The sequence below is a fragment of the Chiloscyllium plagiosum genome, unplaced genomic scaffold (assembly GCF_037043375.1).
Source record: "Chiloscyllium plagiosum isolate Xiang-an unplaced genomic scaffold, Cpla_swu_hap1 HiC_scaffold_38, whole genome shotgun sequence".
Classification (NCBI taxonomy): Eukaryota; Metazoa; Chordata; class Chondrichthyes; order Orectolobiformes; family Hemiscylliidae; genus Chiloscyllium; species Chiloscyllium plagiosum.
In genome coordinates, this window is record NW_028270176.1 from 86,928,498 (window position 1) to 87,000,586 (window position 72,089).

At 44.5% G+C, this 72,089-nt stretch overlaps 1 long non-coding RNA gene across 1 annotated transcript; it reads right to left on the bottom strand.

The window, feature by feature from the left end:
* Positions 1-4,111: 4,111 nt before the first annotated feature.
* On the bottom strand, positions 4,112-58,349 carry LOC148139721 (uncharacterized). The gene is made up of 3 exons (XR_015753541.1): positions 58,242-58,349; positions 53,256-53,357; positions 4,112-4,218 (listed from the first exon to the last, which is right to left on the bottom strand). It is a non-coding gene; the product is annotated as an uncharacterized LOC148139721 (long non-coding RNA).
* Positions 58,350-72,089: the final 13,740 nt, after the last annotated feature.

Here is a 72,089-nt window from a genome sequence, read left to right on the forward strand (position 1 = left end):
GTGAATCCAGACCCTGCATAATGTGGTTGACTCTGAACCATTGCCTGGGCAGTCAGAATGGATGACAAATGCTGCCCCAGTAAGTGATGCCGTGATCCCATGAACAAACAAAACAAATCCAATCGCTGTGGTTCCTTATGAACTCGCTGGTGTTTCATCAAGCTGGATATCTGAGTTAACTGCTTCCTACACTCAGAGCAGGTGAATGGCCTCTCCCCAGTGAGTATTTGCTGGAGTACAGTGAGGCTGGATGGTGTCCTGAACACAGCCCACAGTGCGAGCTCCTGAATGGTCTCGCACTGGTCTCCTGTAACAGGAAGAGATGATATTCACCATCCCGGGGGATACTGGGTAAAGATACCTCCAAGAGGGATCCAGTGAGAGTTGATTAGGACAAACTATTCGCATTCATGGTAGAATCAATAATGAGGAGGCACCGATGTAAAGGGATTGACAAAGGAAGCGCATGTGACATGAGACAAAACAATTTCATGCAGAGAAAGTTTCTGGTCAGGAATGCACTGCCAAAAAGTGTGGTGAGTCAGGTACAATGAAGAGGATAGAATTGAACAGTCATTGGAAGAGGGCGAATGGGAAGGTTTATGGGGTGAAGGTAAAGAATGGCATTCAGTGAGGTGATGAGCCAATCAGCCTCCTTTTGTCCTTCTGTGAACATTTCATTCTGAGCCCTCTAAGGAAATATCAGAGCAGGGATTGTGAAGGGGTCAGATTGAATGATGGTCTCGGTGAACAAAAGACACAGACACAGAGGGGTGTTGGGATGGATTGAATCAAATGTTATCAATTTGCATGGCCCCCAACACTACAGCAGTTACAAACGGGAGTGATCAAGAGAGTGGAATAAGAGCAGCAAATACATCTTAAACATTTATACAGCTAAAGAGGATGCTGGTTAAGGATATTACAGTTAGTGCTGACTTCATTCCAGATACACCAGCCTGGGAGCACATCCTTCCTGTATCTGTCCTATCGAGCTCTTGAAGAATTTTGTTCATTTCAAGTGTTTCTTAGATACTCCAGAGAAGACAGTTTCATGCTCTTCAATCTCTCCTGCCAGGGAAATGCTGTCGTCAGAATTCAAGTCACTGGTGCATGTAACTGGCTGCTTCATGGACTGGAACTGGCAATTGAGACTGTAAGGTTACTGTATAAAATATCTTCAATTGTATTGCCAGATGCATGAGGGGCTTTAAGAAAAAAACACAACTCAAGGGCATTGAGTGTCAGAGCACTTCCTGTTGTGGGACATCCTGTTCTGGCACAATTTATTGATAGCTGTTAGAATTGACCTGCACTGGCTCCGTAGAAGTGGTCAGACCATTATAACTGTCATTGGAGCAGGTAATAAATTTCTCATGGGTTAAAACTTTTAAATGAAAGAATAGGTGTGGGTTCTTCTGGTAAAGTGTGCAAAGTTATTCAAAATGGTCCTAATTTACTTTCAGAAACAAGTGAGAGAAAGGCACATTACTGAGGTCATTGCATTAGTCCAAATTTATAAGTTCAGGAGAACTGATGGGAAAACTGGTTTTGGGAGTTGTAGTAATGATAGGGAAAAATTGTTTTACAGAGAGTGAGAGTTCCCAGATGGGAAACATTAACATCACATCAACTGCAGAGTCATCCAATTCTGCAGGTCCTGATCCTTATCGTTAATAAGGAAGGGGAAAGCAGCATTCCCAGCCCAGAGAAATCATTCCCATGTTTCACATGTGGTCGAATATTTAACCAGTCATGTGATCTGGGAAGACACCATTATGACTGGACCAGGGCGAGGGTATGCAAACATGGGGATTGTGGGAAGGAATTTACCTACCCTCCCAGTAAGACACTCACCGACACAGTCACACTGCAAAGAGGCTGCTCACCTGCCTCATGTATGGGAAAGGGTTTACTCGATCCTACAATCTGCTAAGGCACCAGAGATGGCACAGTGGATTTAGACCCTGCACCTACTCAATGTGTGAGAAAGTATTCATTCAAATCTCCCACCCGCAGAGACATCAGTGCATTCCCATCGGGGAGAGGTCATTCACCTGCTCAGTGTGTGGGAAAGGATTCACTCAGTGACCTGCTGAAACACCAGCAAGCTCACTCTGGGGAAAGGCCATTCACTTGCTCCCAGCGTGGGGAGAGATTCACTCAAATGTACCAGCTGCTGAGTCCCCAGTGAGCCCACGCGGAGGAGAGGCCATTCAGATGCTCAGTGTGTGAGGGGGATTCAGTGATTCATCCTGCCCCCTGAGACCCCAGCGAGCCCACACAGGGGAGAGGCCATTCAGATGGATGTGTGTGAGAGATGACAGTGATTCATCCTGCCCCCTGAGACCTCAGCAAGCTCATACAGGGGAGAGGCCATTCAGATGGTCAGTGTATGAAAAGGGATTCAGTGATTCACCTTGCCCCCTGAGACCCCAGTGAACCCACACAGGGGGAGAGGCCATTCAGATGCTCAGTGCGTGAGAAGGGATTCAGTGATTCATCCTGCCCCTGAGACCCCAGTGAGCCCACAGAGGGGGAGAGGCCATTCAGATGCTCAGTGTGTGAGAAGGGATTCAAAGATTCATCCTGACCCGAGACCCCAGTGAACCCACACAGGGGGAGAGGCCATTCAGATTCTCAGTGCGTGAGAAGGGATTCAGTGATTCACCCTGCCCCTGAGACCCCAGTGAGCCCACAGAGGGGGAGAGGCCATTCAGATGCTCAGTGTGTGAGAAGGGATTCAAAGATTCATCCTGCCCCGAGACCCCAGTGAGCCCACACAGAGGAGAGGCCATTCAGATGCTCAGTGCGTGGGAAGGGATTCAGTGATTCATCCCACCCCCTGAGACCCCAGCGGGTTCACACTGGATATGAAGCATTCACCTCTTTGTGTGACAAGGGGTTTGCTGCATTTTCAACACAACTGAGTCCAGTAAGTGGTCATCCACCTGCTCCATGTGGGGTAGAGTTCACACATCACTGCTGGACTCTGATTCTGATATTACTGTCCATCAGAGTCAGGACTGGACATTGTACATGATGACACTGCTGGAGTACTGATGTTGTGGTTGTTAATCACATTAACTGGGCTGGAGTTGACAGAATTTATATTGCCACTTTCTGAACCCCAGGTGTCTCTCTGGGCAGTTAGTCTCCACAAACAGCAATGTGACAATAAGCAATGATCATCTATTTCGATTTAAATTATGATCGTAGCACGGCTGCTTCACAGCACCACGTACAAGGTTGGAGACCAGCCTTGGTCAATGTGGAGTTCCCACATTCTCCCCATGATAATGTGGTCCCCTCCAGGTGCTCTGGTTTCCTCCCACAGTCCAAAGATGTGCAGGTTAGGCGGACCAGTCGTGCTGAATTGTCCACAGTGTCCAGGATTGTGCAGACTAGGTGGACCAGCCATGGGAAATTCAGTGTTACAGTGATAGAGTGCTCTGGGCATGATGTTCTTCAGACGGTCGGTGGGGCTTGATTGGCCAATGCTCTCCTTCCACACTGTCGGGATTCTATTCTATGATTGAGGATAAAGGCTACACAGCAAGGTGTCCTTGGAGAAGGAGCATGTGGTGTGCATCAATGCTTTTGATGCCTTCAGATAGAGGTAGGCACCACAGGGGATACAGTGCTTTATCTCTGTCGCTGCTCCCTCACCCCCAACTCTCCTTTGATTTAGTCCCTTCTCACTCTGTCACTTGCCATGGTTTGCTTTGCCCGTCATGGGCCTTGTTTATAAATATTCAATTGGTTACACGGGTGGTTTACTGTGGCTGATTAACAAAAAGCAAAATGGCTTAATGTTGATTTTGATGGTGGGAAAGTTGCAGTGCGGTTGTAGGCGGGGGAAATGTGATGGTGCTGCCTCCTGGAGGATGCACCACTCAGCGTCCCTCTTCATCCTGTAGTAACATCAACCGGGATTCAGCAACTCGAGATAGAACCCATTTCCAGGATATGGGCATCACTGACTCAGCCAGCATTTAGTCCCCATCTCTAGTTACTCTTGAGAAGATGGTAGTGAGCTGCTTTCTTGTACCATTCAGTCCATTTGGTGCAGATAGACTGACAATGCTGGGAGAGAGAGTGTTGCAGGATTTTAGCCGAATGATTCTCTATCTTTGGTTCTTCAAATTCTGGTTAACTTAATCACGATCGGCACATGATTTTGAGATTTCAGTCTGCAAATCTTCACCATCTCGCACCCTGTATAAAGGAATATGTACAGATTAGAAATTCAGAACAGACAATTCTAGTTGCTCTGGAATATTTTTCCCCTTTCTTCCCCAAAAGCTGTAACCCTCCAGCCCACTTACTCTCTCCCACCATTCTGACTCTGCTGCCCCCTAATGTACCCCTAATGTACATTCTCATGGAGTTACTGATAAACAGATCCATTCCACCACTTCCCACCCCTGGTTAGACTCTGCACCCTTTCTGGGTTCACTTCCTTTCCCTTCAGTAGCTGCAAGTCAGTAATGTAACAGCAGAATGAGACAAAAGGAAACAGAAAGGGAGGTGGCAGATCCTGGACAGAAGAACCTTCAGTCTGGGAGAATGGGTCAGATCCTTCTTTGTTTCCCATTGGTTGATTCCCACCATTACAATGAATTGAGGATGGAGAGTGGTCCTACATGGGTGTGGTGACACTTTGATCCCCCAACAGATCAATACTATAAGCAGATACATTCCTCCTCCAGTCAATCACAGTGTGAAATACTTTCTGCAAAGTATACTTACCCAAAGCACATGCTCCAAAACCCGCCCACATTCTGTACATGTACAGTGCCGGGTTTCCCCACACACGTGTGGGCCCTGCTTCAGGGACTGTGTGAGTTGTAGTCCCCATGAAGCCACTGGAACCCTGTCTCTGGAAAGTGATTGAAAAGTGTAGGCTGGAGGGTGTTGTGTATAGGATCCCCATTCAGACACACAGAACATATGGACTGTCACTGGGTTTTACTGATACATCTGCTTCCACAACCTGATTTTCTGATATAAGGAATATAGACTCAGCCAACTGGGGTGTGGGGTAGTTAATAGGAGATGATTTTAAGCAGAGGTGGCTCAATGGTTAGCATTGCTGACTCACAGCGTCAGGGACCTGGATCTGATTCCAGCCTTAGGCGACTGTGTGGAGTTTACACGTTCTCCCCGTCTCTGTGCGGGTTTCCTTTGGGTGCTCCAGTTTCATCTCTTAGTCCAAAGATGTGCAGGTTAAGTGGATTGGCGATGCTAAATTCCCACAGTGACCATGCCTGTGCAGATTAAGCCATTAACCATGGGAAATACAGGGAATGGGTGAGTCTGAATGGGATGCTCATTATAGGGTTGGTGTGGACTCCATGGACGAGTACCCTGTTTCTGCACTGTAGGGATTCTATTCCATTCTCATGAAGGAGAATGTACTTATCTCAATGTGCTGTGAATCTGTGGAATTCCCTATTCAAAATGCGGTGGATGCCAGGACAATGAGCAAATTTAGTGAAGAGATACAGATGTTGAATTTGCAATGAGATGAAGGGTGAGAGAGAGCTGGCGGGAAAATCCAGCTGAGACTGAGGTGAGCTCAATCATCACCAAATTAAATGGTGGAGCTGGTTCGAAGGGCTGCATTCCCTCTCCTGTGCCCAGTGCTTATCTTCTTACGGTAATAACTAGAAAGCTGAATCCAAAACTCACCACCTTCACCAAAGGGGATTTTTGGTAAAAGAGGATAGTCAGGTGGATTAGCGTTCCAATCTTAGATAGTGAGGAAGTATGTGGGAGATAATAATTTTGCAATTTTAAACTGAGGTGAGTTAAGAATCACACAACAACAGGTTATCGTCCAACAGGTTTAATTGGATCATGATGAAGGAGCGTCGCTCCGAAAGCTAGTGTGTTCCCAATTAAACATGAGGGACTATAATCTGGTGTTGTGTGATTTTTTAAATTTTGTACACTCCAGTCCCAGACCGGCATTTCCAAATCATGTAAACTGAGGGGAGACAGTGATTTATGGTTTTAGACTGTGTAGTACATTCACACCGTCCAGAATACTCTGTTCTGAATATCTATCCTATAATTTATCACAAAGCCAAGGTCTCTGACAATGAAAACCAAAACACCCAGGTAACATCGCCTCACCTCGTAATCTGATAAAAGACTTGTGTTAAGTATGGTTGAATTTAGAATACAGTTGGAAAGCGGGAAGATTAAATCCAATCCCAAGATCCTGTGCTAAAACAAAGGAGACTACAATAGGATGAGGCAGGAGTTGGCTAATGTAGACTGGAAGCAAAAACTTTAGGGTGGGACAGTTGACAGACAGTGGAGGAATATCAAAGCAATTTTTCAAACTGCTCAGCAAAAGTATATATCAGTGAAAAGGAAGGACTGTAGGAAAAGGAGTAATCTGCCATGGGTTGCTAAGGAAATAAGGGAGTCTATCGAATTGAAATTGAATGCATACAAATTGGCAAAGCCTAAGGAGAAACTAGGAGATTAGAAAAACTTTAAAGATCAACAGAAAGCTGGATGGGATTGGGGGAGAAAAGTGATGAGTAGCTATCCCCAGGGCCAGAATAGCAGTTTACACGGCTAGAGGGGAACCTATTGTGTGGGGAACATATGGCCTCTGTAATTGTTGAAGCACTTAACTGTTACCATAGAGATAATCCTGATCACGTTACAAATCACAGCACACTCTAAAAGCTTGTACTTCCAAATAAACCTGTTGGACTATAACCTGGTGATGTGTGGTTTTTAACTTTGCCCACCCCGCTCCAACACCGGCTCTTCCACATCAGAATCCTGACAGACAGCCCCACTGAAACTGAAGCGCCTGTCAGATACCTGACTGAGCCACAGGGGTGTGGGGGAGGGGTATGTGGTTTAACCACAAAGTGTTGAGCTGAACTCGACTTTTAACTGCCATTGCCATGGAGATAATATTGAGAGACAGCGTCCATTCAAAACCACAAACCACAAAGGTATAAGAATGGGAGCGGCACATCGGACAGGCGGGGAGTTACCTGATGCTGCCTGGAGGTGTTCTGCATGTACACTATCCAGGTAACTGCCATGTCTCATCAATAAAGACTCAAAGAAGACCTCTCAGAGTTCTGTACCTAGTTATTCCTATCCAGCAGGGTTCAGGAATATGAGGACACAGCAGTCAGACTTCACAGTGGAGGATACGAAGAACATGCCAGTAATTGATAAGGAGACTGAGAAAAGTGAGGACCAAGAAACAACCATCATCACGAAAGCGTTAGAGTTGGGCAAGCTAATGGAGCTAAAGGTAGACAAGTCTCCTTCCCAGGGTGCTACCAGAGATAGCAGGAGAAATAGTAAATATACTTCCCTCAGGTTCCCTTTCATAATTTCTCCTCTAACCGTAAACTGATGCCCTCCACTCCTTGATTCCCTGGGCAAAAGACTGTGTGCATTCACCTAACCCAGGCCTCTCATGGTCTTATACACTTCCAGAAAACATCCCCCCCTCTGTTTCCTCTGCTCTAAACAAAAAGGTCCTCGCTTGTCCAACCTCTCCCTATAACTCAGACCCCTGAGCCCTGGCAAAAATCCTTGTAAATTTCTTCTGCACTTTTTCCAGTTTAATAACTGAAACCTACATTACATCCATCACATTTCCAGTATCTCCTCATGGCACTGGAACCGACGTTACAACGCCAATGGATTACAAGCCATGATCGATAATTAACTCCTTTCCAACAATCCCGTTTTCATCGTTTGTTCCATGGTGCAGGTATCCTTGTGTCTTTCTGGTTGCATGATTAATTAAAACTTTGTGCTCATACAAAACAAATCTGTAGCTTAATTGTTCCTGGGAAATGTGCCATGTTTTTTCAGATTTTTAACAACAAATGAACTCTCTCTCCACAGTCACCATGCTAACATGGACTTGGCTGTGTCTCAGTACTTTTTCCAGTCACACTGACATTTGAAATATTCGCCCATGGACAGAATATACACCTTTCCTTCCACATGAAAAGGCCAATGATATTCAGATCGGCAAGGATCAAGTAACCATCAAGACTGAACAGGAAGTTCAATTTGAATTTCTCATCCACAAATCCACCCTTTCAGAACCCCACAACAGAGAAAATAAGTCACCACCGTTAACACAGGATGGAAATTCATAAGACAGTGAGAGTATTAAATTGTAGTTTCTTTGTTCCCCCAAAGCTTTAAAGCTCAGTCTCACAATTGCTCTCTTCTGTGAACTGAAATCCAAACCAATCTCCTCACCCCTTTTCCTCCACACCCAGTTCTCACACACTCTCTCTTCTCTTTGAAATCAGCTTCCTAGCTCCTACCTGCAGACTAAGAACCAAAAAAAGATTTCTTCCCACAATCCAAAGATGTGCAGGTCGGGTGAATTGGCCATGCTAAATTGCCCATAGCGTTAGGTACATTAGTCAGAGGGAAATGGGTCTGGGTTACTCTTCCGACGGTCGGTGTGGACTGGTTGGGCCGAAGGGCCTGTTTCCACACTGTAGGAAATCTAATCTAATCAAATCAATGAGTCTGACTCTGAGCCTCCTGGCTGTTGGGGAATCCTTCCCCCACCTCCCAGGTTTCCTTCCTGGTCAGAACCAAACTGATTTTTTTTCCCCAGTCTGGAACATTTTATTTATTTCCCCCACACGGACCCTCTGATGAGAACCATCCTGCACATCATATTTGATTGAACTAAGATGAACCAAATTAGAACTTTAATTGCAGGCCCATCTGTGTTCCTTTCCATAACATTCCTGAATCTTCACACGAGTTCTGATAACTTTCTGCAAAATGCTCCCTCCACTGATAGCCGACCACTTGTCACGATATCAGGGCAGGGGCCATTTCCCTGGGTCCTGTTCCCAGAGGGAGGAAACTGCCAATGACAGATTAATCCCACACACGCACAGCCTCCCTCCTGGCCCTGACCCGCCCTGCACATACACTAACAATTGACCAGCACTGCGCCGGTGCACTGGTCTCCCCTCCGACAGCACATGCTCCAGATCGCACACGAAGCTGGGTGATTGACAGCAGCTGCTGCCCAATAGGGTGGAGGGGGCAGGGCTGGAGATAGTAAATAATGAATGAATGTGGAGGACACTGGGGGATGGACAGGTCAGTGAGGGACAGGATCAGTGCGGCAGTAGGAGGGGACCCTGGACAAAGTGAGCAACGGGAGAGTCTGACAGGAGAGAAACTACAGGAAGGATCTGTTGAGGCGCAGGCAGGGACAGTTGGGAGACAGTATGGCCTGGCGGCTTGGGCACGTTTTCCAATCAGCCTTTTCAAAGATGGTGTTACTCAACTCTGAGCCCGATCCTCTTGGTTCAGAGGAAGGACACTACCACCAATTCCTGGTGGGCTAGTGGAAAGAAGGGAAGATTTTCTCAATCTCTCTCACATGGAAACTCCATGAGCTCCTCCCACTTACTGTCTACGGTGGGGATGAAGGAGACAGAGCAGGTGGAGGGGGTTAGGGATATAGGGACTGCCTTTCAAATGGAACGTACCTGTGTGGGCGATATTAACAAGACTCAAAACACAGTCACCAACACAAACCTGATGTACTTGAACTTTATCCATAATATTAACACTCATAACTGGGTGATACAGATCCCAATGTACTGAGTTAAGTCCTGGATATCAATAATGGCTTTGTGTATGAGAAATCACGTCTCATGAACTTGCGTCAATTTTTTTGAAGTACCAAAGAGGATTGATGAGGGCAAAGCGGTGGAAATGATCTACATGGACTTCAGTAAGGCATTCAACAGGTTCCCCATGGGAGACTGGTTAGCAAGGTTGATCTCATGGAATACAAAGAGAACTAGCCATTTGGATACAAAACTGGCTCAAAGGTAGAAGTCAGAGCGTGGTGGTGGAAGGTTGCTTTTCAGATTGGAGACCTGTGACCAGTGGAGTGTCACAAAGTATCAGTGCTGGATCCACTAATTTTCATAATTTATATAAATGATTTGGATGTGAATATAGGAAGTATTAGTAACATGACTCCAAAATTGGAGGGTGTAGTGGACAGTGAAGAGGATTACCTCAGATTACAACAGGATCTTGATCAGATGGTTGAATGTGCTGAGGACTGGCAGATGGAGTTTAATTTAGATAAATGTGAGGTGCTGCATTTTGGGAAAGCAAATATTAGCAGGATGTATACACTTAATGGTAAGGTCCTCCGGAGTGCTGCTGAACAATGAGACCTTGGAGTGTAGGTTCATAGCTCCTTGAAAGCAGAATCGCAGGTAGATAGAATAGTGAAGAAGGTGTTTAGTATGCTTTCCTTTATTGGTCAGAGCACTGAGTATAGGAGTTGGGAGGTCATATTGTGGCTGTACAGCACATTGCTTAGGCCACACTTGGAATATTGCGTGCAATTCTGGTCTCCTTCCTATCAAAACAATATTGTGAAAGTTGAAAGTGGCCAGAAAAGAATTACAAGCATGTTGCCAGGGTTCGAGGATTTGAGCTCCAGGGAGAGGATAAATACACTGTTTTCCCTGGAGCGTCAGATGCCGATGGGTGACCTTATAGCGATTTATAAAATCAGTAGGGGCATGGATAGGGTAAATACACAAGGTCTTTTCCCTGTGGTGGGGAGGAGGCACGATGGGGGGTGGGAGACAGAGGGGAGAGACCGAGAGGGGAGGATGACCGTTATTTTGTAGATCTACAACACAAACCTGTTCCTGTTTTCTCCCCATCCCGTTCAATCCCTCTGAAGGGCTCAGAACAAGTGCACAGTCCCTGGAAAGTACAGCTTCAGGGTGATGAAGGTTGCATTTGGGACGCTGACCTTTATTGGTCTATGCACTTATCAATAAATGGACCTGGGTTCAATTCCACTCTGTGGTCACAGACGCGCCTGTCTCTGACCCTGACTACTTGATCCCCTGTCACTACAGCTCTGTCATTCTCCTTCCTCCAGTTCTGTGCAGCGGAGCTATCTGTGGTTGCATGAACCTGGCTGTTGCTGATTTCCCATGAGAGCCCACTCCACCTGTTCCCAACCTCATAGAATCTCAAGCGGTGCACAATATCTGTTTGAGAAGGGGAATGATCACTGGGGAGTCCTGCACTGCCTTCCTGAGCCTTTTACTTGATCTGATGGTCACCCATTCCCTTTCTGCCTGTGTAACCCTCACCTGCAGTGTGACTAACTCACGAACCATGCTGTCCATAACATTCTCAGTATTGCTCCACAGTGAGTCCACTCTCAGCTCCAGGTCTGAAAAGCAGTTTCCCAGTAGCTGCTGATGGGCACTTACTGCACACATGGCCGTCAGGGAGACTGGAAGCATCCCTTATTTCCCACATTGTACAAGAGGAGCACAGGTCTGAGGGTTCCTGTCACAATGTCTCTCTAGTTTCAGCTAGTTACTCTCATTAAGAGAATTTAAATGAGCTAGAAACCTTTCTTCACTTCAAACATTTCCATTATAATCTAAAGCCCCGATCTTTACTTAAGCTGACATTTTATACTTTTAAAAACTGTTAAAAAAAACTCAGCAGGTTTCACTTACAAACTGGCTGTTCCCATTGGGACCATGTGAATTTCTGAATGGCCTGAACTAAAACTGAAGCTGAGCTTCACCTTCTCCCTGTCTCCCCTCTGTCTGTTTCGGAGTTGGGTGTAAACACTCTCATTGAGCCAAGCAGCCCTAACAGTGCAGCCCTGTCATTTTTATTGTCTGTTCACACCGACAGTGCCCTCAGCCTCCTGTACTGTTCCAGTGTATCTCAATGGGAGCTCAGGAACTGCATCTCATCTTTCAATTCAGCCCTTTGTAACACCAGAGTCAACACAGACTTCAGCAGTTTCTGAATGAACAGGCAGTTGTCAGAATCTGGAACATTCCACCTGAAATGGTGCTGGAATTTGAGTCCATAAGGAATTTTAATGAGAAGTTTCCAGTGAATTGAAAATAAGGAGTTTACAGGTTAACATCATGAAGTGGGTAACTAGGACCAAATCTGACAGTTCCTACAAAGAGACGAGGTGTAATCTGGATAAATCTGTGCTCCCTCTCAGGGCAATATCTCCTTCCACAGCTGCAGGGCCCAGAATAGAGCACAAACCCCAAGGGTGATCCAACCACAAATTTGAACATCTTTCTGCTTTTTGCTTGAAAAAAAATAAATACTTTCCCACAGACAGTACAGACACACATTTCTCCTTCCACAGTTAAATGTCAATGGTATTCAGATCCTCATGACCCTGCTGACGACAGAAAATTGCTTTTGAGATCCCGGTCTCAATTATTCTCAATTAATATCCTATAAAATGGATTCAAAACACAAAGCTCACAGTCAATGCAAGATGAATAGTGAAGGCAAACACTTCTCTTGGTATGTGTTTGGTGTGTAAATGCTCCTCTTCAAATCACCCCTCCCCCACCCAGGAAGAGGACATGTCCATGTGCCTCGCTGTACCTTGCCCCAAATAAAGATGGCGGCTGAGGGCCACAGCCATTTTCCCATTTGCTGTAAACGTGGGACCAAGAGTTTCTAATTCAGGCCTAACTACCTGTACAGAGTGTAATTAAACCCTCCCAGTATATGATTTGGAGTTGCCGGTTAACAGACAATCAATTTTTCAATGTATAATTTCAGTTACATCACACTGTAAATTTTTGCTATAAATTCTGTGTTACGATTGAGCCCTCCACTATCACCTGAAGGAGCGTCGCTCTGAAAGCTAGTGCGCTTCCAATTAAACCTGTTGGACTATAACCTGGTGTGTGATTTTTAACGTTGTACCTCCCAATCTAAACCGGATCCAACTCCCCTTTCCCGTTTCCTCCTTCTGCACACACCAAGGGTCATTCTAGGTCCAGTGACCCTTCCTCAGAACCGAGGCAGCTGGGAAAATTAGAATCTCTACAGTGTGCTAACAGGCCATTCTGCCCAACAAGTCACACCCACCCTCTGAAGAGTTTCACAACCAAACCCATTCCCCGACCCTATTATTCTACATTTCTCCTGACTAATGCACCTAACCTATACATCCCTGAGCACTACGGGAAATTTAGCTGGGCCAATTCACCTAACCTGCATATCTTTGGACTGCAGGAGATAGGGGTTAAAGAGTAAATAATAGGTGGGGACAGATCCCAAAGAGAGATAGGAACCTTTGGAAAGACAAAGGATTGGATAACAATCTGGCTGGGAGGGTGCATAGCTGTTAATGGAGGGGTCAGGAACCTGTGTCTGGCAGAATCTCAGTGGAGGTGCTGGAAATGGCAGCTGATGATCTACGTTTGTTGCAAAACAGACCCTGAGCTTCCAGTTGCCTGTCACTGTAACACATGAGTCTATTCCCTGGCCAACATCTCTGTCTCATGCTTACTGCAGTGTTCCAGTGAAGCTTGATGCAAGCTGGCAGAACACTCCAGAACATACCAAAACGCCCCGTATTTCAAGGACTGCAATTTCCCCTCCCATGTGGTCAACAATACTCTCCAATGCATCTCCACCACTTCCCACACCTCCATTCCTTTCAGCATTCCAGAGACCATTCCCTGTGAATTCCTCGTCAGATCCATGCTCCCATCTAACCCACACTCCATTCCCAGCACCTTCACATGTCAATGCAAGAGGTATAAAACCTGTGCCCACACCTCCCCCCTCGCCTCCAAAGGACCCTTCCACATCCAGCAGAGATTTTCCCTCACATCCAAACACCTCACCTATTATGGCCTTTGCTTTCGACGTGGTCTCCTCTCCACTGGGGAGTCAGGATATCAACTTGCAGAATGTTTCAGGGAACATTTCTGGGACACATGCACCAACCAGCCCCACTATCCTGTGGCCGACCACTTCAACTTCCCCACCCAATCCGCCATGGACATGCAAGTCCTGGGCCACCTCCACCAAATCCCAGCCAGCCGACGCCTGGAGGAAGAAAACCTCATCATCCACATTGGGACCCTTTAACCACAGAATCAAGGCTTCCTCAGCTCCCCTCCCTTACCTTATTCCAGATCCAACCCTCCAACTCGACACCACCCTCTTGAACTGTCCCACCTGTTCATTTTCCTTTCCAATTATCCATTCCACCCTCTCTCCATTACCCTCCACCTACATCGACCTATTGCCTTCCTAGCTCCCTTCCCACAATCCCCACACATCCCTCTTATTTAACTCTCAGCCCTCTTACTACCGCCCACCCCCCAATCCCAGCATTCCTGATGAAAGGAATGTGCCCAAAACGTCGATTCTCCTGCTTCTGGGATGCTACCTGACCTGCTGTGCTTGTGCAGTGTCACGTGTTAACGTAAGCTGGAAGAACAACACCTCATCTTCTACTTGGGGACCCTGCACCTCTCGAGCCCCAGTATCAAATTCAATAATTTTAGGTCCTGAACTCTCCAATGTCCTAGCGCCCTCGCCTCTTAACCCACACACGGGTTATCAAATAGCCTGCCATTACACACTACCTATATTTAGGCACTAACAGTGGCCATAAACAGCTATTCACCCTCCCCCAGCCAGATCGTTATCCACTCCTTTGTCCAACTGCTCCCATTTCTTTCTTTGGACTCTATCACGACCTATCATTTACTCCTTAACCCCTACCTTCTGCATATAAACCGACATTTCTTTTCAGTAACATCAGTTCTGAGGAAGGGTCAGCGGATCCAAAATATTAACTCTGATTTCTCTTCACAGATGCTGCCAGACCTGCTGAGCTTTACCAGTACCTTTTGGTTGTTGTGTGAGATTTACATCATCTGCAGTTCTTTTGGTTCTTATTTACCAGAAATTTCTAATTCAGGTCTAGCCGCCTAAAACCGTGTTTATAACCACTCCCAGTCCACACAAACTTCACTTCTCTCCCTTCTCTGCTGTCTCTCCCTTCACACTCAGTGAGTACACCCCCACCACAGTGACACTGCACCTGCACAGTTCATGGTCACGTATTGGCCCACTGGACCCACCCCTCATTCACTCCCATTGGATGGAGGATCACACCAACTCTCCTGTTGGTCTGAAGCTGCCGTCAATCACCTGGGTCCCATTATGACACGAGTAGTGCGCTCCTCACAGGAGTATTGGAGGCTGAAGGGTGACCTTATAGAGGTTTATAAAATCATGAGGGGCATGGATAGGGTAAATAGACAAGGTCTTTTCCCTGGGGTGGGGGAATCCAGAACTAGAGGGCATAGGTTTAAAGTGAGCGGGGAAAGATTTGAAAGGGATCAGAGGGTCAAGTTTTTTTCACAGGTGGTGCAGGTATGGAATCTTCTGTCAGGGGAAGTGGTGGAGGTTGGTACAATTAGACCATTTGGCATCTGGATGGGTATATGTATTGGAAGGGTGTAGTTGGATGTGCGCCAAGTGTTGGCAAATGGGACGAGGTTAGGTTAGGATATCTGGTCAGCATGGACTAGTTTGACCAAAGGGGTTGTTTTCATGCTGTACGCCTCAGGCGACTGACTGTGTGGAGTTTGCACATTCTCCTCGTGTCTGCGTGGGTTTCCTCCGGGTGCTCCGGTTTCCTCCCACAGTCCAAAAATGTGCAGGTCAGGTGAATTGGCCATGCTAAATTGTCCGTAGTGTTAGGTAAGGGGTAAATGTAGGGGTATGGGTGGTTTGCGCTTCGGTGGGTCGGTGTGGACTTGTTGGGCCAAAGGGCCTGTTTCCACACTGTAAAGTAATCTAATCTAATCTAATCTAATCTAATCTATGGCTCTGCACTGGCATGACTTTCAACATTCAGTGAAAGGGGGCAGTATCACAGAGTAGAGGGACTGGGGGCTATTCAGCCCATTGGGGCTATACTCTCTCCCTCTGGAGATGGTGCCAGTCTGTCCCAACTCACATCCCATTTGCCTGTAGTCCTCCAAACCTTCCTTAAAAGAAGCTAAATTGCAACTTTGTTTTGACAATAATTACTGAATCTGCATCCAGCTGTCGGTCAAACTGATCCAGATGCTTAGAACTTACGGAATAAACTAATGTTCACATTTTTAACCTGCATTATTTGCCAATTACTTGAAAGTAGTTACTAAAAATTGTGACGTTAATAATTTCTCCCTCTAAATTAAATATCCTGGAAAGAAATCTGCTCCTGGTTGAAATCACTGCTTAACCTTCTGAGCTCCAAGGAGAATTATCTGACCTTCTGCTAACTCCCCACATAGAGAAACTTATCTTAATTTTAATGTTTCAGTGTTATCGAGATGTACAGCATAGCAACCAACCATTTGGTCCAACTTGTCCATGCCGACCAGATATTCTAAATTAATCTCGTCCCATTTCACAGCACTTGGCCCATAACTTTCTAAACCTTTCCTAATCACTTACCCAAATCAGATGCCTTTTAAATGTTGCAATTGTACCAGCCACCACACTTTCTCTGGCAGCTCATTACATACACATACCACGTTCAGCTTGAAAACAATGCCCCTCAGATCCCTTATAAATTGTTTTCCTCACTCCTTAAAAGCCTGTGCCCCATAGATTTGGACTCACCTAACCTGGGAATAAGACCCTGGTTGTTTACCATATTCATGTCCATCACAATTGTATCAACCACTGAGGTCACCTCTCAGCATCCGATGCTCCAGGGAAAACAGCCCCAGCCTATCCTATATAGCTGAAACCCTCAACCCTAGTAACATCTTCGCACATCTTTTCTGAACTCTTTCAAGTTTCAAAATATCATTCCGATAGCGGGGAAACCAGGACTGAAAGCAGAATTCCAGAAGTGACTGAATCAATGTGCTGAACAGCTACAAAATGCCGTCACAACTCCTGTACTCAATCCATTAACCAGTAAAGGCAAGGATACTAAACACCTTCTTCACTACCCTGCCTATCTATGATTCCACTTTCAAGGAACTGTGAACCTGCACTCCAAGATCTCTTTGTTCAGCAACGCTCCCCAGGAGCTTCCCATTAAGGTATAAGTCCTGCCCTGATTTGATTTTCCAAAATGGAGCACCTCACATTTTTCTGAATTAAACTCCATCTGCCACTCCTCAGCCCATTTGTTTGAAGTCCCATTGTAATCTGAGGTAACCTTCTTCCCTGTCCACTGCATCTCCAATTTTGGTATCTATGTAAAGTCACTGACCATACCTCCTATATTCACATGGAAAACATTTACATAAATGATGAAAAGCAGTGGACCCAGCAACGATCCTTACAGCATATTGCTCATAGAACATAGAACATTAAAGCACAGTACAGGCTCTTCGGCCCTCGATGTTGCGCCGACCTGTCATACCAATCTGAAGCCCATTTAACCTACACTATTCCATGTACTTCCATATGCTTGTCCATTAACGACTTAAATGTACTTAAAGTTGGTGAATCTACTACCGTTGCAGGCACAGCATTCCATACCCTTCCGACTCCGAGTAAAGAAATTACCTCTGACATCTGTCCTATATCTATCACCCCTCAATTTAAAGCTATGCCTCCTCGTGCTCGCCATCACCATTTTTGGAAAAAGGCTCTCCCTGTCTACCCTACCTAACCCTCTGGTTATCTTGTATGTCTCTATTAAGTCACGTATCAACCTTCTTCTCTCAAACGAAAACAGCCTCAAGTCCCTCAGCCTTTCCTCGTAAGACATTCCTTCCATACCAGGCAACATCCTAGTAAATCTCCTCTGCACCCTTTCAAAGCTTCCACATCCTCCTTCTCATTTGGGGAACAGAACTGTACACAATACTCCAAATGCAGCCTCACTAGAGTTTTGTACAGCTGTAGCATAACCTCATGGTTCCGGAACTCGATCCCTCTATTAAGAAAAGCTAAAATACTGTATGCCTTCCAAACAACCCTGTCAACCTGGGTGGCAACTTTCAAGGATCTGTGTACCTGGACAATGAGATCTCTCTGCTCATCTACTACCAAGAATCTTACCATTAGCCCAGTACTTTGCATTCCAGTTACTCCGACCAAAGTGAATCACCTCACACTTGTCCGCATTAAACTCCATTTGCCACCTCTCAGCCCAGTTCTGCAGCTTATCTAAGTCTCTCTGTAACGTATAACATCCTTCGTCACTATCCACAACTCCACCGACCTTAGTGTTGTCTGCAAATTTACTAACCCACCCTTCTACGCCCTCATCCAGGTAGTTTATGAAAATGATGAACAGCAGTGGACCCAACACCGACCCTTGCGGTACACCACTGGTATCTAGACTCCAGGATGAACATTTCCCATCAATCACCACTGTCAGCTTTCAGCAAGCCAATTACTGATCCAAACTGCTTTATCTCCCACAATCCCATCCTTCCGCATTTTATACAATAGTCTACTGTGGGGAACCTTATCGAACGTCTTGCTGAAATCCACATACACCACATCAACTGGTTTATTCTCATCTATCTGTTTGGTCACCTTCTCAAAGAACTCAATATGGTTTGTGAGGCACGACCTACCCTTCACAAAACGGTGCTGACTATCCCTAATCAAATTATTCTTTTCTGGATCCTATCTCTTATAACCTTTTCCAACACTTTACCAACAACTGCATAAGGCTCACTGGTCTAGAATTACCAGGGTTGTCTCTACTCCCCTTCTTGAGAAGGGGAACCACATTTGCTATCCTCCAGTCTTCTGGCACTATTCCTGTAGACAATGATGATTTAAAGATCAATGCCAAAGGCTCGGCAATCTCCTCCCTGGCTTCCCAGAGGATCTTAGGATAAGTCCACTGGGCCGGATGGGTTTTATCTATATTCACACTCTGCAAGATTTCTAATACCTCTTCCTTATGAACCTCAATCCCACCTAGTCTAGTAGCCTGTATCTCAGTACTCTCAACAACATTGTCGTTTTCTAAAGTGAATAATGTTGAAAAATATTCATTTAGTGCTTCCCCTATCTCCTCTGACTCCACACACAATGTCCCACTACTATCCTTGGTTGGCCCTAATCTTATTCATCATTCTTTTATTCCTTAAATACCGATAGAAAGCCTTAGGGTTTACCCTGATCCTATCCGCCAACAATTTCTCATGTCTCCTCCTGGCACTTCTTAACTCTTTCTTTAGGACTGTCCTAGCTACCTTGTAACCCTCGAGTGCTCTAACTGAGCCTTCACATCTCATCCTCACATAAGCCGCCTTCTTCCTTTTGAAGAGAGGTTCCATTTCCTTTGTAAACCATAGCTCCCGCCTGACAGGTATATACTTATCTAGGACAAACAGGAGCTTTTCCTTGATCTTTGAGGGTCCCTGTTCTCTGCCTGGTTACTCGTTTATCCTTAGTGTATTTCTGGAATCTCTGGATTCTCCGGGAACCTATTTCCCAAAGCTCTCTCATGTTCCGTTTTTGCTCTCCTGTTTTCCCTCGAGTATACTCCTACTGCCCCTATACTCCTCCAGGAATTTACACAAATACAGATGTCTGAACCTGCCATATCCCTCCTTCATTTTCTTGACGAGACCCTCAATTTCTCTCGACAGGCTGCATTCCCTACACTACCTGTTAAGACCTTAACAGGATCATACTGTTTGTGTACTCTCGTTGTCGCAGGCCTATGGACGCAATGGCAGATAAGCCAGAGAAGCAATCATTCTCCGTAAAGAGGTAGTGTTGGGAAAGATAACAGCCTAAAGATAGATGGGTCGCCTGGCCGTGATGGAATGCATCCCAGGGGACGTTAACAGATGGCAGAGGGTAAATAGCAAATGCACTCATGATAATTCATTAAAATTTGCTGGACTCTGAGACAGTTCTGACAGATTGGCAAGCTACAAATGTGTTGCGAATATTTTAAAATGGACCTGTTAGCATAACTTCTTTGGTGGGGAAAATGCCCGATCTCTGAAGGAAGAAATAGTGAGCTATGTGGATAGAAATGATCTCATTGAACAGACACAGCATCGGTTCATGAAAGGTAGACCTCACTAAGATGAGTGGTAGAGCAATGTCTGCAGAGGCCACTGGAAGTCTGCACAGGGATACAGAGAAGTTAAGTGAGTGGGTAAGGATCTGGCAGATGGAGGACAAGGTTGTGAAATGTGAAGTCATCCATTTTGGTTAGACTAACAGCAAACTGATGATGAAATGGTGAAATGGTGAAAACTTGCAGCATGCTGCTGTACAGAGGGAGCTGGGTGTCCTTGTGCATGAATTACAGGAAGATGGTTTGCAAGTACAACAGGTAAATAAGGCAGTGAAGGGAATATTGTCCTTCATTGCTAGAGGGATGGTTATGCTGCAGCTATACAGAGTGCTGGGGAGGCCACACCTGGAGTACTGTGTACAGGTTTGGTCCCCTTACATTAGGAAGGATGTACTGGCACTGGAGGGAGTACAGAGGAGAGTCACTAGTTTCAGTCAGGATTTCAGAGGGTTGGCGTATGCAGAGAGATTGAGGAAACTGGTAGTATGCTCTTTGGAATTTCGAAGTATGGGAGGTTGGATAGGAAAAAAAATAAAATTATGAATGGAGTAGATAAGATAGAAGCAGGGAGGTCAAACAAGGGAGCAGAGCATCAAAATAAGGGGGTATCAGATTTAGGACTGAGTTCAGGATGGACTTCTTCAGCTAAATCTGTGAACATGTGGAATTTGCTGCTGAGTGCAGCAGTTTAGATTATCGACTTGACTATCTTTAGGTCAAAAGGTAGATTTGTGAACAGGAAAGGAATTAAGGGTTATGGTGAGAGATCAGGAATGTGGACCTGAGGCCATGAAAAGATCAGCCATGGCCTTATTGAATGACAGAGCAGGCTTGAGGGGCCAGATAGCCTACTCCTGCTCCTCTTCCTTATGTTCTTATGTTCCCACTTTCCAGCCGTCCCTTTCCCTGGGAATAGCAAAGGAATATTGAACGTTCTCGCCTTATACTGTCAAAATTCGCCTTTGTCCAATTTCGAACACCGTTTAGATCTGGTCTATTATTTTCTGTAACTATTTTAAAACTAGTAGAATTATCAGAGAATACTGACAGCGTGGAAGTAGGCCATTCAGCCCATCATAACCACATTGACCCTCAGAGACTCCTACCTTACCACTGTAATGCTGCATTTCCCATGGCTAATCCACCTAGCGTGCACATCCCTGAAAATTATGGGCAATTCAGCCTGGAATATCCACACAACCTGCATATCTTTAGATAGTGGGAGGAAACCAGAGCAAACAGACGAAACCCACGCAGATAATAACAACAAGGTGATCATCCCTTTCTTATTTCCCAGTTCCACCAAAATAACTTCACTGGACGTACTCCCAGGAATATCGTCCCTAAGCACAACTGTAATGCAATTCCTAAACAAAAAGGCCACTCCGCCTCCTCTCATGTCCCCCTTTCTATACTTCCTCTTGCATCGATACCCTGGAACATTAAGCTGCCAGTCCTACTCATCCCTGAGCAACGTTTCTGTAATACTTATGATATCATAGTCCCATGGTCAAAACCATTCCCTGAGCCCATCTGCCTTCCCTGTCAGGCCTCTTGCATTGAAATAAATGCAGTGTAACTTGTGAGTTCTACCTGGTTCTGTGCCTTGCCCTTGCCTGCCTTAACTGTTTGACTTCTGAACTGTACCGGCCTCAGACATACCTCTTTACTCACTATCTCTTTGGGTTTACCCCCACACCCTCACTGGATTAATGCCTCCTGAGTAACACTAGCAAATCTCCCTGCCTGGATATTAGACACTTTCCAATTCAGGTACAATCCATCCTTCTTATGCAGGTCAACTCTACTCCAGAGGAGATCACAACGATCAAAAGATGTGAATCCTTCTGCCCTACACCAGCTCCTTAGCCAATCATTCATCTCCTCCATCCTGCTATTCCTACTTTCATTAGCATGTAGCATCGGGAGTAATATAGATATTATGACCGAGGACTTACTTTTTTTTTAATATTCCAGGCTAATTTGCTATATTCTCTCATCAGGACTTCATCTTTTCCCCTTCCTATGTCATTGGTACCAATGTACAATGACCTCCCACTGGTCATTTTTCCCTTTGAGAATATTCCGTTACCTGTCCGAAACATCCTTGACTCTGGCACCAGGGAGGTACCACCCCATTCTGATGTCTCACTGTCAGCTGCAGAATCAGCAGTCTGTGCCCGACTAGAGAATCCCTTATCATCATTGAGCGTTTGGTATCTGATATACCTCTCATTATAGTAGAGCCAGTCTCAGTAGCAGTAACTTGGCTGTCAGTGCAACATTCCCCTGAGAGTCTATGAACAACTACATTTTCCAAAATAGTATACTTGTTTCAGATGGGGATAGCCACAGGAGACTCCTGCTCTACCTATCTCCCTCTCCTACCTTTCCAAGAGGTAACCCATCTACCTGACCGTATCTGCAGTTTTCAGGCCTGAAACTGCCACCTATCACACACCCTGACTCTTGTAAATTCTTCATTACCATTAAGCACCGCTCCATCAGATGCATGTGATCCAAGAGGTATTGCTTCACTTCCTGCAGGCTATCATCAGGATCATTCAAACTCTCCCTACTCTCCTCCAGGAAGTGCACATCACTGTACGAATGGCCATCTCTGCACCTTAATCTGTAGACCCAGAAAAAGGCAGAGTCTGACAGCTTTACAAAAGACTACTCTTGAATACATTAGTCTCTGTATTTTATATTTAAAACATTCAACCAAAAGATCATAACAGAGGCATTTAAACTAGTAAACACTCACCCTACTGAATGTTGCGGATTTTAAAAAGAAAAACAGAGTAAGATTTACCTTTTAAGAGACTGAAACCCACTGAGCTGATCCCCGGCTGTGGGTCACAGACATACAGCACGGAAACAGACCCTTCAGTCAAACTCATCGATGCCGACCAGATATCAGAAACTAATCTCGTCCCATTTGCCAGCACTTGGTCGATATCCCTGTAAACCCTTGCTATTCATATACCCATCCAGATGCCCAATGAATGTTGCAATTGTAGCAGCCTTCACAACTCCCTTTGGCAGCTCATTCCATAAACGCACCACCGTTGCATGAAAAAGTTGCCACTTAGGTCCCTTTTATATCTTTCCCCTCGCGTGCTAAATCGATGCCCTCTAGTTCTAGACTCCCCCATTCCAGTGAAAATACCTTGTCTATCTATCCGATCCATGCTCATGATTTTATAAATCTCTGAGATCACGCCTCAGCCTCTGACACTCCAGGGAAAACAGCCCCAGCCTATACAGCCTCTCCCTATATCTCAAACCCTCCAACCCTTGCAATATCCTTATAAATCTTTTGTGAACTTTTCAAGTTACACAACATCCTTCTGATAGGTGGAGAACAGAATTGCGCACAATATTGCAAGAGTGGCCAAACCAATGTCCTGAACAGTCGCAACATGACCTCCCAACTCTCTTACTCAATACCCTGACCAATCAAGGAAATCATACCAAACACCTTCACTATCCTATCTACCTCTACTTTCAAGGAGCTATGAACCTGCACAGCAAGGTCACTTTGTGCAGCAACACTCCCCAGGACGTGACCATGACGCGTATCAGTCCTACTAAGCTTTGCTTTTCCAAAATGCAGCACCTCGCACTTATCTGAATTGAACTCCATCTGCCACTCCTCAGCCCATTTGCCCATCTGAACAAAATCTCATTGAAATCTGAAGTAACCTTCTTTATGGTCCACTACACCTCCAATTTTGGTGCCATCTACAAACTTACTAACTATACCTCCTGTGTTCACATCCAATTCATTTATATAAATGATGAGAAGTAGTGGACCCAGCACCGATCCTTGTGGCATTCCACTAGTCACAGGCCTCCAGCCTGAAAAATAATCATCCATCATCACCACCCTCTGTCTTCTGCCTTTGAGCCAGTTCTATATCCAAATGGCTACTGCCGTGAGATCTAACCTTGCTAACCAGTCTCCCATGGGAAACCTTGTCGAACGCCTTACTGAAGTCCATATAGATCACATCTACTGCTCCGCTCTCATCAATCTTCTTTGTTACTTCTTAAAAAACAGATCAAGTACGTGACACATGATTTCCCATGGAGAACGTTATGCTGACTATCCCTAATCAGTCCGTGCTTTTCCAAATACACGCAACTCCTGTCGCTCAGGGCTCCCCCCAACACCTAATCTAGCACAGCATCTGTAGTTCCCAGGCTTTTCCAAACCGCCTTCATTAAATAATAGCGCCATATTAACCAACCCGCAGTCTTCTGGCACCTCAGCTGTGACTATCAATAATACAAAAATCTCAGCAAGAGGCCCAGAAATCACTTCCCTCACTTCCTACAGAATTTTAGGGTACACCTGATCAAAGCCTGGGGATTGATCTACCTTTATGCGTTTCCAGATATCAGGTACTCTGTAGTATGGACATTTTCAAGATGTCACCATTTATTTCCCCACATTCTACATTTCCCGTGTCCTTCTCCACAGTAAATACTGATGCAAACTATTGCATCTTGATAAAACAAACGAGGGCAGGACTTACACTAATCAAAGTTAGTCTTTGAGTAGTGATATGGAACAAAGAGACCGAGGGGTTCAGGTCTTCTTAGTCTGTGTCACATGTAGACAGGGTGGTAAAGAAGGTGGTTAGCACCCTTACCTTCATCGCTCAGACCTCTGAGTACCGGAGTTGGGAATTTAGGTTGAGGCTGTGCAGGATGTTGGGGAGGACTCTTCTGGAATACTGTGTCCAGTTCTTGTTGTGCTGTTATAGGAAGGATATTATTAAATTGGAGCGGATTCGGAAGAGACCAAACGGGATGTTGCCATGAATGGAGGGATTGTGTCACAAGGAGAAGCTGGATAGGCTGGGATGTTTTTTCACTCGAGCGTAGGAGGTTGAGGGATGACCTTAGAGGTTTATAAAACCATGAAGCGTGTAGATAAGGTGAAGGGTGGGGGAGAGGGGGGCTTCAAGACCTGGGTGCATACAATTTGAAAATAGATGAGAAAAGTTTAAAAAATAAATTGGGGATTTGTTTTTACTTTTACATGTGTGAAGTGAACTCCCAGAAAAAGAGGCAGCTATGAATACAATTAGAATGTTTAAAAGACATTTAGACAAGTACATAAATAGGAAATATTTGGATAAATGTGGACCAAGCGGAGGAAGGTGCGATTAGATTAGTTGGAAATTATGGTCGACACGGACTGGTTTAACCATAGGGTCTGTTACTGTGCTGTATAACATTATGACTAACTCTCGCTATCACTGTGAATTCCTCGGTCCTCACAATTCCCCAGATCACTGTCACCTCATCCAGACTAAACTCTTCCTTATCTCTAGAAATCCTCTCTAGCCTCAGGACCATCACTATCTCTGGTATCAAACATCTCAATCTCTGTAACATCCTCCAATCTCCTCCCATCTCATGACCCTCACGATCTCTAATCTTGACAACCCCCACAAATGTGTCCTTCTCCACAGTAAACACTGATGCCACTCGTTTAGTGTCCCCCAACAACCCCATCTCCTGCGTCTCCACACATAGGCTGCCTTGCTGATCTTTGAGGTGGCCTGTTCTCTCTCTAGTGACCCACTTGCTCTTAATGTATTTCTAAAAACCCTTTCCCTATTCCTTACCCTATTTGCCAAAGCGGAGTCCTGTCCCCTTTTTGCCTTACTGATTTTAGTCTTAAGTATACTCCTCTTGCCTTTATAGTCGAAGGATGTTTGTGATTGTTTGGATTGGAATATGCAAAATATTACATCTTGGTAAAACAAACGAGGGCAGGACTTACACTGCTTAAAAGTTGGGTCTCGGATAGTGATATGGAACAAAGACCCCTAGGGGTTCAGGTCTTTGAAGTATGTGTCACATGCAGACAGGGTGGTTCAGAAGGGGTTTAGCATATTTGCCTTCATTGCTCAGATCTTTGAATATAGGAGTTGGGACGTTATGTTGAGGTTGTACACAATGTTGGTGAGGTCTCTTCTGGAATACTGTGCCCAGTTCTGGTTGTGCCGTTATAGGAAGGATATTATTAAATTGGAGCAGATTCAGAAGAGATTTACCAGGATGGTGATGGGAATGGAGGGATTGCATTATAAGCAGAGTCTGGATAGGCAGGGTCCTTTTTCACTGGAGCACAGGAGGCTGAGGGGTGACCTTATTAGAGGTTTGTAAAATCCTAAAGAGTTTCAGTAATGTGAACAGTAGGTGCCCTTTCCAGGAGGGGGCGTGATTCAAGATTGGGGACATACTTTTTAACGCAAGAAAAGGAAGGCTTTAAAAAGAAGTTCTGGATTTTATTTTTTGTTTTTGCACAGAGAGTGGTTCACATGTGGAATAAACTTGCAGAGGACGTGGCAGCTGTGAATACAATTACAATTTCAGGGTGGCACAGTGGATAAACGGTTCGCACTGCTACCTCTCAGCGCCAGGGACACAGGCTCAATTCCTGTATTGGGTGACTGTCCATATGGAGTTTGCATATTCCTCCCCATGTCACCGTGGGTTCCTCCAGGTGCTCCCGTTTCCTTCCACAATCCACAGATGTACAGGGTAGGTGATTTGGTTGCGCTCAATTGCCCATAGTGTTCAGGAATGATTGTGTTGAGTGAATTAGTCAGGGGTAAATGTAGAGCAAAAGGGTAGGGGAATGGAACTCTAATAGGAAAAAAACATTTGGACAAATATCTATAGGGAATGCTAGGATGGACTTGGACCAAGTGGAGGCAGATGCGATTAGTTCAGTTCAAATTTATGGTCGACACGGACCGGTTGGACCACAGGGTCTGTGTCGATGCTGTATAACTTTATGACTCGTTACCTCTGTAAATTCCTCTAGGCTTGGATCTCTCCCTACCAGTGCCACCTCACCCAGCCTTACAAACCGTCCTCATCTCTATAATTCCTCTCCAGCCTCAAAATCCAAAAATCTCTATCACAAATATCTCTATCTCTGTAAAATCCACCATCCTCACAATCCTTTCCAACTTGCATCTCCTCCAGCTTCATTATCCTCCCCATGTCTAATCCCCTCCAGTCTCTCAAAGCTCTGCAATATGTGCCTTTCTTTATTTCCAGCTTTCAGGATGTCCAATGTTTATTTCTCACATGATGATGGCCCTTTCCAATTCCTGCGCTGAGCTTCTGAATTTCCACTTAAACCTCTGCATCTCACTTTCCTCCCAAAAACATCGACCAATCACGTGTCATCTATTCTCGTATCACCTTTTCTGACCTGATGTCCAATGGAGCCTGTCATATTCCTATAATAAACATCTCAGCGGTCTACAGAACAGAAAAAGGCTCTGGTGGTCCATCGGGTATGTGAGAAAAAAAAACTACCACCGAACTATCCTCATCTATTTCCAGTACTTGTGGGAAAGTGTCATATATCATGGCATCGCAAGTGCACACTAAATACATCTCAAATGTTTTCGGGATTTCTGTGTCTCCCACCCTCACAGACAGTGAGGTTTAGTGCAACTGTTGCTCGATGACGACATCACCCACAGGAACTCAGAGCAGCTGGGTCTGTGCAAACCAGAGATCGCTCACACATTTGGAAGGATGGCAGGGTCCCTGAGAGGGTGCACAGGAAAGTTCCCAGGATGGTTCAAGGAATGGGGGATTTTAGTTGCAGGGACATGGCTATTGTTAATACATATCAAGAATATCCATCTACAAAGATGGACTCTCCTTCCAACCTCTCCCCTTGCCTGGGCTGTGGTAACCCTCAGGTTAAACCACCACCAGACATCTCTCTCTCATAAGAGAGCAGCCCTATGGTCTGGTAGGACAATGCTGCCTTTACCTTTTACACAGTGATGCCACTGTGCGTCGGGGGTGGAGAGAGGGAATACTGAAGGCGGTAGATGGGACACCACTGAGGTACAGTGCTTTGTCCTGGAGGATGTTCACTTTCTTTAATATTGTTGAGGGTTGCACTGATGCAGGCAAGTGGAGAATGTTCCAACACAATCCTGATGTGTGCCTTGTAGACAACAATCAGACATTGGGGAATCAGGGGTTTGGGAAAACAGATTGTTCTCCTTGTAGCAAAGGCAATTGAGGGGAGCTGAGAGATAAGTGTCTACAAACTTATACATTTGGATGTTAAACCGTACACTCATCAACTCATCATAAAATGATTACTGGACACATATCGAAGATTTCGGGGAGATCTATTGACAGGATGGTTTGATTCAAAGGAGACTTTTTATGCAGAAAATGGAATTGAGCTGGAACAAAATACTCACACACAGTGCAAATATCCAGGTCCTGATGAATGGAGTAATTCAATCAGAGTTTGGCGTTACAGTTACTGAGATTACCATCTGAATATCCACCTGTAGTATCCTCTAATACAAGTTTATAAAATCCGTCACTGTCAGGTCAGGTGAGAAACTCACACCATCCCTTTCTCCTGGTCCAGGATGACTGTGCAAATTACCCCTTGTGGAGACCAGCAGTCAGTTCAAGGGAAAATCTATGTGGGTTTCTGAGTTTCCAACATGGGACATCATGTGACTGAACAGAGCAGATGTTTGGCACATGGGACAGAGTCCCTCCAGCTTCATTATCCTCATGTTCCAAGAGTCAATGAGATGCGGAGAGCAGGATTTGCTTCCTTTTCTTTCCTTCCATGCTGCTGCTGTGCCTCATCAGTAAGACATGGGGAGTGAAAATCTCATGCAGCTTGATGGTCAAGTTGTCTCCATTCTGACCAATGGGCAGCAAGATCCTTCGAGTCACTCCAAAGAGTCTTTCTGAAAAGACAGCAACTCAGCATGCTTCCCACTGTCTGGTGCTCCCTGGAAAGGTTTAGAAGAATGAGGGGGGAATCTCCTAGAAAATGCAGAACAGTAAACTTCCAAAAGGATTATTAACAGTTTACAGAGAGGGATTCGTTGGAGAAGTGGACAACAAATTGGCAAATGGAACATAACTTGGGATAATGTGAAGTTGTTCATTTTGGAGGGGATAATAAAAGAACTATTAAAATGGTGGAAACTGTAGAGGACTATTTAAATAGTGGAAACTGTAGAAAGCTGCACCACAAAGGGACCAGGGGTAATTGTGCAGGAAACACAGAAAGCTAGCACACAGGTACAAAAGGTAATCAGGAAGGGAGATGAAATGTTGTTCCTTGTTTGAAGGGATTTGCAGTCTAAGAGTTTGGAGTATATACCTGAGAGCCACTTTATAAACTGCGAGTGAGACCACATATGGAGTAATGAGAGAAGTTTTGGTCCCTTTATTTAAGGAAATATATCACTTCATCGGAGGCATTCAGAGAAGATTGACTGGGATGATCCCTGGTTTGCAGGGACTCTCTTTTAAGAAAAGGCTGAAGAAGTTGGGACTCGACTCACTGGATTTGGCGGAGAATGAGAGGGGATCTTATTGAGACATAGCGGCTTATTAAGGAGTATGACAGGGTAAATACTGAGAGGATGTGTCCCATCATGAGCAACCTAGAACCAGATTCTGGGTCAGTTGCAGAATCAAGGGTTCTGTTTTAGATTCGTCAACTTTAATGCAACACAGACATGGGTAAGGGGTTTCAGTAGCAATTGAGCTGGGGTGAGGTGGAGAAAAGCAACATTTTAGAGATTGGAATTCCTGGTGTTTGTGATTGTGTAGATGTCTGTTCAGAAGATCACCTTGGGGTCAGAATATGAGAGCAATATTGTGAAGAGTGTAGTTCTGCCTCAGACATTTACCAGTGAGAAGGAGGGGCACAGCAGTAAGGGAAAGGAATTTGTAATAGCAACTGAAGGCAATAGGTTTAATCATTGCAGTGTTTCATTGGAGGAAATTGCAGCCAATCGAGTTGTAGGCATGTGGTAAGCAGTTTGATGAATGAGTAACAGTGGAGCAATGGAGAGGGATGATGGGGAGGGAGAGCTGGGCATTGTCAGTGTACATGTGAAACCAATACGATGTCACCTCCTGGCAGTATATAGGTGAGATACAGGAGAGAACAAAGATAGATCCTGGATGGACACCACATATGAGGAATTCAGACAGGAAAGGGAGAGTGGAGATGGGGCAGGATTTTCCAACAACCTTGAGGTCAAATATTAGTTCTTAGCAGAATTGGAGAGAAGGACATAACCAGAAAAGACAGACAGAACAAGGAACAATATTTGTGAATTGGTGAGGGGGAGTGATGAGGAGGAGCCAGACTCCAAAACTGCTATTTCTACATCAGTGACATCACCCAACTCCACCCTCGTCTCGGCTCATTTACTGAAATATTCATCCATCCTTGAGTTATCTCCAGACTTCGTTATCCAAACACACTCCTGGCCAGACTCCCACATTCAACTTACATATAATCTCAAGAATATCTATAAATCTACTGCCCAAGTGCTCACTTGTACCAAAACTTGTTGATTCATCAAAAGGCTCCGATTTACAAGCAACAATTTAAAATTCTCTCCCGTGATGTAATTCCTGGCTGTGAACATCCCTGTCTCCCTGCACCACACAACCTGTGAGACCTCGACAACTCATTTGCTTTCAGACTCCCAAAGATGCATTTATTCATTGCTTCACCGGTCTGACTGTTTCGACATGATCAAGGCAACACTGTCTGGAATTCGCACCCTGACCCTCTCAGACCTGCTTTCACCTTTAAGGTATTCTTGAAAACCTGCTTATTTGGCAATACTTTTGATCAGCTGACCTAATATCCCCATCTGTGGCCTTATGTCAGAAATTCTCAATTTCTGTAAAATTATAAAAATTATAAAAATACAAACTGTTGTTGATTTGCACACACATTGTCAGCTCTTCACTGTCGTTGAGTGAATAATCTGTAACATTGTGGGAGCACCTTCACCACACGAACTGCATCTGTACAAGGAAGTCAAACATCACCCTCTCCACAGGCAATGGGGCTTTAGCATTAATCACTGGCGTCTGTGGAGAGAGAAACACATAGTTGATATTTCAGGGAGTGCTAAATGCATTACAGGGAATGAAAATGTTACAGAATTTGATGGTCAGAAATGGAAGGAAAATGCACTCTTGTTGAAAAAAAGAATTATTCACTTGCAAAGATACTGTGGAAAATTTAGTCCATTTAGAGAGCAGCACATTGCCAGGGGTTGGGCAGCAGAGGAAAATTAACTTACAAAAGCTCTGTGAACGAACAGTAAAACACTAAACAAGCCAAACACCCTGTGTCCAAATACTGTAACTCCCCTTCCTGCTCCATCAAGGACATGCAGGTCCTGGGCCGCCTCCACCGCCAAATGCCAGGCATCTGATGCCTGGACGAAGAACGCCTCATCTTCTGTGTTCAGATCCTCCAACCACATGGGGTCAATGTGGATTTCACCAGTTTCCTCATTTCCACTCCCCCCACCTTATCCCAGATCCAACCTTCCAACTCAGCACTGGCATACATGTCCATCTTCCTTCCCACCGATCGGCTGCTGCCTGACCTGCTTTGCTTTTCCAGCATCACACTCTGACATTGAAAATATCCTGACTCTGACATTGTGTAAATCCTGCCCTATCACTCCCTTCCAGGGAAGGCTGTGCATGCGTCCCCCTGCAGCTTGCCCCTCACAAAGTCGACGGCCACACACGTGTCCTGTGGATCACTGCCCCCAATAAAGATGGCGGTAATCATTCACACCTTTCACCATTTGCTGGTTTGCCACAAACACGGGCCTGGGATTTTCAAATTTGTGTTTTCCGATGTGCACTAAGTTCTGTAAAATGTCTCAGCCCATTCCATTAAAATTTCCTTCCCTTCCTGGTCAATAGGTCTTTCCTTAACCGTGCCCTGCACCTTCACACATTTCCAATGGCTTGGTCCCAACAACACTGTGCTGCCAGTGTTGCTTATCACGTGGTAGAGTATAGCCACGCCCCTCATTCACTCAGATTGGTTGGAGGATCAACCGGCACTGCCTGGTCCTCCAGACCCATCCCCATCATCTTATTGGTCCTGCACTGAGATCAATCACCAGAGGCCCATTGTGGGCTGGAGCATGCTCAGTGCGTCCTGCTTTTGCTGCTGTTCATCAGGTATGAGAGAGAGGGTTCATTCCTGTTTCTCCTAATGTCAGACATTAACAACAACTTCCTGCATTGTATGGAGCCTTTCGCACTGACAATTCTCCTAAAATGTTTCACGAATGCTGGAAACGTTGATTAAAGAGAACAACTTTAAGATACATCATTGAGGAGTTCAGAGGGGGTTAGGAAGGATAGTGAAGAGGTTTTGTTTAGATTAGATTACTTAGACAAACCGTCTAAAGAGCAACCCACACAGACCCATTCCCCTACATCTAACACTACGGCAATTTAGCATGGCCAATTCACCTAACCCGCACATTTTTGGACTGTGGGAGAGAAACCACGCAGATACGGGGAGAATGTGCAAACTCCACGCGGACAGTTGCCTGAGGCGGGAATAAAACCCGGGTCTCTAGCACTGTGAGGCAGCAGTGCTAACCACTGTGCCACCATGCCGCCCATCTGCAGCTCTGATCATAGAGTGATGTCTGTTGAGAACAGCTTACAACGGAGACAGTTACTGACTAACCATAGTTTAGCAATCCCATCCTAGTCCCCGACCCACCACACCAGGCCTTGTTCTCACAGCCTGTCATTACACACTACTTAAGGTTAGCCACTAACAGTCTCCATTAACAGCTAGTCGCCCTCCGCCAGCCAGATCGTTATCGACTCCTCTATCCAACCCTTCTTCTCGCTCTATCCCCACCTTTCCTTTACTCCTTACATCCTCCCCTAAACCCTACCTTCTGCATATAAACCAATATTTTTTTCTCTCAGTATCAGTTCGGAGGAAGGGACACCGGATCTGAAACATTAACTCTGATTGCTCTTCACAGATGCTGCCAGACCTGCTGAGCTTTTCCAGTTCCTCCTGGTTGTTGTTTCTGATTTACATCTTCCACAGTTCTTTTGGCTTTAATTTACCGGGAATTGTAATTCAGGTCCAACAGCCTCTGTCCCAGTCTCTGCTGTCTCTCCCAATCCCAAACAGTGACACTGCACCTGCACAGCTCATGGACATGTGTCATCTTGCTGGCCACACCCCTAATTCACTCCCATTGGCTGTAGGACCACACAGACTCTCCTCACATTGGTCTGGAACTGCCGTCAATCAGCCGGGCCCCATTGTGATGAGAGTGGAGGGATCATCCCTCTCTCTGCCCTGGGATGAGCTTCATCATTCACAGTGAATGGGGCAGTATCACAGAGCACAGGGTCTGTACTCTCTCCCTCTGGAGATGCTGCAAACCTGTCCCAATTCCCCTCCTATTTGCCCACATCCACCCAAATCTTTCCTTAAAAATTAAAATTCCAAGTCTGTTTCAGAATACCTACTGAATCTGTGTCGTTCAGACTGTTCCAGATGCTCAGAACTTACTGAGTACAATAATATTCACATTTTCACTTTGTATTATTTGCCAATTACTTGAAACTAGTTACTAAACGTTGCGACAGTGTTAACAATTCCTCTCTCTCCGCAAATTCAATATCTTGGAACCAAATCTGCACCAGGCCAAAAATCACTACTTCACCTTCTCAGCTCCAAGGACAATTATCTGTGCTTCAGCTTGCTCTCCACAAAACAGGAACACATCTTAGTTTATTAACATCATAGACATGTACAGCACAGAAACAGAACTTCGGTCCAATTCATCCATGCCAACGAGGAATCCTAAACTACTGGATCCCATTTGCCAGCTATTGGCCTGGATCCATCAAACCCTTACTGTTCACGTACCCAATCGGATGCCTTTTAAATGTTGTGATTTCATCAGCCTCCACTACTTCATCTGGCAGCTCATTCCATACACACACCACACTCAGCTTGAAAACATTGCCATTCGATTCCTTTTAAATCGTTGCCCTCTTAACCATGTGCTCTAGTTTTGGACCCACCTAACCTCAGGAAAAAGAACCCCGGCTGCCCACCTTATCCATGCCCCTCGTGATTTTATAAATCTCCATTAAGTCACCTCTCAGTATTGGACTCTCTAGGGAAATTAACCCCAGCCTATTCGGCCTCTCCCTGTAGCCCAAATCCTCCAATCCTGGCAACGTTTTTGTAAATCTTGTCCGAACCTTTTCACGTTTCACAACATCCTTCCCAGAACAGGGAAATTCAAACTGAAAACAGAATTCCAGAAGTGGCTTAATCAACGTCCTGTTCAGCCACAATATGACATCCCAGCTTCTGTATTCAATGCATTGACCAATAACGGAGAGCGTTAATGGAGTCCCATTTGCCAGCGGTTCACCCTTATCCCTCTAAAGTCTTCCTCTTCATGTACCCAATCAGAGGCCTTTTAAATGCTGCAATTGTACCAGCCTCCACCCCTTCCTCTGGCAGTTCATTCCATACTTGTAATGCCCTCAACATGAATAAGATGCCCCTTACATCCCTTTTACATCTTTTCCATCTCACCTTAAGCCTGTACCCTCTAGTTCTGGACCCACCGAACTTGGGAAAAAGTCCCTGACTGCTCACCTTATCCATGCCCTTCATGATTTTATAAGATCACCTCTCAGCCTCCAACTCTCCAGGGAAAATAGTCCCAGCCTATTCAGCCTTTCCCAATAGCTCAAACCGTCCAATCCTGGCAAAGTCCTTACAAATGTTTTCTGAACCCTTTCACGTTTCTCAACATTATTCCAAGAACAGGGAGATTGGAACTGAAAACAGAATTCCAGAAGAGCTGTAATCAGCGCCCTCTACAGCTACAATATGACGTTACAACAGCTGCATTCAATGCATTGACTAATAACAGGGTGCGTACTAAATGCTGCATTCACTACCCCGCCTACCTGTGACTATACTTTCAAGGAACTAGGAACCTGCACTCCAAGGTCCCTTTGTTCAGCAATGTTCCCCAGGACTTTGCCATTAAGTGTATAAGTTCTGCCCTGATTTGCCTTTCCAAAATACAAAAGCTCGCATTTATCTAAATTGAACTCCGTCTGCTATTCCTTGCTCCAATGGCCCATCTGATCCAGATCCTATTGTATTCTGAACTAACCTTCTTCACTGTCTACTACACCTCCAATTTTGGTGTCTTCTGTAAACCTACTGACCATACCTCATATTCACATCCAAGTCATTTATTTAAGGGCCAAATATCCATTCTTGCAGCACATTGCTCCTCACAGGCCTCCAGTCCGCAAAGCAACCCTCCATCATCCTCTGTCTCCTTCCTTCAAGGCAGTTTTGTAATGGCTTTGTCTCCCTGCATTTCATGTTATCTAACCCTGCTAACCATTCTGCTTTGTGGAACCTTGTTGAATGTCCATATAAACAACGTTCACCGCCTGGATTAATCAATTTTCTTTGTCACATCAAAACACTCACTCAAGTTAGTGACAGACAATTGTGCATGTACAAAGCCACATCGACTCTCCCTAATCATTCCTTACCTTTCCAAATAGATGGATATCCTGTCCCTCAGAATCCCTTCCAACAACTTGCCTGCCACTGACTTCAGGCTCACTGTTCTCTTGTTCCATGGCCTCTCCTTACCACCTTTTTTAAAAATAATGGCACCTCACCTGTCGCTATCAACGATACAAATACCTCAGGAGAGGCCCAACAATCACTTCCCTAGATTTCCATAAAGTTCCAGGGCACACCTGATCAGGTTCCAGGGCTTTATCCACCTTGATGTGATTTAAGACATCTAGTACCACCTCCTCTGTAACATGGACACTTTTCAAGTTATCACTGTTTATTTCTCCAAACTCTTGAGCTTCCATATACTTCGCCAGTAAAAATGAAGTAAAATATTTGCATATTTTTCGCACACCCTGTGGTTCCATAGACAGCCTTGTTGACCTTTCAGAGGTCCTATTCTTTGGTCCAGTCAATCTTTTGTCAGTGATATATTTGTTTAATCTCTTTGGATTCTATTCCAGGACATCCCAGAAAGGACTACTTCAAGGCCCGTAATTTTCCTCTGACTTGATCAACAATGCCCTCCAACACATACCCTCCACTTCCCGCACCTCCGCCTTTACCCCACCCCTCCTGCGGTCTTCACCTTCCACCCCACTAACCTCCAGATACAGCACATTAACCTCTGTTATTTCTGATACAGAAAGTCAGACCCCACCACCAGAGACATATTTCCCTCCCCAACCCTATCTGCGTTCCGCAGAGACCATTCCCTCTGCACCTCCATGTTCGGTCCACACCCTCCCACCAACCCATCCTCCACACCCTTGACCCTCCCTTGCCGCCATGGGAAATGTGAAACGTGCTGCCACACCTCCCTCTGACCTCTGTCCAAGACCACAAAAGGATCTTTTCACATCAGGCAGAGATTTGCCTGCACATCCCAAAATCTCATATACTGCATCTGTTCACTCTGGGAAATATAATGTGGATCATCCAACTAACCTACACATCTTTGGACTGTGGGAGGAAACTGGAACACCCGAAGGAAATCCTCACAAACACTGGGGAGAATGTGCCAACTTGAACACAAGTAGTCGCCTGAGGCTGGAATCAAACCCAGGTCCCTGGTGCTGAGGAAGCAGCGCTAACCACTGAGCCACAATACTGTGGGATCTTTGGTGCTGATGGGCTGCCCCACTGATACCTCAGTCACTCACCCTGCCTCATTTCCTAAGTGGCAGTGATGACGGAGTGACATTATCGCTAGACAGTTAATCCAGAAATCCAGATAACGTTCTGGGGACCCGGGTTTGAATCCCGTCACGGCAGATTTTGGAACGTGAATTCAATAAATATCTGGAAAAAAATAATCTATTGACGACAAGGAATCCATTGTCAATTGTTGGAAAAACCAATGTGGTTCACTCACGACCTTTAGGGAAGGAAAATGCCATCCTTACCTGGTCTGGTCTGCATGGGACTCCAGACCTATAGCAACGTGGTTGACTCTGGGTAAACGCAGCAATAAATGCTGGCCGAGCCAGTGACAGCCTTATCCTGTGAATGAATAAAGAAAACAGTTCAGGTTTTGTTCCTTCTCTAGTAGGTACATCCTACAAACTGAATCTGAAATGTTCTCGTACACACTGAACAAATACCTTTCCATCCAAGCCCTTAACGCTACCAACATAGCCTCGGAGTGCTGTAAAGTTAAAACCACTTATCATTGCATCCGTATTATTCTTACATATAACTGAGGTCTCCTTGTAAAATTGTGTCAATTCCCCGCTGACTATTGGGAGAGAGTCTAAAATACAATCCCAGTAAGATGGTCATCCCTTTCTTATTTCTCAGTACCAACCAAATAACTTGCCTGGATGTACTCCCAGGAATATCGTCCCAAAGCCCAGCCATAATGTTATCCCTAATCAAAAACACCTCTCTCCCTGCTCTGTTGGCCCCTTTCTATCCTTGCTATAGCATCTATACCCTGGAACATTAAGCTGCTAGTCCTATCCATCCCTAGAGTGAAGCCTCTGTAAATGCTGTAATATCCCAGTACTATGTTCAAAACCATACCCTGAGCCCACCTGCCTGACCTGTCAGGTCTCTTGCACTGAAATAAATGCAGTGCAACCGGTCCGTCGCACCTCATTCTGTGACTTTCTCTTGTCTGCCTTGACAGTCTGACTGGTGAACAGTACCAGCCTCAGACTCACCTCTTTTCTCACTATCTCTTTAGGATTACCCTGACTCCCTCACAGGTTTAATGCCTCCCGAGTGGCACTAGCAAATCTCCCTGCTCGTCAGGACCCCATGCTTTCCCCTTCCTATCCCATTGGTACCAATGTACAATGTCCTCCCACTGGTTATTTTCCCTTTTGAGAATATTCTGCTCCCTCAGAGACATCCTTGACACTGGCACCAGGGCAGCACCACCCCATTCTGATCTCTCACTGTCATCTGCAGAAACAGCAGACTGTGCCCCTGACTAGAGAGTCCCCTATCACCATCGATCGTGTGGAACTGAATATACCTCATATTATGTTAAAAGCCAGTCTCAGTACCAGTAACTTGATGGTCAGTGCTACATTCCCCTGAAAGTCTATGACCACCTACATTTTCCAAAACAGTATACTTGTCTGAGATGGGGATAGCCACAGGAGACTCCTGCAGTACCGACCTACCCCTCCTAGCTTTCCAGGCGGTAACCCATCTACCTGACTTTATCTGCAGTATCCTGCATTCCTGAGACTGCCACCTATCACACCCCCCGGCTCCAGTCAATTCCTCACTGCCTTTAATCACTCCTCCACCAATCCATGCGATCCAAAAGGATTTGAAATCACACTTGCTGCAGACATAATCATCAGGATCATTGAAACTCTCCCTAATCTCCCACATCCGACAGGAAAAGCACGCCACTCTACAACAGGCCATCTCTCCGCCATAACAATCTACAGACCAAAACAAAGACACAGTCTTACTGCTCGAAAAATACTGCCCGAGAATAACAAATCTTATGTTTCATATCTTAAACATTTAATCAAGAGACCCTAAGACATTAAAAATAAATCCTCACCTTACTCACTATTGTAGATTGAATAAAATAAAACCGGCTAAGATTGACATTTGAAGAGACTGAAACTCACTGATCTGATCCCCAGCTCGGAGTACTTCCAAGGGCGAGGTCTCTCGGAGGGCAGCTGTGAAATGTAACTGTTTCTCTTCTCTGCCCACTCCATTTCCAGAGAGTTTTTAACTACACAGCAAGTCAGCTTAGAGAGGTCACTGCTTGGTTTTACTCACTGGGGATTGCCTTTGCTGCCCAGACCAGTATTTACTGGCCACCTTTACTTGTCTTGGAGAAAGTGGTGGTTAACCGCCTCCCTGAAATGCTGCAGTCCATGTACACCACAGTGATGTTTGGAAAATAGTTACCCTCTGGCCCCACAACCCTCCCTGTCTCTGTAATCCCCCTCCGGCTTCAGAAATTACATGTCCGTGGCATATGATTTTTATTTGGATTCATTTTTGTTTAATAAACACCCCCCCCCACAAAAAAAAAGTGAAATATTTGGCCACAAACAAATTTCTGTTGATTGACCTTTCGGAGAGGCTGACACATGGACGTTGCAGTATTTTATCTCACATTGTACACCTAGAATGATGGAACTTTCTTTTATACATTGCTAAAAGGGAGGCAATGGCTTAATGGTATTCCTGCCAGATGAGTGACATGTGCAATGTTCCGAGGATTAGGGATAGAATCCCAACATGGCTGATGGTGGCATCGGAATTGAATACAATCTAGAATGAAAAGGCGAATGGTGACCATGAAACTATTGTCGATTGTTAGAAACCCATCTGGTTCAATAATATCCTGTAGGGAAGGAAATGGTCATCCTCACCTGGTCTGGCCAACATGTGACTCCAGACCCACAGCAATGTGGTTAAATCAACTGCCCTCGGGAGAAATACTTTACAAACTGTTCACAAATATTCCGCAGGTATCACTTAAAAACTAGCTGTTCACATTGGGACCAGGTGAATATCTGAAGGGCCTGAACTAAAACTGAGTTTCAGCTTCACCTTCTCCCAGTCTCACATCAGTCTGTTTACACCCAACTCCAGAACACTCTCATTGAGCCAAGCAGCCCTCACAGTTGCAGCCCTGTCATCTTCATTGTCTGCTCTTCATTGACCTTTCGGAGAGGCTGACACATGGACGTTGCAGTATTTTATCTCTTCATTGCCCTCAGCCTCCCGTACTGTTCCAATGCATCTCAATGGGAGCTCAGGAACAGTACCTCATCTTTCAATTCAGCCCTTTGTAACCCCAGAGTCAACATGGACGTCAGCAGTTTCTGAATGAACAGACAGTTTTTCAGAAGCTGGAACATTCCACCTGAAAAGGTACTGGAATTTGAGTCCAAAAGGATTTTTAATGGGAAGTTTGCAGGTAATTGAAAACATGAAGTTTACAGGTTAGCATCATGAAGTGGGTGGTTGGGTCTAAATCTGAGAGTTCTTACAAAGAGACGAGGTGTAATTTGGATAAATCTGTGCTCCCTCTCAGGCCAATATCTCCTTCCTCAGCTGCAGGGCCCAGAACAGAGCACACACCCAAAGGGTGATCCAACCACGAATTTGTACATCTTTCTGCTTAACAAAAATATTGGAGATATCTTCCCACAAACAGAACAGGCAAACCTTTCTCCTTCCACAGTTAAATGTCAATGATATTCAGATCCTGATGACTCCATTGACTGTAAAAACTTGCTTTTGAGATCCCAGCCTCAATTATTCTGATTTAATATCCTATGAAATAAATTCACAAAACAAAACTCACAGTCAGTACAGGAAGAATTAAAGACATACTTTTTTCTTGGTATATGCTTGATGTGTAAATGCCTCTCTTCAAGTTGCACGCCTCCCCCCACCCATCATAGGAAGGGGACATGCACATACGCCTCACTGTACCTTACCCCCAATAAAAATGGCGGCCATATCCCAGAACCTTTCACCGCCTGAGGGCCGCAGCCATTTTCCCATCTGCTGCAAACGCAGGATTAAGAGTTTCTAATTCAGACTTACGAACCACACAGAGTGTAATTAAAACTTCCCAGTCTAAAGAGCCTCATTATCTCCCTGTCTCTGAGGCCACTCTCCCCTTTCCTGTTTGCGTCTCGCACATTCACCAACGGCCGAGTCACGTGGCACTGCACAGGCAGAGTTACTGGTGACGTGTCATCCCACTGGCCACGCCCCTCATTCACTCCCATTATTTGGATGACCAGCTGGTTCCACTTGGTCCACCAGTCCCACCACCTTTTCCTATTGGTCCGAAGCTGCCATCAATCAGCTGGACCCCATTGTGAGGTCAGTGGTGGTATCCTCCCCCTGTCTGAATCACACCCAGAAGGTGTATGGATGGTGTCAATCAGGAACAACAAGCAGAAGGTACTGGGAAAGCTCAGCAGGTCTGGCAGCATCTGGGAACAGAAATATGTCCAGTGGCCCTTCCTCGGATCCGATGGGAGCTGGGAAAATTAGAATCTTGACAGCATGGAAACAGGTATTCGGCCCAAAATGTCCACAGCGTCCCTCCGAAGGGTATCCCACCCAGACCCATTCCCCTACCCTACTACTGTATACTTCTCCTATCTAATGCACCTAACCTACACATCCCTGAATATTATGGGAAATTTAGCTTGGCCAATTCAACTAACCTGCAGATCTTTGTATTGCAGGAGATAGGTGTTAAAGTGTAAATAACAGGGAGGGACAGAACCCAAAGAGAGACTGGAACATTTGGAAAGAAAAATGAGTGGATTACGATCTGGCTGGGAGGGTGCATAGCTGTTAATGGAGGGGACAGGAACCTGTGTCTGGCAGCATCTCAGTGGAGGTGGCCGAAATGACGACTGATGATCTACATTCTGCTGCAAAAACAGACCCCGAGCTTCCAGCTGCCTGCCACTTTAAACACACGAGCCTGTTCCCTGGCCAACATCTCTATTTCATGCTTACTGCTGTGTTCCAGTGAAGCCAGAACATACCAAATGGCCCCATATTTCGAGGACTGCAATTTCCCCTCCCATGTGATCAATACCATCCAATGTATCTCCTCCACTTCCTGCACCTCTGCCTTTGAAACCCACATCTCCAACTGCAACAAGGAGAGAACCCCTCCCCTCCACCAAGTCCTTACCTTCCACCCAGATACAACACATCATCGTCTATCAATTCCGCCAGCTACAATCAGACTGCACCACCAGATTCTTCAGGGGTTTGACCGAATAAATACTGATGTGTCCGAGGGTAAATACTGAGGGGGGTGGGGGTGGGGGTGGGGGGGGGGGGGGGGGTGCGGTCTGAAACCAGATTCTGAGCCAGTCACAGAATCAAGGGTTCTGCTTTGGGTTTGTCAAGTTTAAGGCAACACAGACACTGGTAAGGGGTTTCAGTAGCAATGGAGCCGAGATGAGGAGGAGATAAGCAACGGTTTAAAGATTGGAATTCCTGGTGTTTGTGATTGTGTAGATGTCTAATCAGAAGGTCAGCTTCGCGTCAGATATAACAGGAGTATTGTGATGAGTCTAGTTCTGCTGCATAGTTCCCAGTGAGAGGGAGAGGCTCAGCAGTTAGGGAAAGGAACTTGTTAGGCAACGGGTTTAACCATTACAATGTTTTATTGGAGGAAACTGCACCTAATCGAGTAGTGGGAGCATGGTAAGCAGTTTGATAACTGAGTAACAGTGGAGTAATGGAGAGGGATGATGGGGAGGGAGAGCTGGGCATTGTCATTGTACATGTGAAACCCAACATGGTACTTTTGCACAATGTCACCTCCTGGCAGTATGTAGGTGTGATACAGGAGGGGCCAAGGATAGATCCACGGGGGACACCAAATGCAAGGAATTCAGAAAGGAAAGGGAAAGTGGAAATGGAGCAGCATTTTCCAACAACCGTGAGGTCAAATGTCAGTTTTTCACAGAATGGGTGAGAAGGACCATAACCAGAAAAGATAGAACAAGAAACAATGTCTGTGAATCGGTGAGGGGGACTGATGAGGAGGAGGAGAAAAGAGAGTTGGAAAGTCTATGGTTTAGTGATATTAGGGTACAGGGTCAAGATGAGCTCTGATAAGGCTTGACATGAGATGAGATTGGAGAAAGATGTAGGTTTGGACAAAAACCGGGAACACCACATGAAGCAGTTTGACTTAGTAGGCTAGTGGGAGGGAGGGAAGCAGCAGATCGGATTATCTCAGTCTTAGTGACAGAGAAACTCCATGTGCTCCAAACTCTTGTTGTTGGAGGGGAGAGTGGAGGAGACAGGAGGATGGACAGTGTTTACAAAGAAACAAAACCTGGGTAAGTGATATTTAAAGTGAGTGAACAAACCTAATGTATTTAAATTTTATCCAAAATATTAAAACAAATGACTGAAGTCCTGGTTCGAATTCCATCTTGGCAGATGGTGGAATCTGAATTCAAGAAAAAATAACTGGAATTAGGAATCCCCTGAACTCCATGGAATCATTGTCAATGGCGAAAAACATCCTGCCAACCTGACAGTGACCCAGCAAGCTACTCACTGAAATAATCACTGCAAAGGAATGAAACTGGATGGACCACTCGGCATCTAACAAGGCACCAGAAAATACAACCACAGAATCAGCCCTCTCGATGGTGCAATGTCTTCCAGACGAACATCTGGATTTTGGTACCAAAATGCGCAGAGCTGTCTCACAGACCAATCAAGGAACAGCCTGACATAGTCATACTCATGAAATCAACCCTTACAGACAATGACCAGACACCACCATCACCATCCCACGATATTGAAATTGTGGTGATGGAAAAGCGCAACAGGTCAGGCAGCATCCGAGGAGAAGGAGAATCGATGTTTCGAGCCTAAGCCGTTCATCAGCCCGACCTGCTGTGCTTTTCCAGCACCAGACTCTTGACTCTGATCTCCAGCATCTGCAGTCTTCACTTTCTCCTGAAATCTCTGGATATGTCCTGCCCCACCAGCAGGACAGTCCAGGCAGAGGTCTTGGCACTGACAGGGAGGATTTGCCCTGGGAGTACTCAGCATTGACTCCGGACACCAGGAAATCTCATGGCTCCTGCTGATTACCACGTACCGTCCTCCCTTGGCTCATGGATCAGTTCTACTTCATGTTGAACAACATTTGAAGGAAGCACTGAGGAAGTAAAATGGTGTCAAACGTACTCCGGGTACAGGATTTCAATGTTCACAATCGAGACTAGCTCTGCAACAGAATTACTGACTGAACTGGTCAGGTCCTAAAGGACATAGCTTTCCTTTTGGAGACACAAGTCTTGGCTTAAAGTTGAGAAAAACCTCCATTGTGTTGAGTGACACTATCACCGTTCTAATTGGAACAGACTTTGAAGAGATGTAGGATCTCAAACTGGGTATCTCTGAGGCACTGTGAGACATCACCAGTAGCAGAACTGTACTCCAGCACAATCTGAAATCTCATGGGTTTGCAAATCCCACACTCACCCATCACAATGGACAGGAAAGGAGGGCATGCCATGAGCAGCACCAGGCAGACCTAAAAATGAAGTGCCAACCTGGTGAAGCTACCAAACAGGACCATCTGCATTTCAAACAGCATCAGCAGCAAGCAACAGAGCTAAACAATCCCACAACCAATGGAACAGATCGGAGCTCTGCAGTTCTGCCACACCCAGTTGTGAACGATGATGGACAATTAAACAACTCACTGGAGGAAGCATCACAGAAATCCCCACCCTTACTGATGGAGGGGCCTCACACATCCATGCACCAGATAAGATGACAGCATTTGCAGCAACCTGCAGCCAGAAGTGTAAAGTGAGATGATCCATCTCAGCCTTCTCCAGTGGTTTCCAACATCACAGATGTGAGTTTTAAACCAGTTTGAATAACATCAAGAAATGCTTAAGTCGTGCAAAGGCTACGGGCCCTGCCAATATTCTGGCAATAATACTGATGGCTTGTGCTCCAGAACTTGCCACCAACCGAGCCAAGTACCACTGCAGCACTGGCATCTACCGACAATGTAGAACATTGCCCAGGGATGTTCAACACAGGGCAATCCAACCCAGGCAATTTCCCTCTATCAGTCCACACTCGATCAGCAGTAAAGTGATGGAAGATGTCATCAACAGGGCTATCAAGCAGCAGCTGCTCAGCAACAGCCAACTGAGTGACACTCATTTTAAGCTCCACCAGGGCCACTCAGCTCCCGATTGTGTTACCGCCCTGATTCACAACCTGACGACCAACTGAATTCCAGAGGGAAGGTGACGGTGACAGCCCAGTCCCACTCCAAGATCACTATTTCTAGCTGATTCTATCCTTGTCTCAGCTCATATACTATCATCCACCTTGTGTTATCTCCAGAATTCATTATCCAAACACACTCCTACCAGCTTCCCACATTCAATCTCCCTGTAATCTCAAGAAAAACTAAATCTCTGCTGCCCAAGTACTCCCTTGTACCAAAACATGTTGATCCATCAAAAGGCTCCTATTCATAATCAACAACATAGAGCCACAGAGATATACAGCATGGAAACAGACCCTTCAATCCAACCCGTCCATGCCGACCAGATATTCCAACCCAATGTAGTCTCATCGGCCAGCATCTGGCCCACATCCCTCAATTTAAAATTCTCATTCTTGATTTAATTCCTGGTTGTGATCATCCCTAGCTTGCCGCATCACACATCCTTGAAGACCTCGACAACCCATTGTGTTCGAAACACCCAATGATCTGTTCATTCATTATTTCACCTGTGTGGCTGCTTTTACAGTTGCCAAAGCAACATTTTCTGAAATTCGCAGCCAAAACCTCACAGGTCTGCTTTCCTCCTTTAAGACATTCCTCAAAGCCTGCTTAATTGGCAATGCTTTTGGTCACCTGACCTAACATCATCAGTCTCTGACCTTATGCCTAAAGTTCCCAATAATATTTTTGTGAAATTATAAGCAGGATAATAAAACTACAAACTGTTCTTGATTTGGACATTACCTTCAAATCATCACTGTTGCTGTCATGAATAACCTATAATGCCACTTACCCAACCACACTGTGAGAGCACCTTCACCACACAAACTGCACCTGTACAAGAAAGTCAAACATCACCCTCTCCACAGGCAACAGGGATTTGGCATTAATCACTGGAAGGAGAAACACAGTCGATGTTTCAGTGAGTGCAAAACGGATTACAGGAAATGAAAATGGTGCAGAATTTGATAGTCAGAAATGGAAGGAAAATGCATTTGCTTATTGGGAAAAAAGAATTCTCGACTGTCAAAGATTTTCCAGAAAAAAAATTAATAAGCAGCATATGGTCAGGGGCTGTGCGGCAGTGAAAAATTAACTTACAAAAATGTCTGTAAAAGTAATAGTAAAATACTAAACAGACCAAATATACACGCATTGTTCGAGACTGAGGAAGCCAGATATTGACAAAGTGGTCATGAGGGAGCCCAGAGATGAAGCAGAGCAGTATAAGCTGTTATGATCCCACATAGAGATGTATAGCACCGACACAGACCCTTCGGTCTAACTCATCCACGCCAACCAGGTATCCAAACCTAATCTATTCCCATTTGCCAGCACTTGGCGCATATTCTTGTAAATGCTTCCTAATCATATTATGTGTCCATTTAGATGCCTTTAACATGTTTTAATTGTACTAGCCTCCACCACTTCCTCTGGCAGCTCATTCCACCCACTGCATGAAAGAGTTGTCCTTTAGGTCCCTTTGAAATTTTCTCCGTTCACCCTAAAGCAATGCCCTCTACTTCTAGACACTCCTACTCCAGGGAAAACACCTTGTTCATTTACTCTATTCATGCCCCTCATGATTGTATAAACCTCCATAACATCACCACTCAGCCTATGGAACTCCAGGGAAAACAGCCTCAGCCTTTTATGCCTCATCCTACAGCTCAAATCCTCCAACCCCAACAACATCTTTGTAAGTCTTTTTTGAAACCTTTCAAGTTTCACAGAACCCTTCTGATAGGAGGCAGGCCAGAACTGCACACACTATTCCAAAAGTGGCCTAACAAATGTCCTGTACAGCAACATGACCTCCCACATCCTATACTCAATGCTCTAACCAATAAAGGAAAATATACTGAACACCTTCTTCAGCATCCTATCGACCTGCAACTTGACTTGCAAGGACTATGAACCTGTAATCCAAGGTCTCTTTGTTCTGCAAACGTCTCCAGGGCCTTGCCATTCAGTGTACAAGTCCTGCCCTGATGTGCTTTTCCAAAATGCAGCACCTCATTTATCTAAATTAAACTCCATCTGATCAATATCTTATTGTAATCTGAGGTAACCTTCATTATCCACAATACCTCCAATTTTGTATGACCTGCAAACTCATTTACGATACCAAATCATTTAAATGAATGACGAAACAAATCCAGAAATAAACATTCATTTCTCTGAGTTTGAATGTGCTCTGTGGAGATCCTGCCAAATGACTCTGTACCAGGGAAAGGCTGCACCTGCGCCTGGCTGCACCTTGCCCCCTACAAAGCTGGCGGCTCCGCACGTGTCCAGTGAATTCTTGCCCCGAATAAAGATGGTGGCGCGCACTCATGCCTGCAGCCACACTGAGGCAATTCCCCGTTTACTGAAAACACGAGACTGGGACGTTCAAATTTGTGTTTTCCGATGTGCACATTTTGTTTGTAAAACCTCTCCGCTCATACAGATTCGCTCTCACCTCCTGCGGTTCCACAGACAGCCTTGATGATTTTTGCGGGTACCTATTCTCTGCCTGGTTACTCATTTGTCCTTAGTGTATTTGTACAATCACTTTGGATTCTCCTTAAACCTATTTCCTAAAGCTATCTCATGTCCCTTTTTTGCCCTCCTGGTTAACCTCGAGTATACTCCTACTGCCACTACACTCCTCTAGGGATTCACAAAAACACAGCTCTCTGTACCTGCCATATCCCTCCTTCATTTTCTTGACCAGGTCCACAATTTCTTTCGTCAGGCAGCACTCTTTACACCTAGCAGCCTTGGCCTTAACAGGAACATACTGTCTATGTACTCTCATTGTCACAGGCCTATGGAGGCAATGGCAGATGAGGATACAGAAGCAATCATTCCCAGTAAAGAGGTAATGTTGGGAAAGATAACAGCCTAAAGGTAGATGGGTCTCCTGGCTCTGATGGAATGTATCCCAGGGACTAAAAGATCTGGTGGGAAAGGGGGGGGGGGAGAGAGAATAACAAATAGACCTCGTGATAATCCACTAAAATTTGTTGAATGTCTGGTTTTGACAGACTGGAAGCTGCAAATGTGGTGGTACTATTTTTCAAAAAGGATCCGATGGCTTAACTTCTGTAGTGGAGAAAATGCTTGAACCTCTCAAGGAAGTGGTGGTGAGATATCTGGGTAGAAATTGTCTCATTGAGCAGACACAGCATGGATTCATGATTGGCAGGTCACGTTTAACACGTTTACTGGAATTACTTGAGGATGCGACGAGTGCCGTGGACAAGGGGGACTCGGTGGATGTGGTGTACCTGGATTTCCAGAAGGCATTCGATAAGTTGCCACATAAAAGGCTGCTGAATAAGGTAAAGATGCTTGGCATTATGGGTAATTATCATTGATACAGGATCGGTTAACCAACAAAATGTAAAGAATGGGGATAAATGGGTGTTTGGATTTGTGTTGGCACTACAACTGTTTGCAATTTACACAAATGTTTTGGAGTTGAGGACCAAGTGTACGGTGTCAGAGTTCACATTTGATACAAAGATGAGGTAGAGCAATGTGTGCAGAGGCCACTGTAAGTCTGAACAGGGATACAGATCAGTTGTGTGAATGGGTAAGGATCTGGCAGATGGAGTTCAATGTTGGGATATGTGAGGTCATCCATTTTGGTCGGACTAACAGCAAACTGGATGATGAAATGGTGAAAACTTGCACCATGCTGCTGTGCAGAGGGAGCTGGGTGTCCTTGTGCATGAATCACAGGAAGTTGGTTTGCAGGTAATTAAGGCAGTGAAGGGAATATTGTCCTTCCTTGCTAGAGGGATGGTTATGCTGCAGCTGTACAGGGTGCTGGGGAGGCCACACCTGGAGTACTGTGTACAGGTTTGGTCTCCTTACTTCAGGAAGATGTACTGGCGTTGGAGGGAGTACAGAGGAGGTTCACTAGTTTGGGTTGGGAGTTGAGGATTGGTGCATGTGGAGAGATTGAGAAAACTGGTTCTATAGTCATTGTAATTTAGAAGAATGGGAGGTTGGATAGGAAACAATAAAATTATGAGGGAGTAGATAAGACAGAAGCAGGGAGGCTATTTCCACTGGGGGTGGCTCAAACTACAGAGCATTACCTCAAAATAAGGGGGAGCAGATTTAGGACTGAGTTCAGGAGGAGGTTCTTCAGCTAAAGGGTTGTGAATCTGTGGAATTCCCTGCCGAGTGCAGCATTTGACGTTATCAACTTGAATGCCTTGAAGGCAAAATGTAGATTTGTGAATAGGAAAAGAATTAAGGGTTATGGTGAGAGATCAGGAAAGTGGAGCAGAGGCCATGAGAAGATCAGGCCTGATCTTATTGAATGGTAGAGCAGGCTTGAGGGGCCAGATGAAAGTTCTTGCCTTGTGCTATCAAAATCGGCCTTTGTCCAATTCAGAACCTTAACTCTTAGATCTGGTATATTATTTTCTGTAACTATTTTAAAACGAGTAGAATTCTCAGAGACTCCCAACAGTGTGGAAGCAGGTCATTCAGCCCATCATACTAATACTGACCTGGAAAGCCTCCTAACCTCCTCCTATAACATTGCACTTCTCAGGGCCAGCCAACCTACACATCCCTGAACATTATGGGCAATTCAGCCTATACAATCCACCCAACCTGCACATCTTTGGACTGTGGGAGGAAACCAGAGCACCCGGACGAAACCATGCAGAAAACCCCAATAATTATCCCTTTCTTATTTCCCAGTTCCACCTAAATAACTTCACTGGGCGTACTCCCAGGAATATCTCCCCTGAGCAAAACCATAATGCTATCCCGAATCAAAAATGCCACTCCCCCTCCTCTCTTGTCCCCATTTCTATTCTTCCTATAGCATCTATACCCTGGAACATTAAGCTGCCAGTCCTATCCATCCCTGAGTGATGCCTCTGTAATTGCTACAATATCCCAGTGCCATGTTCAAAACCATACCCTGAGCTCCTCTGCCTTCCTGGTCAGGTCTCTTGCATTGAAGTAAATGCAGTGCAACTGCTCAGTCCGACTTCATTCTGTGCCTTGCCCTTGCCTGCCTTGACTATTTGACTTCTGAACTGTACCAGCCTCAGACATATCTCTTTCCTCACTATCTTCTTGGGTTTACACCCACTCCCTCACTGGTTTAATGCCTCCCGAGTATCACCAGCAAGTCTCCCTGCCTAGACATTAGACACCTTCCAAATTGTAATCCTCAACAAATGGAGCCCCATTTGCCAGCTATTGGTCCGTATCATTGGAAACTCTTCATCTTCATGTACCCAATCGGATGCCTTTCAAATGTTGTCATTGTATTAGCTTCCACTATTTCATCTGGCAGCTCATTCCACACATACACCACACACAACTTGAAAACTTTGCCCCTTAGATCCGTTTTTAATCTTTGCCCTCTCAACCTAAGCCCATGTGATCTTATTTTGATCCCACCTAACTGGGGGGAAAGGACCCTGGCTGTTCACCTTATCCATGCCCTTCATGATTTTATAAATCTCCATGAAGTCACCTCCCAGTCTTTGACTCTCCAGGGAAATTAACTCTGGCCTATTCAGCCTCTCCCTGTAGCCCAAATCCTCCAACCCTAGCAAAGTCTTTGTAAATCTTGTCTGAACTCTATCAAGATTCACAACATCCTTTCCAGAACAGGGAATTTCGAACTTAAAACAGAATTTCTGAAATGGCTTAATCAATGTCCTGTCCAACCACAATTTGACGTCCCAGCTTCTGTACTCGATGCATTGACCAATAAATATAAGCATACCAAACCCCCCCTTCACTAGTCTGCCTACCTGCGACTCTCCTTTCAAGGAACAATGAACCTGCACTCCATGTTCTCTGTGTTCAGCAACGTTCCCAAGGACTTTACCATTAAGTGTATAAGTCCTGCTCTAATTTGCCTTTCCTAAAATCCAACAGCTTACATTTGTCAAAATTGAACCCAGTCTGCCATTCCTCGCTCCAATGGCCCATCTAGTCAAGATACTGTTGCATTCTGAACTAACCTTCTTCATTGTCCACGACACCTCCAATTTTGGTGTCTTCTGTAAACCCACTGACCATACCGCATATATTCACATCCAAGTCATTTATTTAAGGACCCAATATCCATTCCTGCAGGACAACGCTGCTCACAGGCCTCCAGTCCGCAAAGCAACTCTCCATCACCACCCTCTGCCTCCTACCTTCAAGCCAGTTTTGTATCCAAATGGCTAGTTCTCCCAACATTTCATGTTATCTAACCTTGCTAACCAGTCTGCTTTGTGGAACATCGTTCAGTGTCCATACAGACAACGTCCACAGTCTGTCTTCATCAATCATCTTTGTCACATCTTCAAAAGAACTCAGTCAAGTTAGAAAGATAGAATTTCCCACACACAAAGCCTCGTTAACTATCCCTAATCAATCCTTGTCTTTCCAAAAACATGTAAATCCTGTCCCCCAGAATCCCTTCCAACAACTTCCCTACCACTGACGTTAGGCTGACTGTTCTCTTGTTCCCTGGCCTTTCCTTACCACCTTTTTTAAATAATGGCACCCATCTTCCAGCATCTTACGTGTCACAAACAGTGATATAAATACTTCAGGGAGGGGCACTGCCATCACCTTCCTAGCTTTCCACAAATTTCTGGGATACACCTGATCAGGTCCCAGGGATTTATCCACCTTGCTACTTTTTAAGACATCCAGTACTTCCTCCTCTGTAATATAGACACTTTTCCAGTGATCACTATTTATTTCTCCAAACTCTCTAGAATAGAATAGCATAGTATTTCTCCCACCTCCTGTTGTTCCATAGATGGCCTTGTTGATCTTTAAGGGGTTCTATTCTCTGTCCGGTTATTATTTTATCCTTAATGTATTTGTAGAATCTCTTTGGATTCTCCTTAAACTATTTCCTAGAGATATTTCAAGTTCCCTTTTTGCTCTCCTGATTACCCTCGAGTATATTCCTGTTAAAACGTTATCCTGTGCTCCCAATTCCTCCTCCTCTGACATATCTGCTCCCAGGAGAAGCAAGTCCACTCCAGGACATCCCAGAAAGGTTTCCTCTTTCAAGGACCACATTTCCCTTCCACGTGATCAATAATGCGCTCCAACGCATATCCTCCACTTCCTGTACCTCCGCCTTCCCCCCACCCCTCCAACCACAATAAGAATATAACCCCCCAGTCCTCATCTGCCACCCACTAATCTCCATTAACCTCTGCTATGTCCGCTACCTACAGTCAGACCCCACTACCAGGGATATACCTCCCTCCCCAGCCCTTTCTATCTTCCGCAGAGACCATGGGATCTTTGGTGCTGATGTGCTGCCCCACGGATACCTCAGTCACTCACCCTGCCAAATGGCCTCGTGAGATTATCACTAGATGGATAATCCAGACACCCAGATAACATTCTGGGGCCCAGGGTTTGGATCCCATCACGGCAGAGAGTGGAATATGAATTCAATAAAAATTAGGAAGTAAGAATCTATTAAAGACCATGAATCCATTGTTGATTATTGCGAAAAAAAATCTCATCAGATTCGCTAATATCCTTCAGAGAAGGAATCTGCCATCCTTACCTGGTCTGGCCTACATGTGACTCCAGACCCATAGCAATGTGGTTGACTCTTTACTGCCCTTTGGGCCCAGCCAGTGACACCCTCATCCTGTGAATGAATAACAAAGAAAGTCAAGTCTTGTACATAACCATACTATTCTTACAGAGAAGTGATCTCTTAGTAAATTTGCTTCTCAACTCCCTGCTGACTATTGGGGAAGGGGGGTCAATCGTACCATCCCAATAAGGAGATCATCCCTTTCTTATTTCTCAGTTCCACCTGTATAACCTGCCTGGATGTACTCCCAGGAATATCCTCTTGAAGCCCAGCTGTAATGTTATCCCTAATCAAAAATACCTCTCCCCTTGCTCTGTTGCCCCCTTTCTATCTTTGCTATAGCATCTATACACTGGAACATTAAGCTGCTAGTCTTATCCATCCCTGAGTCATGCCTCTGTAATTGCTATAATATCCCAGTGCGATGTTCAAAACCATACCCTGAGCTCCTCTGCCCGAACTATCGGGCCTCCTGCATTGAAATAAATGCAGTGTAACTGCTCATTCTGTGCCTTGCCCTTGTCTGCCTTGACTGTTTGACGTCTGAACTGTACCAGCGTCAGACTTAGCTCTTCCCTCACTCTCTCTCTGGGTTTACCCACATTCCTTCACTGGTTTAATGCCTCCTGAATAACACTAGCAACTGTTCCCTTCCAGTACCAGTACAATCCATCCTTCTGATGGAGGTCAATTCTACCCCACAAGAGATTCCAATGATCCAATAATGTGAACTCTTCTATTCCTATGTCATTGATACCAATAAACAACAGCCTCCCCTCAAAATGGTTATTCTCCCCTTTAAGAATATTCTGCTCCCTCTCTGAGACATCCTTATACAAAAATTAAACATTCGAAAAATAAACCTTACACTCATCAGGTCATCATAAAAGGATTACATGACACATTGAAGGTTTGGGGAGACCTTTTGCGAGAATGCGATGATTCAAAGGAGAATTTTTAAGCAGCAAATGGGACTGATCTGGAACACAATACTCACACACACAACGCGAATATCCAGGTCCTGATATACTGAGTAATTCAATCAGAGTTTGGCAGAACATTTACTGAGATTACCATCTGAATGTCCACCTGTAATATCCTGTAATACAAGTTTATAAAATCCATCACTATCAGTTCAAGTTAGAAACTCACACCATCCCCTCCTTGTGGCCCAGGATTACTGTACATATTACCCTTGAGGACAACAGCAGTCAACTCAGGGGAAATCTGTGGGTTTCTAGGAAATTGCAACTTGAGATCTCATGTGACTGAACACAGCAGTTCTTTGACACATTGGAGAAAATGATCCAAGCGTCAGTGAGATATGGGGAACAAGAATTATTTTCTTTTCTTTCATTCCGTGCTGCCGCTCTGCCTCATCAATAAGACATGGGTGTGAAAGGCTAACGATGGGCAAGTTGTCTCCATCCTGACCAATGGGGAGGAAGATCCTTTCAATAACTCCAAAGCGTATCCCTAAAAAGATAGCAACTCTGTCTGCTTCCCACTGCCCAGTGCTCCCAGTAAATGTTTGGAAGAATGGGAAGGGGGGGGGGGGGATATCTCCTAGAAAAGGCATAACTGTAAAGGTCTAAGAGGATTATGAAAAGAGAGAGATGCTCAGGAGAAGGGGGCAACAAGTTGCCAGATGGGATGTAACTTGGGAAAACGGGAAGTTGCTCATTTTGGAGGAGATAATAAAAGAACAAAGTATTATTTAAATGGTGGAAACTATAGAAAGCTGCACAACAAAGGGACCAGGGGTAATTGTTCAGGAAACACAGAAAGCTACCACACAGTTACAACAGGGAATCAGGAAGGGGAATCGAATGTTTTGTTTCAAAGGTTCTCAGTAATAGAGTTTGGAGTATATACCTGAGAGTAACGTGTGGAAGTGCTGGTGAGACCACCATATCTGCAGTAATGAGAGCAGTTTTCGTCCCTTTAGATAAGGAAATGTGTCACTTTATTGGAGAAATTTCAGGGAAGATTCAATGAGATGATCCCTGGTTTGGAGGGATTATCTTTTAAATAAAGACTGAAAAGTTTGGGACGCTACTCACTGGATTTTGGAGAAAGAGAGGTGGTCTCATTGAGACAGATGGGATTCTTAAGGGGTTTGATAGGATAAATAGAGAGAGGCTGTGTCTGAGGGTTAATATTGAGAGGGGAGTCTGAAACCAGATTCTGAGTCACGGAATCAAGGGTTCTGTTTTGGATTCAAGTTTAAGGCGACACAGACGCGGGTAAGGGGTTTCAGTAGCAATGGAGCTGGGGTGAGGTGGAAAAAAGAAATGTTTGAGATTGGAATTCCTGCTGTTGTGATTGTGTAGAGGTCACCTTGGGGTCAGATATAACAGCAATATTGTGAAGAGTGTCGTTTTGCCTCAGAGAGTTCCCAGTGTGAGGGAGGGGCTCAGCAGAAAGGTAAAGGTAAGGCAATGGGTTAAACCGTGACAATGTTTCATTGGAGGAAATTGCAGCTAATCGAGTAGTGGGAATGTGATAAGCAGTTTGATAACTGAATAACAGGGGAGTAATGGAGAGGGATGATGGGGAGGGAGAGCTGGGCATCGTCAGTGTACATGTCAAACCTAACAGTGTTTTTGGATGATATCACCTCCTGGCACTATGTACGTGAGATACAGGAGAGACCAAGGATAGATCGTTGAGGGACACCAAATGCAAGGAATTCAGAAAGGAAAGGGAGAGTGGAGATGGAGCAGGATTTTCCAACAACGGTGAGGTCAAATATTAGTTTTTCACAGAATGGGAGAGAAGGACATAACCAGAAAAGACCAACAGACAGAACAAGGAACAATATCTATGAATTGGCAAGGGGGAGTGATGAGGCGGCAGCGGAGGAGAGAGAGTTGGAAAGTGAGTTTAGTGAGATTAGGGTAAAGGGTCAAGGTGAACTCTGATAAGGCTTTACAAGAGACTGGAGAAAGATGTAGGTTTAGGACAAAAACCAGGAACACCACGTGATGCAGTTTTTCTCAGTGGGCTAGTGGGAGGAAGAGAAGCAGCAGATCAGATTATCTCAGTCTTAGTGTCAGAGAAACTCCATGTGCTCCTCACTCGTTGTTAGAGGGGAGGATGGAGGAGACAGGATGATGGACAGTGTTTTACAAAGAAACAAAACCAGGGTTAGTGATATTTAAAATGAGTGAACAAACCTGATGTATTTAGCTTTTATCCAGAATATTAAAAAAAAACTACTGAAGTCCTGGTTCAAATCCCGTCTTGGCAGATGAGTGAATCTGAATTCAAGAAAAAAAACAACGTATTAGGAATCTCCTGATCGCTATGAAACCATTGTCAATGGCGAAAAAAATCCTGACAACCTGACAGCGGCCCAGCCAGCGACTCACTGTACTAATCACTCCAAAGTCTCAACAAAGGAATGAAACTGGATGGACCAGTTCGCAACTAACAAGGCACCAGAAATTACAACCACAGAATCAGCCATCTCAATGGTGCAACGTCCTCCTCACAAAAATATGGTTTTTGGTGCCAAAATGTGGAGAGTTGTCTCACAGACCAATCAAGGAAGAGCCTGACATACTCATACTCAAAGAATCATCCCTTACAAACAATGACCAGACAACACCATCACCATCCCTAGATATCGAGAGAGTGGTGCTGGAAAAGCACAACAGTCAGGCAGCATCCGAGGAGAAGGAGAATCAACGTTTCGAGCCTAAGCCCTTTATCAGCCTGACCTGCTGTGCTTTTCCAGCACCAGACACTTGACTCTGATCTCCAGCATCTGCAGTCTTCACTTTCTCCTGAAATCTCTGAATATGTCCTGTCCCACTGGCAGGACAGACCAGGCAGAGGTGGTGGCACAGTGGCGTACAGACAGGGAGCATTTGCCCTAGGAGTACACAGCATTGGCTCCGGAGACCAGAAACTCTCATGGCTGCTGCTGATTACCACGTACAGTGCTCCCACAGCTGACGGATCAGTTCTCCTTCATGTTGAACAACATTTGGAGGAAGCACTGAGGAAGTAAAATGGTGTCAAACGTACTCTGGGTACAGGATTTCAATGTCCACAATCGAGACTAGTTCTGCAACAGATTTACTGACTGAGATGGTCAGGTCCGAAAGGATATAGCTGCTCAACTGAGTCTGCAGCAGGTGGCGAGGGAACCAACAAGAGTGTAAAACATACTTGATCTCATTGTTATGAATTGAACAGCGGAGACACATCTGTCCATAACAGTATCCGTACGAGCGACCATCACACATTCCCTTCGGAGACAAAGTCTTGCCTTAAAGTTGAGAAAACCCTCCATCGTGTTGAGTGACATTATCACAATTCAAAATGGGACAGACTTCGAAGAGATGTAGGATCTCAAACTGGGTATCTCTGAGGCACTGTGGGACATCAACAGCAGCAGAACTGTACTCCAGCACAATCTGAAATCTCATGGGTTTGTAAATCCTGCTCTCACCCATCATAATGGACAGGAAAGGAGGGCATGCCATGAGCAGCACCAGGCAGACTTAAAAATGAAGTGCCAACCTGGTGAAGCTATCAAACAGAACTACCTGTATCAAACAGCATCAGCAGCAAGCAACACAGCTAAGTGATCCAACATCCAATGGAACAGATCGGAGCTCTGCAGTTCTCCCACACCCAGTTGTGAACGGTGGTGGACAATTAAACAACTCACTGGAGGAAGCATCACAGAAATCCCCACCCTTACTGATGGAGGGGCCTCACACATCCATGCACCAGATAAGATGACAGTATTTGCAGCAATCTTCAGTCAGAAGTGCAAAGTGGGATGATCCATCTCAGCCTTCTCCAGTGGTTTCTAACATCACAGATGTGAGTTTTAAGCCAGTTTGATTCAGTTTGAATAACATCAAGAAATGGTTAAGTAGTGCAAAGGCTACGGGCCCTGCCAATATTCTGGCAATAATACTGATGGCTTGTGCTCCAGAACTTGCCACTCACCGAGCCACGTTCCGCTCCAGCACTGGCATCTACCGACAATGTGGAACATTGCCCAGGGATGTTCAACACAACAACACAGGGCAATCCAACCCAGGCAATTTCCCTCTATCAGTCCACACTCGATCAGCAGTAAAGTGATGGAAGGTGTCATCAACAGGGCTACCAAGCAGCAGCTGCTCTGCAACAGCCGCTGAGCGACACTCACTTTAGGCTCCACCAGGGCCACTCAGCTCCCGATTGTGTTACCGCCCTGATTCACAATCTGGCAACCAGCTGAATCCCAGAGGTGAAGAGAGTGTGATAACTCAGTCCCACGCCAAGACCACTATTTCTAGCTGATTCCACCCTTGTCTCAGCTCATACTTTCATTTTCCAAACACACTCAGGGCCAGCTTCCCACATTCAACCTCCCTGTAATCTCAAAAAAGTCTAAATCTCTGCTTGTTGATTCATCAAAAGGCTCCTAACTAAAATGAACTGCATACAGCCATAGAGATGTACAGCAAGGAAACAGACCCTTCGGTCCAACCCATCCATGCCGACCAGATATCCGAACCCAATCTAGTCTCACTTGCCAGCACCTGGCCAATATCCCTCAATTTAAAAGTCTCACACTCGATTTAATTCCTGGCTGTGATAATCCCCAGCTCCCTGCACCCCACAGACTGTGAGACCTCAACAACCCTTTTTCTTCGAGACTCCCAACCATTTGTTAATTCATTACTTCACCTGTGTGGCTGTTTCTGCAGTTGCTGAAGCAGCATGGTCTTAAATTCGTAGCCAAAACCTCACAGGTCTGCCTTCCACCTTTAAGACATCCCTCAAAACCTGCTTTTTGGCAATGCTTTTGGTCACCTGACCTAATATCTCCATCTCTAGCCATATGTTTAAAGTTCTCAATAGTATTTTTGTGAAATTATAAGTATGATAATAAAAATACAAACTGTTGTTGATTTGACATTATTTTCAAATCATCACTGTTGCTGAATGAATAACCTATAATGCCACTTACCCAACCACACTGTGAGAGCACCGTCACCACACAAACTGCAGCTGTACAAGAAAGTCAAACATCACCCTCTCCACAAGCAACAGGGATTTGGCATTAATCACTGGTATCTGTGGAAGGAGAAACACAGTTGATGTTTCAGGGAGTGCAAAACGGATTACAGGGAATGAAAATGGTGCAGAATTTGATAGTCAGAAATGGAAGGAAAATACACTTGCTTGTTGGAAAAAAGAATTCTTGACTGTCAAATATATTCAAGAAAAAAGTAATCTGATAATAGAGCAGCACATGGTCAGGGGCTGGGCCGCAGCGAAAAACTTGTGAGAAACAAAAGCTCACTCACTTTAATAATTTCAGTCCGAGACAAATATCTGAACAACAGAGTCATTTTATTTATACACCTATAGGTGGGTGCTTTGTCTAATTACCAGGTAAGGCAATGACAAAATGCACAGTATATCCCATAAAACCCTTGCAATTTATACTGTTTTTTCCCATATGTTTTCCTTATTCCATTGTCTGTTCCCTGCTTCGCTTACGTCACTCATTTCCTTAAGACTTATCCCACAACTTCTGTTTATCCTATCTTGTCCGTGCCAAACTCTTATCTCTGACTCCCATAAGGGTGTTTGACGTCAGTCTATTGTAGATTATTGATTAGGCATATCTTTTCTTCTATCAGCATCTATTTCCATCCAGAGGCCACTTTGACCTCTTTGATTAGGGTTTGTTCCTGTGTCTCCGTGTAAGGGGGAAACAGATGCTTTCCTGTTTGCCCATATATCCACCATTGTTCTGTATTCACGTCTCATGCTAACATATCCTTTCTTTTTGCTGAATATGTATTTTCTCATTCCTGTTCTGTATCAGAATTTATACTTGCAGAAATAACATTAATTCATTTATATCCCACAAACTCATTTACAAAGGGTCTAAAAAAGTAATAATACAGTAGTAAACAGACTAAAAATATACCCATGGTTCGAGACTGAGGAAGCTGGATATTGACAAAGTGGTGATGAGGGAGCCCAGAGGTGAATCAGAGCAGTATTGGTTGCTATGATCCCAAAGACTCTCTACTCGAGAAAGGCTGCACATGCGCCTGGCTGCACTTTGCCCCCTACAAAGATGGCGGTCGCGCACGTGTCCCGAATAAAGATGGCGGCGCTCACTCAGGCCTGCAGCCGCGCTGAGGCAATTCCCCATTTACTACAAATACGGGACTGGGACGTTCAAATTTGTGTTTTCCGACGTGCACAATTTGTTTGTAAAACCTGTCCGCTCATAGCAACACAGTTTTTCTCCCATTTCCCTGTTTATTTCTTTCCTTACCGTATCCTTTCTCTCCATAACTTCCCGAGCATTCATTACAGCAACTGTGCGCCGCGCGCGAGGGTGATCACATGGTTTAGTTTAGCTCCGCCCTTCATTCACGTTGATTGGTTGGAGGACCAACGTCCCGCTCGGTTCTTCAGCTCCGCCCGCCGTCCTTTCATTGGTCCGGTGCTGATATCAATCACCCGGGGTCGCCTTTGACTAGAGCATGCGCAATGTGTCCTGTTTTAGCTGATATGTTGGGTAATGTGATGGGAAAGTTTACTGAGGGGAAGGATTCCATTTGTGTGAGCTCTGCAGTAGATTTCCTTTATTCATGGAGGGAATTGCCTTCCTACTCATGGCTGCATAGCTATGATTCATGAATCAATGCCATCTGAATCAGTACATAAACACCCCCTTTTCACAACATCTGAGATCTTCAGCACATTGTATCACGCTCTTCTTTGGAAACAAAAAAAAACATGAAATGGAGCCTCCAGGAATCGGAGCAGGAGTAGGCAATTCATCCCCTCCAGCTTGTTCCCCCATTCTTTCAGATCATGGCTGGGCCAAACCAGGCCTCAACACCTCTTTCATGCTTGATCTTCATAGCCTTCAACTGCTCAATATTTCAAAAATCTATCTGCCCTCTTTTGAAATAATTTGAGATAGAATCATAGATTCCCTACTGTGTAGAAACAGGCCCTTCAGCCCAACAAGCCAGAACAACCCTCCGAAGAGTAACCCAACCATTCCTCTCCCACATTTAATTTGTACAATTATTTGGGTGAGAAAATTCTAGCCATTCACTGATAGAAAAAATTCTTTACTTTTTCTAAAATGAATGTTCCCTTATGTAATGTCCCCTGGTTTGAGACTTCACTTTTGCTAGAAGATCTAGTCAACATCTCCTCTGTCAAGCTCCTCAGAATCTTCTTTCCATAAGATCACCCCTGCTTATCTATTCTTAATAGGTCAACCCTTTCGTCCTCGAAGCACCTAAGTGAATCTTTTTTGAATGGTCTCCGATGTTGGTTTACCCTTTATTAAATATGGGAGCTAACACTGTATACAGTACTCCAAGTGAGGACTCAGCAACAGCCAGTGTGGTTAACTAATCCTCAGTCCATGCTAATAAAATACGCCGATACCATGAGCTCCTAAATTGTGCAAATAACTTTTAAGTAGCACCTAAAATCCAAATACAGAACATCATTGGATTGCCCTTTATCAGCCCTGCTTGTTATCTCCTCAATGAACTATCGCAAATTTGTCAAATATAGTTTCTCTTTCACAAAACCCAGTCTACCATGTTTAATGATAAGCTTTTCTAAATGTCCTGCACTTTCGTACTTTAATATTCGACTCTGTAGGTTCTTTCAGTAGATTTGCTAAGTATGATTCCCCTCTCTTAAATCCATGCGGAAAGTGTCCAATCCTGTCACTGTTCAGTAAGAAACCTGACTGTACTCCAATGTAGTTAGTAAATGTATCTGTATTTATTTTTAAAAATCGATTACTTATCAATGCTGGACCCATGCAATATCAATAAATTAGTGACTGTGAATTTGGGTTATAATGTTTTTTCTGTTAATTCCTTTTCGTACTGTGTTATGCAGACAGCACCAAGTGATCACTCTTAATTGTGAGTAACTTTGAAAATAATATATTTTAAAAATGACATCCCAAAATGCTGCCTCATTATTGTGCAAGGAGGATTTTGCATTCAATAGTTTGCAGATAAAATTGAACAGATGTTTGCTGCAATTTGGCCAGACTGCAGGTTACACCAAAGTGGCAACTCTGCTCTCAGATTCTTACTTGACACTGCCCAAGGCGATACTGATGGGACTTCACTTTGCCATTCTTGTTCACCAGCTTTATTTCCAGGTTTAATTCTAAAATCATTCTAGAGCTTGTAATTATAAACAACTTCTCTTTTAGGTACATATGTAAATATCGTACTGAAATGTTGCACTGAATGGTACCAAATCTGAAATTAGTCTCTAATCTGATAGTAACGTGCTTTGACCCTTCTACATATGTATTGGCATAAGTCTATGCCAGTTATTTTTCTGAAGCCTGTGATTCTTGATGAAGGGCTTATGCCCGAACTATCAACTCTCCTGCTTCTCGGATGCTGCCTGACTTGCTGTGCTTTTCCAGCATGACACTTTTCGAACTGATGTCCAGCTTCTTTGGTCATCATTTTCTTCTTTGAGTCGATTAAACCAAGAATAATTTTTGTTGATGAAAGTGCAATAGGAACCAATTCAAGAAATTCAGGTATCTCACATTTACCTTAACTATGTGAAGGCTAAGACATTACTAAATTATTGTCAGTAATTGAAACCGTGCTGACAAACTTGTGCAGTATCAGTGCCTCAGCTTTAGAGTGTTCCCAGATATCGCGCAGTTGTAGTATTTTGTTTGGCACTCAGCTATATGCTGTTCTCACTTGTTTCTTTGTGAAAGATTACAAAATTAACTTAGATGAATGAACTTATGATTTCTTTAACCAATATTGGGAGAAATCAAATGTCAGTATTTGAAGTGCTGATAAAATAAAATAAACTGATAATCAGTAGAAAGGGTTTAAGATGGATATGGAATAAATGCTGGCAAATGGGACTAGATTGATTTTGGATATCTGGTCAGCATGGACTGAAGGGTCTGATTTTGTGTTGTACAACTGTGATTTCATTCTCTCAATTATTCAATAAGTTGAATACTTCGAGGAGGAAAAGGAGGATTTATGCAGAGAATGCACTTGAACTGATGATTGAGGTATATCAAACTCACATTGTTTCATGACCTTTTCCTCTGGGTTCTTCAATGACCAAACTTGTTTTATTATCTGAATAACTATGTATCATGTGATTTGTTTCGCATAAAATACTTCGTTAGGTTATAGTGAACTATTAAGAAGTATTCATGTTTAAAATTTAGGCAGCTTGATTGTTAAGCAAGAAAATGTTGGCGTTTTACTTCCACTGAATCATTGCTCTATAAATGGTTACAAGCTTTTTATCTTTACTGGACACTGAATATATGGAAGTCAATTCTGAAGGAAAACATCCTCGTCGGTAATGTTCCCACATATGTGGACTAATTGCTTCTGGTCACTCTTCAGGCTATAGAGGCTCGGAAAGAAATGAGTAGGCCAAAGTTAGCAACATCATTTGGATGGACTGTGCTCATTGGGGAAACTTGCAAGATCTATTGAAGAAACACGTGTTTCAGAGTGTATGCAATAAACCTGAACATTGTTATTTTTTTCACAGAGCGTGGGACCCGACTGGAGCAGAAATGAAGCTCGTATTGTTTTTTTAAATTTCTGAGCTTGCCAAATTATTGTTTGTAAATGCAGGTGACTTTATCAAAGCACATTTCACATGCCCCCGCCAGGAATTTGGTCTCAATTCTGTCAGTCCATCCATTCCGATGGATAAGAGGTATTTTAAATGTGAGCACTCCATTTAACTATTTGTATTGAATTCTTCAGTGGTTAAGTCCTCTTGGATTCTTAATTTCAAATTACTCAATGTGATTTTTTTTTGTCCCCCCTGAATTTGCCAAGCACTGGGCAGTGCTGGAATATTCCAAATATTTACAATAGATGCATTCACACTATTGAAGGCAACCTGGCAGATTTGAATACCATTCAGGTAATCAACAATAATACATAGAACATAGAACATAGAACAATACAGCACAGAACAGGCCCTTCGGCCCACGATGTTGTGCCGAACTTCTAACCTAGATTAAGTACCCATCCATGTACCTATCCAAATGCCGCTTAAAGGTCGCCAATGATTCCGACTCTACCACTCCCACGGGCAGCGCATTCCATGCCCCCACCACTCTCTGGGTAAAGAACCCACCCCTGACATCTCCCCTATACCTTCCACCCTTCACCTTAAATTTATGTCCCCTTGTAACACTCTGTTGTACCCGGGGAAAAAGTTTCTGACTGTCTACTCTATCTATTCCTCTGATCATCTTATAAACCTCTATCAAGTCACCCCTCATCCTTCGCCGTTCCAACGAGAAAAGGCCGAGAACTCTCAACCTATCCTCGTACGACTTCCTCTCCATTCCAGGCAACATCCTGGTAAATCTTCTCTGCACCCTCTCCAAAGCTTCCACATCTTTCCTAAAGTGAGGCGACCAGAACTGCACACAGTACTCCAACTGTGGCCTAACCAAAGTCCTGTACAGCTGCAACATCACTTCACGACTCTTGAATTCAATCCCTCTGCGAATGAACGATAATACTCCATAGGCCTTTTACAAACTCTATCCACCTGAGTGGCAACCTTCAAAGATCTATGTACATAGACCCCAAGATCCCTCTGTTCCTCCACCTGACTAAGAACCCTACCATTAACCCTGTATTCCGCATTCTTATTTGTTCTTCCAAAATGGACAACCTCACACTTGGCAGGGTTGAACTCCATCTGCCACTCCTCAGCCCAGCTCTGCATCATAACTAAGTCCCTCTGCAGCCGACAACAGCCCTCCTCACTGTCCACAACTCCACCTATCTTCGTATCATCTGCAAATTTACTGACCCACCCTTCGACTCCCTCATCTAAGTCATTAATAAAAATTACAAACAGCAGAGGACCCAGAACTGATCCCTGCGGAACTCCACTTGTAACTGGGCTCCAGGCTGAATATTTACCATCTACCACCACTCTCTGCCTTCGACCGGTTAGCCAGTTTTCTATCCAATTGGCCAAATTTCCCTCTATCCCATGCCTCCTGACTTTCCGCATAAGCCTACCATGGGGAACCTTATCAAATGCCTTACTAAAATCCATGTACACTACATCCACTGCTCTTCCCTCATCCACATGCTTGGTCACCTCCTCGAAGAATTCAATAAGACTTGTAAGGCAAGACCTACCCTTCACAAATCCGTGCTGGCTGTCCCTAATCAAGCAGTGTCTTTCCAGATACTCATAAATCCTATCCCTCAGTACCCTTTCCATTACTTTGCCTACCACAGAAGTAAGACTAACAGGCCTGTAATTCCCGGGGTTATCCCTATTCCCTTTTTTGAACAGGGGCACAACATTCGCTACTCTCCAGTCCCCTGGTACCACCCCCGTTGCCAGTGAAGACGAGAAGATCATTGCCAACGGTACTGCAATTTCCTCTCTTGCTTCCCACATAATCCTAGGATATATCCCGTCAGGCCCGGGGGACTTGTCTATCCTCAAGTTGTTCAAAATGTCCAACACATCTTCCTTCTTAACAGGTATCTCTTCTAGCTTACCAGTCCATTTCACACTCTCCTCTTCGACAATACGGTCCCTCTCGTTCGTAAATACTGAAGAGAAGTACTTGTTCAAGACCTCTCCTATCTCTTCCGACTCAATACACAGTCTCCCACTACTGTCCTTGATCGGACCTACCCTCGTTCTCGTCATTCTCAGGTTTCTCACATACGCATAAAATGCCTTGGGGTTATCCTTGATCCTATCCGCCAACGATTTTTCATGCCCCCTCTTAGCTCTCCTAATCCCTTTCTTCAGGTCCCTTTCTGGCTATCCTGTATCCCTCCACTGCTCTGTCTGAATCCTGTTTCCTCAACCTTATGTAAGCCTCCTTCTTCCTCTTTACCAGACATTCAACCTCTCTCGTCAACCAAGGCTCCCTCACACGACCATTTCTTTCCTGCCTGATAGGTACATACATATCATGGACACGTCGTATCTGCTCTTTGAAAAAGTTCCACATTTCCACCACATCCTTCCCTGACAGCCTATGCTCCCAACGTATGCTCCTCAAATCCTGCCTTACAGCATCGTAATTTCCCTTCCCCCAATTATAAAATCTACCTTGTTGTGCGCACCTATCTCTCTCCATAACCAAGGTGAAAGTCACAGAATTGTGGTCACCATCACCAAAATGTTCACCCACTAACAAGCCCACCACTTGTCCCGGTTCATTACCGAGTACCAAATCCAATATGGCCTCCCCTCTGGTTGGACAATCTACATACTGCGTTAGAAAATCTTCCTGGACACACTGCACAAACACCGCCCCATCCAATCTACTTGATCTAAAGAGCTTCCAATCAATATTTGGGAAGTTGAAGTCGACCATGACTACGACCCTGTGGCTTCTGCACCTTTCCAAAATCTGTTTCCCAATCTGTTTCTCCACATCTCTGCTGCTATTGGGGGGCCTATAGTAAACACCCAACAAGGTGACTGCACCTTTCCTATTTCTGACTTCAGCCCATACTACCTGCAGAGGCAGATCCCCCTCAAACTTCCTTTCTGCAGCCGTTATACCATTTCTAATTAGCAATGCCACCCCCCTAAGAGCGCACCTAATACATAAGTAACTTTATGAATTGCTTACTGTACACCAACAACGCAAGCCAAGTATTAGTGAAACCACAGATTGTCTCCCAAGGATTCCCAAATCTGAACAGTGCATTCCAGATATGCTCACTATCACCATCTGGGAGCAGTCTCCCAAAGTGCTCCCAGAATTTAGAAAGCACATACACCGCCCTCCAAGGCTAAATCTGTTGTCACAGGCTTCACTCTTATTGTATACAATGACATTTATTGTCCAGTTCTTTAACGTGAAATGATTTTACAAATAATTTGTAGAAGTGAATGGAAAGTGATGTTTGCTTGACCTTTGGCTCTATGTATCAGGCCGAACTGAACCTTTAGCAAGATGTGGGATGTTTCCCACACACGTTGTTTAAAAAAAGCAAAGATTATGCTCTGAGGTTTAAATGTTAAATCAGGTTTAATAAAAATCCTTCCAAAAATTGAGAGTTTGATTTCAGCTCCTTTCAAGAGACATGTTCTCGGCCTTCAATTTTGTGACATGTGATCATTCTTTGGTAAAGGTGGCTATGTGCAAAACTGCAGGATGTTGTGCTGAAGTGCCTCATTGGGTGGAGAAGCTTTATGACTGGTGTAACTTGGCTAACTTTGAGACGGAATGTCACTTTGAGTTAAATCTTGTTTTTAAACGGAGGCGTGCTTGTGTAACTCAAGTGTGGAAACTATGCTCGTGTTTGCATTGAACCTTTCACTTTCGGAGATCAGTATTTTTCCGATGTGTTTTGTAAATAAAGCTTAATATAGAAAGCACAGTGCTGGAGAACCGCAGGTCCAGCAGCATCTCTGAGGGGAATAAAACATTGTAAGTTCAAAGTCTCATGACCTTTTGTCTGTCCGGCGAAGAGTCAGTAAACTTGAAATGTAACATGTTTTTCTCTTCACCGATGCCCTCAGAACTGCTGAGTTTCTCCAGCACTTTGTTTCTGGGTTTCAGATCTCCAGCACCTGCGGTTTATTGTTTTGTTATAGATCCTATGATTTGATTTGGGGAGCAAGAGGCAGCAACTGTGATCAACTGGGATAAAACTCCCCAACCATGGAAAACAAACGTACAGTTCGTTATACTTTGCAAAACATGACTGTAAATAAGAAATGCAATTAAGTGAAATGCAATTAAGCTAAGTGCAAGAAGGCATACCACCTGCCTTGTCTCAAACCTGCTACTCATCTTTGAGGACTAATCTGTCAGAATTGTGTTTGCTCCCTTCCTTTGAGATCACAGTCCACAAATGTCCCAGTTCCAATTCCTGGGCCGGGCCCAGTTACCACATTGCAGTGGGGTGGGGAGCTTTGTGTCAGGCTGAAGTTTTTGTTAAGAGCTATATTGCAGGTTGAAGTTGACGGTTTTGACGAATATTGCGTCATCAAACTTGGAGGAAATCCTTCCGAATGTATTGATTAACTGCACTGAGCCTGTTTACATGCAGCCCCTGTTATTAGTGCTGTAATATTCTAAGTTAAGAATCACACAACACCAGATTATAGTCCATCAGGTTTAATTGGAAGCACATTGGCTTTCAGAGCGCCGTTCCTTCATCAGGTGATTGTGGCGGACACAATTCTAAGGCACAGAATTTATAGCAAAAATTTACAGTGTGATGTAACTGAAATTATCCATTGAAATATCCATTGATTGTCTGGTGAGTCTTTCACCTTTCATGTTCGAATACCATGATAGTTTCACTTCTTTCATGTGTAAATCACAAACTCCTTTTTAAAAGTTGCATTCCTGACAGTGGCCCATCCAATCACTCATTGTATTAATCACTGCACAGTCTCAACAAAGGAATGAAACTGGATGGACCACATTACATCTACCAATGCACCAGAAAATACAACAACACAATCAGCCCTCTTGACCCTGCAACTTCTGCCTCACTGTGGGCCAACAACAGCTGCAGAACTGCTGTTTATGAAGTTCAACCTGGATAAATGCGAGGTGATGCATTTTGGAAGGTTGAATTTGAAAGCTGAGTACAGGATTAAGGATAGGATTCTTGGCAGTGTGGAGGAACAAAGGTATCTTGGTGTGCAGGTACATAGATCCCTTAAAATGGCCACCCAGATGGACAGGGTTGTTAAGAAAGCATATGGTGTTTTGGCTTTCATGAACAGGGTTATTGAGTATAAGAGTCGTGAGACCTTGTTGCAGCTCTATAAAACTTTGGTTAGACCGCACTTGGAATACTGCGTCCAATTCTGGTCTCCCTATTATAAGAAAGATGTGGATGCTTTGGAGAGGGTTCAGAGGAGGTTTACCAGGATGCTGCCTGGACTGGACGGCGTATCTTATGAGGAGAGGTTGACTGAGCTTGGACTTTTTCCATTGGAGAAAAGGAGGAGAATAGGGGGCCTAATTGAGGTATACAAGATAATGAGAGGCATAGATAGAGTCGACAGCCAGAGCCTATATCCCAGGGCAGAATTTGCTAACACGAGGGTCATAGTTTTTAGCTGGTTGGAGGAAAGTATAGAGGGGATGTCAGAGGCGGCTTCTTTACACAGAGAGTTGTCAGAGCATGGAATGCATTGCCAGCAGCAGTTGTCGAGGCAGGGTCATTGGGGACATTTAAGAGACTCCTGGACATGCATATGGACACAGAAATTTAAGGGTGCATACATGAGGATCAGTGGGTGAAGAAGTTTCTCCTCATCTCTGTCCTAAATGGTCTACCCCGTATTTTTAACGTACTCTTGTGCATTAATTTTAAGCCTGGCCTGGCCAACCTGCTCCAATACCCTGTTTAATATCTAGATATGTTCTTTCTCACTGCTTGAGGTGATGAGGTGTTGGTAAGATCAGTGTGACTACATCCATCAAACACACATCGGTGGGATATACTGGAGTATTGCGGGATCCCTGAGGTAATAGCAATAGTATCCTGGTGGCCTGTTCTCCTCGGTCAGTAAACACCACTCTCGTCTGCCATTCAATGTCCACAGGTATGGACCTAGACTATTATTCCAGCTTCTGTCAATTTATCACTGTCACAATTACTGCCTCCCCTGTCCCAGCTTTGATGAGATCCCGTTTGTGTGGGGAGTGAGAGGGCCCTCGATCTCTACAGGGTCGATAGATAATAACCCACATTCCTGTTTGAGTTACACACACCACTGAGTGGGTCCGAGCTATAACCCACCAGATTCTCTTACTGTCCCAGTCTCCCTACAATGTAGCTACTCCAAAGAGGTTGCCTCTCCTTTTTTTTCTGTCCCAGTCCTGGCCGGAGCATCCCCATGTTTAAATTCACGTGTTGACATCAATAGTTGCCATTTTAGAATAAATAGGAGCAACTCCCAGAATGGTCCCTTTTTAAGTTTCACACCTCTACATCTGAATACATTTTGTCATACTCCCGGTCTACATAGGGACAGGTTTATTTCATCCAGCTTCCTGAGTTCCCTCTCTGACTGCTCTTATTTTAGTCATTGAGGGGGTGAGTAGTAAATCCTTACTGGTAACTGATAAAGATGCTCCATATTAGCATAATGCGGTGCTGGCCCCTCAACAGCGCGTCAATAAATATTCATGAGTTATGCATGTGCACACGTGAATACAGGCCACACACAATGTGAACACCTATCTCCCTCTCTCTGCCTACATTCCCTGGCTCTGTGCTCTTTCCTGCTTCCCTTGTAACATTGTGGATCTGGTTACCCTCCCAGGGTATTCCCCTGTGTTTCTGAGTTTGCCTCAGTTCTCATGGTCCAATTCAGAATGTTGTTAGAATTATCTCACACTGGGAGTCCCATGTTTATAATTACAGTTAAATGTCGTACCATTTTAAATACATCAAACTGATTTCATCATCGCAGGATGGGGTTTGCTAATCCCCTGTGGTCCTTACACACCTCAGGCTTCCTCTCTGTATTATCCTCTGTATTACCCATGGGTCCCTGAGTCACCAACGTTATTTCAGCCCATTCAGTCTGTCCTCTTCCCCAGTGTGTTCCTGCAATATCTGTAATTGCCTGGAGCCATTGATCGGCTGTGCTCTGGGGGGAACCGGGTCACACCCGCAACCTCTCATTGCAGCGACAGGTTCTGCTGTACACGTCAGGGCATCTTGGCTTGAAGGACGGTATGCACATTGGTGAGACTGTGTACCTCAACGAATTCATCCATATTCTCCCAATAAGGCCCATTATTACCATTTCTCTATCAGGCTGGGTGTTCATTCACCAACATCTGTCGTTCAGCCAGGTGAACGGTTCAGGTTTGGTTTCTGACAGTTCCATTCGCTGCCCCCCCCGTCTGTCCAAGTTTGAGCTTTGATGCCCAGTGGTGCCATAGACACTGCCTTCCGGGCCTTACAGAATGGTGGGCCATACCATCCATGGCCGTTCCTCTGTCCATGCATGGGAGCTGTATCATCTAACCCGTTCCAGTCAGTGTCACCATCCTCACTGCTTTCTGAGGAGAGCGGGGCACTAGGTACCTCCCCCACTATAACTACGATCTGGCCCTTTGGCTTTAAGGCGTCACGTCTGAGAGCCACCACCTTCACTTGTTCCTGTTTCTCATAATAATGTAACATTCCATAATTCCTGGAATAAAACAGAACAAAATGTAAATTTGATTTTACTTGAAATAAGAATAATTTGAGATTCACTCGACATAATTATAGAGGTGAAAATTCTACTGTCAGTATTTAAGTGAAATTAACGTGATCATACTGTGAAAATAATCCTGGAAATCAACAACCATAAATGAGCTCTATAATATGTGATTATTTGTACCAGTTCTTGCATTGAAAATTCAATGTTATTCAATGCTTGTCAACTGTTAGACCATGCATTGTAATCAGGGCATAAAGTAATGGAAGGATATCAGAAAAAAAAAACAGAATTTAATTTTAGCTTCACTGCAATAAAGAACCGAAACAATATTTGGACATATGATTGAACTGAAAACTTTGTTATAGAGTGTCCATATTGACATGAAAAAATATTTTAGTTTGCAAGTTGTTCTCCACAAGGAATAATTTGAAATAAATTGTGATTATTAATTGAACATCTAAAATATATTTTCAAAAGAATAATCAGATATTTTTGGAGGAAATTAGGATAGGAAACAAATATGTATACCTTGATATGAATAGTTTAAAAACGTTTAGAAATTGACCCGGATTATTTGATTGAGAGAAGCTGCATGAGTGTAAAGATTAATTTGCCTTTTTCGTTGCATTGTTGGTTTTACTAGAATCTGTTCTATTCTAAACTCTTGTTGTGTGCAATGGACTGTCGCTAATCGCTTAATTTATCTGAGAGACCCTGATCAGGTTTCCTTTGTCTGTAAATCAGGGGGCCAGTGCACAATACGCCTGCTTTTCTTAGGGCAAGCAAAAATTCATTTCAAAGGAAAGAAGTGGCAGATCACACTGAGAATGGTTTCCAGCACACACCATCAGCAGGGAACGGTTTTTCCAAAGAATTCCAATCTCTGTCTACAAATCTGATGGTATCTGCGTTTGTCAGTTTGTTGAGGATTCCGCCCCTTTGGTCTGAGCTGTTTTCATACAAGCAGTTGTTTCATTATGTCACTGCTTTTTTACTTCCCCTTTTACCATGATTCTGGGAGAGTACTTTCTGCAGATTAGACTATTCTGTTAATCAGTAATGTTAAGTAATTCAACATTGAATGGTTTTGACTCTAACAGAGCAGTGGCCTTGTTTTCAGCTAATTATTCACTTTCAATTTCCTGGTTGTGTTGAATGTTTCAGAAACAGGCTCTGGGCAATGTTTCCATTCACATGAGTTGGATTCACTGACAGCCATGTGGTCAGTCAGTTTCTGGTGATGATCAGTTTCTCTGTCCTATTAGGCAATGGTCACTTGCTCAGTTTTCACTGTCTCTCCTCAGCATCAGTCCATCAGCTGCTGAAACCCTCCATTCAACATTTGATACCTCTCAGCGTGACTACTCCAATACAGTCCAAGCTTGTCTCCAAAATGCTACCTCCATTTCCTCATGATCATCTCAGATTCTACTGTCTGTGTCCTTACAGCAAGTTGCGTAAGACATCTACCTCAGGTTTAACCCGATCTGCATTGCGTTCAGAAAGATAATTTCAAAATTTGGTTTGCTGCTTCTAAACCTACCCGTGCCTTCACCCTGTCCATCCGTGTAGTTCCACACATCCCTGAGGTATC